The 65,284-nt window shown below is 38.3% G+C and overlaps 4 protein-coding genes across 5 annotated transcripts; 2 read left to right on the top strand and 2 right to left on the bottom strand.

Moving 5' to 3' along the window:
• The first annotated feature begins 15,187 nt into the window (after nucleotides 1-15,187).
• prd1 (pleckstrin homology domain-containing protein pruning defect 1) lies at nucleotides 15,188-23,517 on the top strand. Its single transcript, XM_011156725.2, has 9 exons — nucleotides 15,188-15,519; nucleotides 17,000-17,195; nucleotides 17,645-17,832; nucleotides 18,563-18,757; nucleotides 18,862-20,562; nucleotides 20,644-20,868; nucleotides 21,183-21,764; nucleotides 21,956-22,075; nucleotides 22,195-23,517. Exons 1-9 carry the CDS (start codon nucleotides 15,193-15,195, stop codon nucleotides 22,309-22,311), a joined length of 3,651 nt encoding a protein of 1,216 aa, XP_011155027.1. The 5' UTR covers nucleotides 15,188-15,192; the 3' UTR covers nucleotides 22,312-23,517.
• A 1,347-nt stretch (nucleotides 23,518-24,864) lies between these two features.
• mRpL47 (mitochondrial ribosomal protein L47) lies at nucleotides 24,865-26,633 on the bottom strand. Its single transcript, XM_011156726.3, has 5 exons — nucleotides 26,323-26,633; nucleotides 25,800-25,967; nucleotides 25,499-25,713; nucleotides 25,170-25,329; nucleotides 24,865-25,058 (listed from the first exon to the last, which is right to left on the bottom strand). Exons 1-5 carry the CDS (start codon nucleotides 26,442-26,444, stop codon nucleotides 24,917-24,919), a joined length of 807 nt encoding a protein of 268 aa, XP_011155028.1. The 5' UTR covers nucleotides 26,445-26,633; the 3' UTR covers nucleotides 24,865-24,916.
• An 884-nt stretch (nucleotides 26,634-27,517) lies between these two features.
• LOC105192530 (ATP-dependent DNA helicase Q5) lies at nucleotides 27,518-33,680 on the top strand. Of its 2 annotated transcripts, XM_011156727.3 has the most exons (14): nucleotides 27,519-27,750; nucleotides 27,868-27,989; nucleotides 28,079-28,243; nucleotides 28,540-28,716; nucleotides 28,830-29,009; nucleotides 29,121-29,226; nucleotides 29,297-29,408; nucleotides 29,498-29,725; nucleotides 29,801-29,989; nucleotides 30,090-30,216; nucleotides 30,278-30,367; nucleotides 30,468-30,650; nucleotides 30,864-32,040; nucleotides 33,398-33,680. In XM_011156727.3, exons 1-14 carry the CDS (start codon nucleotides 27,663-27,665, stop codon nucleotides 33,445-33,447), a joined length of 2,994 nt encoding a protein of 997 aa, XP_011155029.1. In that variant the 5' UTR covers nucleotides 27,519-27,662; the 3' UTR covers nucleotides 33,448-33,680. The 2 variants fall into 2 exon arrangements, with proteins under 2 accessions (XP_025161408.1, XP_011155029.1); XM_025305623.1 differs by lacking the exons at nucleotides 30,278-30,367; nucleotides 30,468-30,650 and having other exon boundaries at nucleotides 27,518-27,750.
• Nucleotides 33,681-34,956: 1,276 nt separating this feature from the next.
• LOC105192533 (scavenger receptor class B member 1) lies at nucleotides 34,957-56,704 on the bottom strand. Its single transcript, XM_011156728.3, has 8 exons — nucleotides 56,059-56,704; nucleotides 45,331-45,586; nucleotides 43,805-43,946; nucleotides 38,205-38,405; nucleotides 37,673-37,897; nucleotides 37,222-37,384; nucleotides 36,060-36,304; nucleotides 34,957-35,981 (listed from the first exon to the last, which is right to left on the bottom strand). Exons 1-8 carry the CDS (start codon nucleotides 56,276-56,278, stop codon nucleotides 35,676-35,678), a joined length of 1,758 nt encoding a protein of 585 aa, XP_011155030.1. The 5' UTR covers nucleotides 56,279-56,704; the 3' UTR covers nucleotides 34,957-35,675.
• Nucleotides 56,705-65,284: the final 8,580 nt, after the last annotated feature.

Raw genomic sequence — 65,284 nt, 5'->3', positions numbered from 1 at the left:
AATAGAAGCGGAGATATCGACGGATGAAGGCTGGATATCGACGGAGAAAGGTTGGAAAACTTTAACCTTCGATATCTCCTAAACGGTTAGAGATACAGGCTTCGGACAGGTACCAAATTAAAGCCCTTTCAAAACCCTACATTTTGGACTACATGGACGACCCTCTACTCCCAGTAGAAGCGGAGATATCGACGGAGAAGGCTGGATATCGACGGAGAAAGGTTAGAAAACTTTAACCTTCGATATCTCCTAAACGGTTAGAGATACAGGCTTCGGACAGGTACCAAATTAAAGCCCTTTCAAAACCCTACATTTTGGACTACATGGACGACCTCTACTCCCAGTAGAAGCGGAGATATCGACGGATGAAGGCTGGATATCGACGGAGAAAGGTTGAAAACTTTAACCTTCGATATCTCCTAAACGGTTAGAGATACAGGCTTCGGACAGGTACCAAATTAAAGCCCTTTCAAAACCCTACATTTTGGACTACATGGACGACCCTCTACTCCCAGTAGAAGCGGAGATATCGACGGATGAAGGCTGGATATCGACGGAGAAAGGTTAGAAAACTTTAACCTTCGATATCTCCTAAACGGTTAGAGATACAGGCTTCGGACAGGTACCAAATTAAAGCCCTTTCAAAACCCTACATTTTGGACTACATGGACGACCCTCTACTCCCAGTAGAAGCGGAGATATCGACGGATGAAGGCTGGATATCGACGGAGAAAGGTTGGAAAACTTTAACCTTCGATATCTCCTAAACGGTTAGAGATACAGGCTTCGGACAGGTACCAAATTAAAGCCCTTTCAAAACCCTACATTTTGGACTACATGGACGACCTCTACTCCCAGTAGAAGCGGAGATATCGACGGATGAAGGTATGACGGAGAAAGGTTTAACCTTCGATATCTCCTAAACGGTTAGAGATACAGGCTTCGGACAGGTACAAATTAAAGCCCTTTCAAAACCCTACATTTTGGACTACAATGGACGACCTCTACTCCCAGTAGAAGCGGAGATATCGACGGATGAAGACTGGATATCGACGGAGAAAGGTTGGAAAACTTTAACCTTCGATATCTCCTAAACGGTTAGAGATACAGGCTTCGGACAGGTACCAAATTAAAGCCCTTTCAAAACCCTACATTTTGGACTACATGGACGACCTCTACTCCCAATAGAAGCGGAGATATCGACGGATGAAGGCTGGATATCGACGGAGAAAGGTTGGAAAACTTTAACCTTCGATATCTCCTAAACGGTTAGAGATACAGGCTTCGGACAGGTACCAAATTAAAGCCCTTTCAAAACCCTACATTTTGGACTACATGGACGACTCTCTACTCCCAGTAGAAGCGGAGATATCGATGAAGACGGAGACGGAGAGGTTGGAAAACTTTAACCTTCGATATCTCCTAAACGGTTAGAGATACAGGCTTCGGACAGGTACCAAATTAAAGCCCTTTCAAAACCCTACATTTTGGACTACATGGACGACCTCTACTCCCAGTAGAAGCGGAGATATCGACGGATGAAGACTGGATATCGACGGAGAAAGGTTGGAAAACTTTAACCTTCGATATCTCCTAAACGGTTAGAGATACAGGCTTCGGACAGGTACCAAATTAAAGCCCTTTCAAAACCCTACATTTTGGACTACATGGACGACTCTCTACTCCCAGTAGAAGCGGAGATATCGACGGAGAAAGGTTGGAAAACTTTAACCTTCGATATCTCCTAAACGGTTAGAGATACAGGCTTCGGACAGGTACCAAATTAAAGCCCTTTCAAAACCCTACATTTTGGACTACATGGACGACCCTCTACTCCCAGTAGAAGCGGAGATATCGACGGATGAAGGCTGGATATCGACGGAGAAAGGTTGGAAAACTTTAACCTTCGATATCTCCTAAACGGTTAGAGATACAGGCTTCGGACAGGTACCAAATTAAAGCCCTTTCAAAACCCTACATTTTGGACTACATGGACGACTCTCTACTCCCAGTAGAAGCGGAGATATCGACGGAGAAAGGTTGGAAAACTTTAACCTTCGATATCTCCTAAACGGTTAGAGATACAGGCTTCGGACAGGTACCAAATTAAAGCCCTTTCAAAACCCTACATTTTGGACTACATGGACGACCTCTACTCCCAGTAGAAGCGGAGATATCGACGGATGAAGACTGGATATCGACGGAGAAAGGTTGGAAAACTTTAACCTTCGATATCTCCTAAACGGTTAGAGATACAGGCTTCGGACAGGTACCAAATTAAAGCCCTTTCAAAACCCTACATTTTGGACTACATGGACGACTCTCTACTCCCAGTAGAAGCGGAGATATCGACGGATGAAGGCTGGATATCGACGGAGAAAGGTTGGAAAACTTTAACCTTCGATATCTCCTAAACGGTTAGAGATACAGGCTTCGGACAGGTACCAAATTAAAGCCCTTTCAAAACCCTACATTTTGGACTACATGGACGACTCTCTACTCCCAGTAGAAGCGGAGATATCGACGGATGAAAGGTTGGAAAACTTTAACCTTCGATATCTCCTAAACGGTTAGAGATACAGGCTTCGGACAGGTACCAAATTAAAGCCCTTTCAAAACCCTACATTTTGGACTACAATGACGACCCTCTACTCCCAATAGAAGCGGAGATATCGACGGATGAAGGCTGGATATCGACGGAGAAAGGTTAGAAAACTTTAACCTTCGATATCTCCTAAACGGTTAGAGATACAGGCTTCGGACAGGTACCAAATTAAAGCCCTTTCAAAAACCCTACATTTTGGACTACATGGACGACCCTCTACTCCCAATAGAAGCGGAGATATCGACGAATGAAGGCTGGATATCGACGGAGAAAGGTTAGAAAACTTTAACCTTCGATATCTCCTAAACGGTTAGAGATGCAGGCTTCGGACAGGTACCAAATTAAAGCCCTTTCAAAACCTTACATTTTGGACTACATGGACGACCCTCTACTCCCAATAGAAGCGGAGATATCGACGAATGAAGGCTGGATATCGACGGAGAAAGGTTAGAAAACTTTAACCTTCGATATCTCCTAAACGGTTAGAGATACAGGCTTCGGACAGGTACCAAATTAAAGCCCTTTCAAAACCCTACATTTTGGACTACAATGACGACCCTCTACTCCCAATAGAAGCGGAGATATCGATGGATGAAGGCTGGATATCGACGGAGAAAGGTTAGAAAATTTAACCTTCGATATCTCCTAAACGGTTAGAGATACAGGCTTCGGACAGGTACCAAATTAAAGCCCTTTCAAAACCCTACATTTTGGACTACATGGACGACCCTCTACTCCCAATAGAAGCGGAGATATCGACGAATGAAGGCTGGATATCGACGGAGAAAGGTTAGAAAACTTTAACCTTCGATATCTCCTAAACGGTTAGAGATACAGGCTTCGGACAGGTACCAAATTAAAGCCCTTTCAAAACCCTACATTTTGGACTACAATGACGACCCTCTACTCCCAATAGAAGCGGAGATATCGACGGATGAAGGCTGGATATCGACGGAGAAAGGTTAGAAAACTTTAACCTTCGATATCTCCTAAACGGTTAGAGATACAGGCTTCGGACAGGTACAAATTAAAGCCCTTTCAAAACCCTACATTTTGGACTACATGGACGACCTCTACTCCCATAGAAGCGGAGATATCGACGAATGAAGGCTGGATATCACGGAGAAAGGTTAGAAAACTTTAACCTTCGATATCTCCTAAACGGTTAGAGATACAGGCTTCGGACAGGTACCAAATAAAGCCCTTTCAAAACCCTACATTTTGGACTACATGGACGACCTCTACTCCCATAGAAGCGGAGATATCGACGGATGAAGGCTGGATATCGACGGAGAAAGGTTGGAAAACTTTAACCTTCGATATCTCCTAAACGGTTAGAGATACAGGCTTCGGACAGGTACCAAATTAAAGCCCTTTCAAAACCCTACATTTTGGACTACATGGACGACCTTCTACTCCCAATAGAAGCGGAGATATCGACGATGAAGCTGGATATCGACGGAGAAAGGTTAGAAAACTTTAACCTTCGATATCTCCTAAACGGTTAGAGATACAGGCTTCGGACAGGTACCAAATTAAAGCCCTTTCAAACCCTACATTTTGGACTACATGACGACCTCTACTCCCAATAGAAGCGGAGATATCGACGGATGAAGGCTGGATTCGACGGAGAAAGGTTGAAAATTTTAAACCTTCGATATCTCCTAAACGGTTAGAGATACAGGCTTCGGACAGGTACCAAATTAAAGCCCTTTCAAAACCCTACATTTTGGACTACAATGGACGACCCTCTACTCCCAATAGAAGCGGAGATATCGACGGAATGAAGGCTGGATATCGACGGAGAAAGGTTAGAAAACTTTAACCTTCGATATCTCCTAAACGGTTAGAGATACAGGCTTCGGACAGGTACCAAATTAAAGCCCTTTCAAAACCCTACATTTTGGACTACATGGACGACCCTCTACTCCCAGTAGAAGCGGAGATATCGACGAATGAAGCTGGATATCGACGGAGAAAGGTTGTAAAACTTTAACCTTCGATATCTCCTAAACGGTTAGAGATACAGGCTTCGGACAGGTACCAAATTAAAGCCCTTTCAAAACCCTACATTTTGGACTACATGACGCCCCTCTACTCCCAATAGAAGCGGAGATATCGACGGATGAAGGCTGGATATCGACGGAGAAAGGTTAGAAAACTTTAACCTTCGATATCTCCTAAACGGTTAGAGATACAGGCTTCGGACAGGTACCAAATTAAAGCCCTTTCAAAACCCTACATTTTGGACTACATGGACGACCTCTACTCCCAATAGAAGCGGAGATATCGACGGATGAAGGCTGGATATCGACGGGGGAAAGGTTGAAAACTTTAACCTTCGATATCTCCTAAACGGTTAGAGATACAGGCTTCGGACAGGTACCAAATTAAAGCCCTTTCAAAACCCTACATTTTGGACTACAATGACGACCCTCTACTCCCAATAGAAGCGGAGATATCGACGGATGAAGGCTGGATATCGACGGAGAAAGGTTAGAAAACTTTAACCTTCGATATCTCCTAAACGGTTAGAGATACAGGCTTCGGACAGGTACCAAATTAAAGCCCTTTCAAAACCCTACATTTTGGACTACATGACCGCCCCTCTACTCCCAATAGAAGCGGAGATATCGACGAATGAAGGCTGGATATCGACGGAGAAAGGTTAGAAAACTTTAACCTTCGATATCTCCTAAACGGTTAGAGATACAGGCTTCGGACAGGTACCAAATTAAAGCCCTTTCAAAACCCTACATTTTGGACTACATGGACGACCCTCTACTCCCAATAGAAGCGGAGATATCGACGGATGAAGGCTGGATATCGACGGAGGAAAGGTTAGAAAACTTTAACCTTCGATATCTCCTAAACGGTTAGAGATACAGGCTTCGGACAGGTACCAAATTAAAGCCCTTTCAAAACCCTACATTTTGGACTACAATGGACGACCCTCTACTCCCAATAGAAGCGGCTGGATATCGACGGAGAAAGGTTAGAAAACTTTAACCTTCGATATCTCCTAAACGGTTAGAGATACAGGCTTCGGACAGGTACCAAATTAAAGCCCTTTCAAAACCCTACATTTTGGACTACATGGACGACCTCTACTCCCAATAGAAGCGGAGATATCGACGGATGAAGGCTGGATATCGACGGAGAAAGGTTAGAAAACTTTAACCTTCGATATCTCCTAAACGGTTAGAGATACAGGCTTCGGACAGGTACCAAATTAAAGCCCTTTCAAAACCCTACATTTTGGACTACAATGACGACCCTCTACTCCCAATAGAAGCGGAGATATCGACGGATGAAGGCTGGATATCGACGGAGGAAAGGTTAGAAAACTTTAACCTTCGATATCTCCTAAACGGTTAGAGATACAGGCTTCGGACAGGTACCAAATTAAAGCCCTTTCAAAACCCTACATTTTGGACTACATGGACGACCCTCTACTCCCAATAGAAGCGGAGATATCGACGAATGAAGGCTGGATATCGACGGAGAAAGGTTGGAAAACTTTAACCTTCGATATCTCCTAAACGGTTAGAGATACAGGCTTCGGACAGGTACCAAATTAAAGCCCTTTCAAAACCCTACATTTTGGACTACATGGACGACTCTCTACTCCCAGTAGAAGCGGAGATATCGACGGATGAAGGCTGGATATCGACGGAGAAAGGTTGGAAAACTTTAACCTTCGATATCTCCTAAACGGTTAGAGATACAGGCTTCGGACAGGTACCCAAATTAAAGCCCTTTCAAAACCCTACATTTTGGACTACATGACGACCTCTACTCCCAATAGAAGCGGAGATATCGACGGATGAAGGCTGGATATCGACGGAGAAAGGTTAGAAAACTTTAACCTTCGATATCTCCTAAACGGTTAGAGATACAGGCTTCGGACAGGTACAAATTAAAGCCCTTTCAAAACCCTACATTTTGGACTACATGACGACCCTCTACTCCAATAGAAGCGGAGATATCGACGGATGAAGGCTGGATATCGACGGAGAAAGGTTGGAAAACTTTAACCTTCGATATCTCCTAAACGGTTAGAGATACAGGCTTCGGACAGGTACCAAATTAAAGCCCTTTCAAAACCCTACATTTTGGACTACATGGACGACCCTCTACTCCCAATAGAAGCGGAGATATCGACGATGAAGGCTGGATATCGACGGAGAAAGGTTAGAAAACTTTAACCTTCGATATCTCCTAAACGGTTAGAGATACAGGCTTCGGACAGGTACCAAATTAAAGCCCTTTCAAAACCCTACATTTTGGACTACAATGACGACCCTCTACTCCCAATAGAAGCGGAGGATATCGACGGAGAAAGGTTGAAACTTTAACCTTGATATTCCTAAACGTTAGAGATACAGGCTTCGGACAGGTACCAAATTAAAGCCCTTTCAAAACCCTACATTTTGGACTACATGACGACTCTCTATAACTATCGAGAAGAAGCTGGATATCGACGGAGAAAGGTTAGAAAACTTTAACCTTCGATATCTCCTAAACGGTTAGAGATACAGGCTTCGGACAGGTACCAAATTAAAGCCCTTTCAAAACCCTACATTTTGGACTACATGACGACCCTCTACTCCCAATAGAAGCGGAGATATCGACGAATGAAGGCTGGATATCGACGGAGAAAGGTTAGAAAACTTTAACCTTCGATATCTCCTAAACGGTTAGAGATACAGGCTTCGGACAGGTACCAAATTAAAGCCCTTTCAAAACCCTACATTTTGGACTACAATGACGACCCTCTACTCCCAATAGAAGCGGAGATATCGACGGATGAAGGCTGGATATCGACGGAGAAAGGTTAGAAAACTTTAACCTTCGATATCTCCTAAACGGTTAGAGATACAGGCTTCGGACAGGTACCAAATTAAAGCCCTTTCAAAACCCTACATTTTGGACTACGTGGACGACTCTCTACTCCCAGTAGAAGCGGAGATATCGACGGATGAAGGCTGGATATCGACGGAGAAAGGTTGGAAAACTTTAACCTTCGATATCTCCTAAACAGTTAGAGATACAGGCTTCGGACAGGTACCAAATTAAAGCCCTTTCAAAACCCTACATTTTGGACTACATGGACGACTCTCTACTCCCAGTAGAAGCGGAGATATCGACGGAGAAATACTGGAAATCCAGGAACATATCTTTCAATTACACGAGACGGAAGTGACGAGCGCGTCGCGCACGGCTGCTGCTGATGGAATAAGGTCGAGTACGCGAGGTGCGCGAGTATTAATACGAAGTGCAAAAAGTGTCGTCGCTCGCGAACCGATCAACACAATCGGCGCGATATAAGCATTGCGTGCCTCGGCGGCGGTTGAAGCAAGAGAGACTTGCGCTTGGGCGTCTCTTTTTTTCTCGAAAGTTCCGGAACGACGAGGAGAATGCGAGGAGGCGTTTCAACTGTACGCAACATTGATTTACTATTTATTGATTACTGAAAATAAAGAATATTACTCTGTCGAAGCATCGGACATTTGTTAGCTTTATGTTAATTAAAAAGGAATGTGTACGATTAGAAAATATGTTAGCAACTAATTGTACAGAGTGCCAAAGTTGTTGTGACGCCGTTTTCGGAGAATAATTAAAAGTCATGGTAGCTGTAAAGAGTGGAATTTCATCCCATGCGAATTTTGTCTCGTTCTTATTCAATGTTAGATTATCCGCTGCCGACAATAACTTTTCTACTTTTCATCTAATATTCAATGATGATAAATAACATTTGTTAGGTGTACAACTTTGCTTCCGTCGTTTTCCTATAGAAAGGCTTTAGCGGCAAGTAGTGGTCGAAATAAATAGATCATAGACGTTATGCAATAAACTTGGGCATCTGTCAACATAACCCCATAGAATCATTAGTCGATTTGTGTCTGCATCATAAAGTTATTCTCGATTGAAAATGTCAGTTTACAAGCCAAATTCTCGTCATTTGCGGGAAGTTTTAACTTTCTGCTTCAGTATGAAGAAATCTGCGGCTGAGGCTCATCGAATGCTCTCAAATACTTATGGTGAGGCCGCTATTAATGAAAGAACATGTCGTGAGTGGTTTCAACGCTTCAAGAACGGTGATTTTCACGTTGAAGACCGGCATAGCGGTGGAAGAGAGAAGGTTTTCGAAGATGCAATTGGAAGCATTACTTAATGAAGACTTGTGTTAAAGTCAAGAAGAATTGGCACGATCGTTGGGAGTGAATCAACAAGCAATTTCAAAACGCCTCAAAGACATGGGAATAATTCAGAAGCAAGGAAATTGGGTGCCGTATGAGTTGAAACCGAGAGATGTTGAACGGCGTTTGTTTGCTTGTGAACAGTTGCTTGAAAGACAAAGACGGAAGGGATTTCTGCATAGCATTGTGACTGGGGACGAAAAATGAGTTCATTACGATAACCCCAAGCGCAGAAAATCATGGGCATATCCCGGCTATGCTTTCACATCGACGGCCAAACCGAATATTCATGGCTCCAAGGTTATGCTCTGTATTTGGTGGGACCAGCTCGACGTAGTGTATTATGAGCTGTTGAAACCGATTGAAACAATCACAGGCGATCATTATCGAACGCAATACGTTTGAGCCAAGTATTGAAAGACAAACGGCCGCAATACAACGAGAGACACGATAAAGTGATTTTGCAGCATGACAATGCTCGACCCCATGTTGCGAAAGTGGTCAAGACATACTTGGAAACGTTGAAATGGGAAGTCCTACCCCTCCCCCCCTCGCCGTATTCTCCAGACGTTGCTCCCTCTGACTATCACTTGTTTCGATCAATGACACACGGCTTGGTTGACCAGCACTTCCAGTCTTATGAAGAAGTAAGAAATTGGATCGATTCGTGGATCGCTTCAAAAGATGACCAGTTTTTTTAACGCGGGATTCGTACGCTGCCCGAAAGATGGGAGAAAGTAGTGGCCAGCGATGGATAATACTTTGAATCATAAATGTATAACCAGTTTTTTACAATAAAGCCTCGAATTTTGGAAAAAGACGGCGGAAGCAAAGTTGTACACCTAATAATTTCATTCGTTTGGTCCTTTTTATTTCGAAAATAAAAAAATATATACCAGGATGAGATTTCATCCGTGATAACATCAACGTGATTTTCTTTGATGCTTTTTTTAAAAGTTCAGATATTTCGTCGACTCGCGGGATATTTATAATCGGAGTCTTGTCGCGTTAAGTAACACTGCTCCTCCGAGCGGATCAAATGCCCACAGACGGCCACTATCAGTGCCACGAGCGAATGTCCGTAGCGGACGGGATGCTAAATTGAGAAACAGGACGAAGGGAACAGGACGCAGGCAACGATACGAGGGTGGTCCGATAAGTACTTAGCCTACAAAAGAAAAACGAAAATTTTGGAAACGTGGCGATTTATTTCTCAACATAGTCTCCTTTTAGCTCGATACACTTGACCCAGCGATGCTCCAACTTCTTTAACCCGTCTGAAAAATACGTTTTCTCGAGGTCTGCAAAGTAGGCCTCCGTGGCGCCGATGACCTCCTCATTCGACTCAAATTTCTGCCCGGCGAGTGACTTTTTCAAGTTTGGAAACAAAAAGAAGTCGCACGGGGCCAAATCTGGAGAATACGGTGGATGGGGTAGTAGTTCGTAGCCCAATTCGACCAATTTGACCGTGGCGAGGGCGGAGGTGTGAGCCGGTGCGTTGTCATGGTGGAAGAGCACTTTTTTCTTCGCCAAATGGGGCCGTTTTTTCTGCAATTCGGCGTCGAATCGGCCCAATAATTCGGCATAGTACAGCCCTGTGACCGTTTTGCCCTTCTCCAGGTAGTCGATGTAGATCACACCTTGTGAATCCCAGAAAACGGTGGCCATCACCTTTCCGGCCGATAGGACAGTCTTCGCTTTCTTCGGAGCACGTTCGCCGGGTGAAGTCCACTGTTTCGACTGTTCCTCGGTCTCTGGTGTGTACCAGTGGATCCATGTTTCGTCGACGGTCACGAAACGACGCAGAAACTCCTTCGGATTGCGCTTAAACAGCGTCAAACACTGCTTTGAAGTGGTCTCACGGTTGCGCTTGTTGTCCGGAGTGAGCAAACGCGGCACCCATCGCGCCGACAGCTTTCTCATGCCCAAAATTTCATGCAGGATATGACCCACGCGGTCTTTTGAGATGCCTACTGTCTCAGCTATCTCGCGCACCTTCAATCGGCGGTCTGCCAATACGAGATCGTGGATTTTTGTCATGTTATCCTCCGTGGTAGCCGTTTTCGGGGCACCTGGGCGTGGCTCATCAAAAACCGACGTGCGACCACGTTGAAACTCGTTAAACCAATTCTTGACGGTCGCCATTGAAGGAGAAGAATCACCGTACACAGCATCCAAGCGTTCTTTGATTTCGCTGCGCGATTTCCCTTCCAAAAACAAGAATCGAATCACCGACCGATATTGCTCTTTTTCCATTTTTCTAAAATCCGCGGACACGCCCGCTTCCACACGCGGTCAAAACAAAACTACGAGTCCGATTCGGCTGAAATTTCGACAGTAGCCGTCTACGAGAATGTACTACACGATAGTAAATTTCTCTTGCGATAGTGGCGCCATCGGGCGGTGAGGCTAAGTACTTATCGGACCGCCCTCGTATATACTTTCAACTTTACAAGTATTATATCACATTGTTTTACATATTACATATCACAATATTTTATTACGAAAACATCTATAAACTAAAAATCATAAACTAAACAAATTTATAAACTGAATGCATAAACTAATATATATACGTGTGTGTGTATGTAAACTATAAAGTATATAAACTAAAAAAAAGAAATATTAAGTTGGAAAGAATAGCAATATATAATAATTGAAAAAAATAATAATATATTAAATTAAAAAATTAATTGTTATTGTTATTTTTCCTTGGTTTTTATTGTTATTATTGCTGCGTTCCTTTGCTCTTTGTAACCACTTTTTAATTGCTTCTTCGCAATCTTTATTGGTGGAGTTTGGAATACTCTTTTTAGTAGAACCTGTAATATGTTAAAAACAAATTAACAATTAGAAAATTGTATATAGATAATATATTTATTTAAATTATTTATGTTTTATTTGTTATATATTTTTATTCATATTTGTTTATTATATATTTTTTAATATTTATTTTTTTATTTTAATTGATATATAATTATCTTGACGTTTTGATCAGTCTAGTTCCTCATCAGTATGATTTTTATTCCTTGATATTATTATAATTAATGCAAATTTTGTTTTTAAATAAGTTATTAGTAAGAAACGTGATATTTCTAACAGTGGAATTTAAAGATTAAACAAAATCTCTTTCTTTTAATGATACATAGAAACTCTTTAATTTCTTACCAACTGATGAGATTTCGTTTTGGTCATTTAACATTGATGAGCAGCAGGTCAAAAGAAGGAAGTAACTGATGAAATTATTCAGTAACGAATCATCGAAATCACACGATTCACTACGGACTTATATAATAATTTAAATTGAAATATAATAATTTAAATTGAAAATATTTAATAATTATAAAGCGCAGGAAATTTTACACTAAGTTCAAAATATATCTAAATATACAAAGTATAATTTGATATATAGGGTGTTTGATAGCTGATCATGCAGACGAAAGTTGGAGATAGATTGGGTGTAGCCGAGAATTAAAGTCATGTACCATAATGTCAAATTGCCAATAGTTATCGAGTTATTAATTAAAACATGTGAGCCAACAAGCGCGTAGAGAACGGAGGGCGACCGCAGTAAGCACATAGACATTTGATACAGGCGGAGTCAGCGAGTGTCGATAGGCGAGCACGCGCGGCGAGGGGCAACGTAAACGACAAGAGGCGAGCGCGCGCGACGAGGAGCGAGCGAGCGCGAACGATGAAGAGCGAGCGAGAGCAAGCGACAAGAGGCGAGCGAGCGCGACGAAGAGCGAGCGAGCGCGAACGACGAGGAGCGAGCGAGCTATAAGGAAAAAGCTATAAAGAAAAAACTCGCTCGCTCCTCGTCGCGCGCGATCACCTCTTGTCGCTTACGCTGCCCCTCGCGCGCTTGCCTACCGACACTCACTGACTCCGCCTGTATCAAATGTCTACGTGCTTACTGCGGCCGCCCTCCACTCTCTACGCGCTCGTTGGCTCACATGTTTTAATTAATAACTCGATAACTATTGCCAATTTGATATTATGGTACATGACTTTTCTTCTCGGCTACACCCAATCTATCTCCAACTTTCGTCTGCATGATCAGCTATCAAACACCCTGTATACACTATAGTATATATATCAAATAATACATAATATATTTAGTTATAATACCAAAAATCAAAATAACTAACAATGTCGTACATGTCCATGTACGAACATCCATTGGACGTACAGTATATATCCATACATTAATTATATAAAGTGGATTTCAAATGGATGTCCACTGGATGTACGTTTATTATTAGTCAATGTACGTACTTATATGGACGTACAATGGACAACTATTTTATGTCCATGGATATATGAACGTAAAATGGACGTAAAATGAACGTCCATAAGACGTACTGCGCTATTTGGGTATGTACAAAATATATTTACATTTATATGTATGTGTGTGTGTGTGTACGTTATTTTATTTTTATATGATTCTTCTTACATTGTCAATGTTTCCATTACATAAATATATAATAAAATTTCTTTAATATTTTAAAGTCATTTGATGCAATGTGTTATGTATTACTTTATATTTTATCACTTGTCATATATAATTTCCCTATTACTGTTATACTAAAAATATTTCATAATATGCAACATAAAAATTATAATTTTATTACATAACATTTATTTCACATTTCATCTTATTATGCCCCATATTTGTTTCTAAACTTTTAAAAAATTAATTCCTTATGACAGAATAGGAAAATATGATTTATGGCAAATAAAACGCGTATTTTTACAAATAAATATTTATATATTTATTCAGTATCAATAATATTAATATGATCATCAGTATTATACATATCTTGTTGCCCGTACATAACTACGCTTATGCGTATTTCTTGCTGTCATGAGTCTGCGTCATTGACTGTCACTAAACGATTGCGCATTCGACCTGCGCAGACAAGGAAAGAAAAGTTCCCCGATATCTTGCTTCTCTCATCGTTCTGCCAAACCCGCTATGCTCAGTCTATTATATATGCTATGGAAAATACTGCGTTCTGATTGGTGCATTTCCATCCATCTTCGGAAATGTACTAATCAGAACGCTGTATTTTCATTCAGCAAGCAATGCAGCACGAAAACAAGCACCGTGTGCCGCTGACTTTATATAGAAGTTTGTGCCTGAAAGTGGATGTAGCACGGAATTCCACCACATGCAGATTTTACCACCGAGACCTGATCGTGGTTCCCCTCTCAAAATGGATGCAGATGGCGCCCTTTCCGAGTGCGGAAAGTCAGTGTCGCAGGCCGTGTTGGCCGCTCACAGGTTTTTCTCTGGTGACCAAGTCGCGTCGGTTGCGTTCAGAAAACAAAACGCTCACTGAGCTTAGTAACTATTTGGTCCTTACTGTTAGATCCTTATAATGGCTGCGTTCAGCAGAAAAGTGATCATTGAGCGCTTAGTGATTCTCGCTCCTAATTGGTAAATACTTCTGGGTCTATGAAGAATCTAAAAGAATGCTCCAATCACAGACAATAATCACTAAGCGCTCACTGATCACTTTGGCCGCGCTCAGTAGAACAAAGTGATCAGAGAGCGCTTAGTGATTATTGTCTGTGATTGGAGCATTCTTTTAGATTCTTCATAGACCCTGAAGTATTTACCAATCAGGAGCGAGATTCAGTGGAAAATCTAGTAATGTTGTCCAACTGTTGAGTCTGCTGAATGCAGCCAGTGGCCGCGTTTAGTAGAACAAAGTGATCAGAGAGCGCTTAGTGATTATTGTCTGTGATTGGAGCATTCTTTTAGATTCTTCATAGACCCTGAAGTATTTACCAATCAGGAGCGAGATTCAGTGGAAAATCTAGTAATGTTGTCCAACTGTTGAGTCTGCTGAATGCAGCCAGTGGCCGCGTTTAGTAGAACAAAGTGATCAGAGAGCGCTTAGTGATTATTGTCTGTGATTGGAGCATTCTTTTAGATTCTTCATAGACTCAGAAGTATTTACCAATCAGGAGCGAGATTCAATGGAAAATCTAGTAGTGTTGTCCAACTGTTGAGTCTGCTGAATGCAGCCATTGTTCTGCTGAACGCAGCCATTCAGACCAATAACGTTGCGAAATTACTCAACCGTTGTGTAACCGTTGTGTTTTCTGAACGCAGCCATCAATACGTGCCGATCGGACGCTGCTCGAGCCGTCCAATCGCGAGAATGATTTATCTCGTAAAAAGCGCGCGATTCGAAACAAACGAAACAAACGCATGATACGGCTGTAATATCGCATGCTCAGCATGCAGCATCGCGAGCCGGCCTTACATAAGACACTCACACGGCCGAGGCCGGGAAGGAGAAGGAGAGGAACTCGGGTTTAAAGCGTCGGGCGCACCGCTGAAGGAGGTCAGTGGCGAAGAAGCTAGCTTGAATGTCGCGGGTGACCTGCGCGTCGCTAAAATCAATGAGCGCGACCGGCACGGAGAATATCAACGGCGCTGCACCACCGTCGCCGACGCCACCGTCGGGCCGCGTCGTCGCCGTGAATATCGTCGGTGCCGCTCGCGCCGTGTCCGGCCTGTTCCGCCGCAGTCTGTCCGACGTTCTTCACAGCGAGTCTCGACGCTGCCGTGATCTCCGTGACGATCATGTGAGTGCGTGCGACGAGATGCCGGGTCGCGAGGATATGGATCTCTGCACCGACAAGGTCCTCTCCAAGGCCAGGATCCTGCAGGAGCTTACGAAGGCGGTGAAGCTGGTGAGACACCGTCAATCTCGCACACGGACGACGGCTGTTCGTTCGCTGTTGTTCCTTGTAGACGCGCATATGTCGTCGTTGCGCCGCTGCTGTCACTACTACTATTGCATGTGTATCAAGCCCCGCGACGAAGAATTGCCCGACCTGGGGCGGCTGTTCCTTTGCGAGATCCCCGAATGCGCTTTGAAGCGGCGTGCGAGATCATGCGGGCGTAAAATCGACACGCGTATCCGAACGAGAGAATATTGGCTCAGGATCGAGGTCAAAGAGTATACATATTTCGTATCGTACTTGTTCGCAAGTCTCGTGTATGCTCTCATTTCCTATTTACGCGCAAAAAGAGCGCGATATTACAGCGAGAACTGTGAACCTCGTTGTTTCGACTTGGACCGCGTCAGCTAGACGAGCTGCCGTACCCGTTGCGGTACGAGGTTTGTTCGTTTTTAGCTGTACGTGCGCTTCGAAAGGGACTGGAGTATATTCACGAAAGATACGTATATATACGAGTAGTGTGTATGTGTGTGTGTGTGTGTATATATATACACACACATATATATATATGTGTGTGTCGTGTGACGTCGTGAACCCTACTCGCGAGTTAATCGCGACGTAGCCAGCGGCTCGAAATCGAACGCTCATGCGCGCACACCATACACACACACACACACGACATGCGAGTGATCGCAGATTGCGCGAGCATATTAAAGTCGCACCACTGTCCCTTTAAACGAGGTGCACGCGTCGCGAATCCTTCGTCTTCCTCGCATTTTCGTGCGCGCAACGACACTTCGCGACGAGACGACGACGCTGCCCAGAAGTGAGTCATACTGCACTTTCGCCGTAATCGGAAACTAGCTAAGCTGTCAGGCTGCATTGACGTTTGACAGTTGCGCGGATGTGCGTTGCACGGAACAGCTGATAAAAGCTGTCCATTCTCTTTCTCCCTCTGCGCTTCGCATTACTTCGTTTTCTCCCTTTCGCCGTTTCTTGATTGTTCCGCTTTTAGCGCAGACTAAAGAGGATGGATTAAAATTGGCATTGTTGTAGCAAGGCTAGAGTTTGTTTTGTTCGCGCCAATAAACGCGTGATATGTGTGCTCTTAGTGAAAGGTAGAATTGTATCTCAATGTAGTTTCTTTTTCTTTTTTTATTATCCACGTTTCCCCGTGACATTTTGCACAGCCTTTTGCTGACAGAAACTTACTTGAGATCAAAGTACAAACAATTTTTTATATACTCATGATCTTGTACATGTATTTCTCATGTTCTCAGTGTCAAGCAAGTATTTCAATTGTTAGAAGTATTTTAGTAACTCATTGTCATTGCTGTGACTATCTTCATTTGTTACTGCTTGAATATCTTCTTAATTTATAATATATGCACGAGTTATTCTCGTGTAATTTTTTAATTGTATTTTATAAAAAGGTGTTTTCTTCATAGATGCATGGTAGATAAAAATAATATATATGTGCCTCGAACAGGTTTATGCCCAAAGTCTGTATGGCACTGTGGTCTTGGATGGTGACTCCTGGTTGGTTTACTGGTTGGACCGAGCGCTGCGTCATGGATTGCGTGTAGAAAGACATGGATATTGGGGCACTGCTAGAGAACTTAGCCACCAAGATACTGTCGTGGTCATTCATGCATTGCAGAGTGTATTGACATCTATTGGAAAAGGTATGCACAAACATTGGTTATACGAGCTATGTAATTTCCTCTGTGTTTTCTGATGTTTAATTCTGACTTGATTAAAGTTTACATTTAATGGCTATAACTGTAGCTTTATCTTATCATGAAGCTGTTGATCTGCGGAAAAAACAAGTATAAAACAACAATTTGTATTTCACAACTGGAAAGATTTAAAATTATGTAACAAGGGAAATGTATGCATTCTCTCTTAAGCTATTTGATTTACAAAAAACTTTCATGATTATATTTGAAATTTCATGATTATCTTTATCAGCAATATTTTATTCAATTAAATTGGACGTTATTAAGTGAATTTATATTTAGATTACATTCAAAAATAAATATAACACATATATATATATATATATATACACACGTTTTTATTTATTATATTATATCATAATGTGTATATATTATATGTGTAATAACATGTGCAGGTCGAGCATGGCTCTATCACACTCTGAGCGAGGGCAGCTTTGAGAGCTATCTGGCCTGTTTACTGCGAGACACCAAGACATTAAAAAAGCAGTACTTTCCACACGCGCTTGTAAGAGATGCCGATAAGACTAATCAATTGGTCAATCTTCTTGCCGGTTTGGAAAACGTGTCCTTCACATTGCAATTGGTACGTTAAGCAGACGGAATAAATAGCGGAATATAAATATTATAGTTTACGAAATGATTTCGTAAGCAATAACAGTTTGACAGAAAGCGGAGATTAACTTTCTCTCCGTCCGATGTTTAGCGCATCGTGCGTTTCTTATTCTATTTTCTGCCACATGGAGAGCGAGATATCAATATCACCCCCTGGTTACACTTATCGTGCTAATGAATAACATTAATCACATATAACACGCGTCGCGTATGCCGATAGACCTTTTTATATCAAGTTGCAGCAGTTACAAGGGGCAACGGGTTATCGTTTTATTTCCGACCGCATACTTTATTTCGTGCGAAATATATGCTTTGCTTTTATTCATGGAAAATTTTCTGGGAACGCGTTACCGAGAGAAAAAGTTATCTCCATGGGATTAACTTAAAATTGCAAGGTTTGTAACATCAATGTGCGGTTGATAACTCGCGACACAAAACTATTATATAGCAACTGATTTCACACGTCCGCGGACCTTATCTTTGTATGCATTATACACCACACGGTCTGTTTGTTCATGGAAAATTTTCTGGAGGCTTGTTGGTTCCCGCAAGAGAAACTTTGACGGGGATTTATTTTCCAGTCGCACGATACGTTTTGTCAACGTGTACGACCGATAATTCATATCGACTGAAATAAAACTGATACTGTTATGTAGAATATGATACTATTATGTGGAAAATTATGTGGAATTGATGTGCAGGATGTGACGTATTTGGACATCTGCAATTACATGCCACAGAGGCCTATGAGCGTAAATCCATCAGGAACAGTCTTATCGTTGCATCTAAGATCTTCTAGTGTTTCATCGAGCCTAGCTTCTCCGGGGGACAGTGGTGTTGCGTTCGACAGCGATATGGACCTTGCGAATGAGACCGACGGTAGCAGTTACAAAGAGGTAAACATCTAAATTGAATGACCATTGAATGAATTGAAGACCATGCGGAAGAAAAATCTATATTACTGAATAATACTTGAATATACACATGCGAATCTTTGCAGGAGGATTTTTCAATGGACGATATTCCGAAGTACCGAAATAATAGGTACAAGACCATTATCAACAACTGCATGGAAGACAATAAGAATTTCGGATCCAGCGATTCCAGCGAAGACGGCAAGACGCCAACTCAATCACCGGCAATCACCAAATTTCAAACCGTCATGATGACAAAGACCGACATAGTTAATCAGAACGTAACTCGAAAACTCGATGATAACGAGATGAATTGCTCCAGCTTGGAGACTATTAAAGGCTACGACTTCTACAGTAAAAGCCTCGATGAAACAAAGTTGGAGAAAATAGGCAAGATCGACAACGGCACCAAGGATCTCAGCAAGAGGAGCGCTTACTACAGCGATAGCGCTTATAGCTTTAAGAAGAACATAGATCCTCGTAATTCTTATCTGATCAATAATGATACAAATTTGTTGGAGCTGAGCATGACTATTTCCGATTGCGATAATATGGATACTCCCTACGGCATTTTGAACACCATCAACATGACCGACGCCAGCATTCTGTCTTCCTCCAGCTCGGAGGCTATAGTACAACGCAGGCAGCGTAAGAAGAAGCGCGGTGAAAGTAAGAAGCGGGTCAGCTTCCACGAAGACATACTAAAGACAATGAAGCTGGAGGATGATGAGAGCTATGCCGATTTCTCCATGAGTTTCTTGTCTCCCAATTCCGTTCTGAAGAGGGACGCGCAGAAAGGCAGGTATAGTTGGTGCGCGCACGGTGATTCGCCGTACACCCAGAAGAACGCGAACGCGGGGAGGAATGTACACTCGGACTGTTACTCCTTCTCGTCGTCGTCTAGCACGTTCGACAGCGACACTGACAAGCAAACACCGTCAAAGTTCTGCATTGAAGTGCCGTGTCAGCGCAATTGCAGATGCAACTGTGGTTTATCTTTGTCGGAGCGTGGAGCACCAGAGGGTCAAGAGGATCCGGGCAAGAGCTTGAGGCCCAAGATGGAAATAGAGTTGGAAGAGAACGAGGCTCAGGAAGCCTATATTGTCGAGAAAGCGTGCGGCAACATTGTCGAGGATCCACCGATCAAGGTAGAGATGCCGCAAACTGGGAACCCGAAAAAGTATGCTAACTCGAGCGACTGGTCAGATGTAGACAGCGTGGCAACGTCTGACCTGGATGAACGTAAAAGTAACAGACATCTAGCCTCGCCGCTGAAAAAGCGCAATATGACGGCGATATTGACCGGCGAGAGCAGTAGCAAGCTCCTGGCGCCGCCTCTGCGTCAGGCACCGTCGAAGACGTCATTGTTGAGCAGATTTTTGAAGTCGATCACGGAGAGGAAGTTCGAGATCAAGAAGAACAAGAAACCGCCAAAGGCGAACACTCTGTACATCAAAGGAGTCAAGACGAGCTATGATTCCTTCAAGGACTTCAACGACAATCTCGACAAGGAGATTCAGGAGAACGTGGCTGCTGAGAAGCAGGAGTTCAGCGGCGAGAAAATCAGCCTAAAATTGCGCGAACTTTTCAAGAGACATATATACCGCGACAAAACGGAGGAGCTGTATAAAGTATACAAAGTCAGGAGCTCCTATATGACGAACGGCGAGAGCAAACCGATGATCGCGTTGTTGACGGACAAGACGTTATACTTAACCGGTTCTAAGATGGATCATTCTTATAGCAACCAGTTCGTTATTCCTTACAATGAATTAGACGTCATAATGGTAAGAGAACATGAAACAATTGATCGTATTTCTAGATGCGCGCATATAATTTGCTAAGTGAAATATGTACGTTTGTTTCAGATCGGACCGAATGCACAAAATATTTTAATATCCAACGCCGATTGCGAAATGCAATATCTGTTCTCCACCGGCAGTTCGCAAACTACCTCAGAGTTAATTGGTCACTTGGAGATGGCCATGAGACGGTCGCCGTCAAAACCGAAGCTTCCTGCTGTCAAAGAACTGAATTACGAGGATATGCACATTCTGAGGAATTCGATTCTTTCCGACACGGCAGTGCATCCGGTATGTAAACTTATTTTTATACAACCGTAATATTGCAATTTCCTAAGTTAGATTAACTATTCAATTGAAGAACGAATGTAACTTTCCGTCATATATATTTTCTCCCCTAAAGAACAACTCACGATATAGTCTTCCATTCTTAATATCTCGTAATTTATAGACTCAATTATTGCTTCGAAATTTTTGCTAGCAATGATCGACTGCTGCAAATTTAACCAAAGATAAAACCGTGTCGACTTTTTCAGCAAATGTAGGTTAATCTATATAATCATCGTGAATCTATTTCTGGTCTAATCTATTATTTATTGTTGCAGGATGAAAAAATCGAACATTATAGTCTTATTTATATGGAAGACGAACACATGTCGCCGCCCAGCACACCGTGCGGCCCCACAAAAGAGGGTGATCTGATGTTCCGGCCACACACTTACCAACATTTATATCCGAACGCACCGACAAATCCCTGGGAGGCCGGCTACTTTGTTCTGAAGGGCGGCGTGGTTTACATGTTCACAGACTCGAATCAGCGGCTTCCTAAGCGTGCTATACCCTTGAAAGGAGGTCTGTGCCAAGGATGCAGAAGAATCCCGAATTCTCATCGGCCACATACCTTCGAGATACTGTTGAAGCCCAACAAGTCGTACCAGTTCGCTGCTCCGGACGAATATGTAGCTTCCGAATGGCTGCAAAGCTTTGTTCAAAGCGCATCGGGTCTATTCGATAGTTCGGAAAAGCGAGAGCCGTTGCCTTGCAGCCTGATTACGACCACGGAACACTTAGTGGCGATGAAGGAGGTCCATCCCGGTACGCAAAGGGGTCAAACGCTCTCTTGCGCCTCTATTAAGGATTTAGCGGCGTTCAGAGTGCCGTTAGTACAGCAATCATGGTGTATACTGGTGAGTATACATAGCCCTACGGTAGATGTAGAACATAGGATAATTCGTTTAACGTTACTAATGCTTCAAAGTGACGGATAGACTAAACAGATTGGTTTATATTTGACACTTCTCGAAACATTAGTAATATCGAACGGACCATGTCCATGTACTGTCTCATGCTTCATCGCTGAGTAAATAAATATTTATAGGAATTCGCGTGTCGGGAAGTGCACGAAAATAGCGGCGATTGGGTTATATACTTTACGGATTATACGGAGCTCTGTACTTTCAAAGAGATTCTGGAAACTTTATGGGCGGATGCGAACTTGGTATGAGATATTTATAACTACATTTCGCAGAGAGAGAGAGAGAGAGAGAGAGAGAGAGAGATGATGATTTTTATAAAATTACACGCATATATTAATATGCAATTTTTTGTCTTTTGTAGGGCGAATTTCCTATGGCGACACTTCCACCAGAGGATAAGCTGCAACGACGTTGTTCAGACGCCAGTAGAGATTTGGAGCATGCCTGGCGGTACTTGTTACCACCAGCTTTAGAGTAAACGAGAAAGATGTACCAGTAGAGACAATATATAACACCGTCATTTAAGAAATTATTTTATCATATTGCCATTATAAATGGCGACAAAAGTGAATATTCAGGTTACCCATATCCGGAACCCAGATCGGAACACTGATGTGTCGCATGCCGAAGTTATACCGCTTATGCAACGTATTCCGAATTTCTTTTGCTTCTATTTCGAATTAGGTGCCATATATCTGTCACATGGGACTAGAAACAGTATATTATCTCGTGGCTTATAAGTAGAACAACAGATATCTTTATTCAGATATACGGCACCTGACCTCTGGCATGATAGAGAGTAATTTTTTTCTAATTTCAAGGTACAAATATATGCGCAGCATTCTCGCTACATTGCGATGTTGATGAGAGATCGATCATTAAAGATCTTGCATAAGATATAAGTTACCCTAAACATATAGATGACTATTTAAGAGAGTCATGAAGTGGTGCAACATCTTTCCTGTAGCATAAGCCACCATAATAAGCTATTAATTTATATTAATGCAAAGAATGTAATATAACGGATAATGAGGCAACACTATTGATTACTATATAAATGTCTATATACTCACATATACTGAGAAGACGAACCAGTATGCATTTGAATACGCACTATTGATATTAAAGTAGTTATTTATCGTCGAAGATGATACTATATAAGATTCAGAAACACTTAGAGCAGCTTCGACATGAAGAACAATACTTAAAATCGCTTGTGAAATTACTATATGATTTAATACATTCCCAATCGATCGTTATGATTCAATCGATTTTTTCAGTATCGTGATTTTCTACGTGAATCTTAATGATGTACATTATACATCTCAGGATTATAAAATTTTAACTCTACACGAATCCGACTTCATTTTTTAGTGTACAGATATGGAGGCGCGAGGTAGAGATACATAGTTGTATTATACGTATTATATAAAGTAATTTTGTTTAATACACGTAATTTTTAATTAAAGCTCAAACAGCTTGAATCGCTTTTATTTGTATTATTGTATTAAAATCATTTAATATTTAATGCTTTGCGAAACAAAGAGTAGCGAATTTTACTTACAGAAATTATATTGAGATCATTGTAATAATTTATGCTCTAAAGCAAAATTGAAAGTTAATTGTGAATTTTAGGTACGCAGCTCGTTAAATGGTATGAAATTATAATATGAAGAAAATTGTACATGGGAATGTGTTTTATTTGTAATTTATTAATATTAATTTTCTGTTTTAAGTTATAAATTTCTTATGTTACCAATGCTACATGAACAGATGCATTCCGTATATTCTTGTGAATAAATATTTAACTTATGCATTATTTCATGTAGCTGTAAGTGATTGTGATATGCTGTTAGGTAATAAATGTCATTTGTTATTAAGTTGAGATTCCTACATTAGATTTATGTAAATTAAATGAACGAATATACATATATCGGGAATACAAGGAAAAAGACCTTGGTTTTATATGTTTATCTTTACTATGTGAAAAGTATACGGGGTTAAGTTTTCTTCAAGTTAAAATATCAGCATGTTTTAAATATTATATCTGTGTACTTTTCACACAGTACTTCTGTATTTCCATATAACAGCAAAAAAATTATAATGAATAGAAAATTAATAAAACTATATAAAGAATTGGATCAAATCTCAATTTTTGTTTTACCAGTTTTCCACACAATTATCTGAAAATATATTATATTAAAAAAAAAAAGAAAATAAAGCATTTTAATCGATTCTAAATTCTATAGGTTTTTTGATAATCATAACAATATGATGAGTGACAACAATAAACATTTATTTATTATTCTTTACATTATATTTCTTTGTAACTATCTTTTTAATTTGATACATCTTACATACAACAAAGAAATATTTGATTACATTTTATTGTGACATGATAATTCTCTTGATTTTCTAAAATGTTTTGTTATACAGGGTGTCTCAGAACTTTGGCACACGGGCTCCGTAGGGATATAGAGCTGAGAGGAACAAAAAACTGCCATAATGTGAAAATCGTAATAGTTTTTTAATTAAGGGGGCTGAGCAGTAACGCAGCTCGCGCTGACCGTCGCGCGGCATTAAGGCGCCAAAATGCCCTTACGACAGTCAGCGCGAGACGCGTTATCGCTCAGCTCCTACGCATACAGCTTGCCGCGGAGCGTCTATAGGCCGCGCTGGGCGTAGAAAACGCCTAACTTTATGCTGTTATCATTAAAAAATTATTACGATTTTCACATTATGGTACAGGATTTTTTTGTTCCTCTCACTTAGCTCTATGTCCCTACGGAGCCCGTGTGCCAAAGTTCTGAGACACCTTGTATATAGTTCTGTTAATAACAGAATCTGCATAAGTTATACATGCAATATTTATTTTAAATCATTTTACGTCTGGACATAGATCTGGATAAACATATTTTTAAAGAATGTAGCAGAGTGTATATATATATATATATATATATCTAATCATTGATATAAATTGGTTATATATATATATATATATATATATAACCAATTTATATCAATGATTAGATTATCGCAAATAGATATTCGACAATTCACAATACTATACTATATCATTGCTCTTACTGAGGCGCTACATAACTATTCACTTTGTTGCATTGTTTTATCTTTTCTATGTCAGCATTTGGATATTGTTCTTTTACAGCTTCAAGATCCAAATTCGGGAATTTCCTTAGTAACACTATGACACGATTATTTTCACGACTGAAAGAAGATAAAGAGTTTGTTCCAATAAAATCCACACAAATAAGTTGACTTCATGCAAATAGACTGAAATATATATTAAATAAATAGGTAAAAGTAGTTGCTACACACTTTTTTGCTCTGCGTTTTTCATTCCATATTTTCTCTCTATATAATCGCAGGAACTTCCGAACTGCATATCCACCAAAGCCAAACTGATGTGTTTTGTGCCATTTTGTGTTCATGAATTTTGGAATTGCATATTGACGCATTCGATAATAAAATCTTATACCTAAAACATGATAATAAATAAATAAAGATTTTCCTTGTTTATAACCTGAAATATGTGAAAAAAGATCTCATATTGTACATATAGAATAAATAAATAAATTGTACATACAGAAACAGAACAAGTGGTTTAATAAAAAAAAATTTTATACTTTAGATAAATTGCATCTTACCTAGGCGATTGTAGGTTAATCTTCCAGGTCTCTCTCCAGTTTCACCAGTCTCAAGCAAATGGTAAGCTCTGTTTCTTTCACGGACTATTGTCTCCAAGTTATTCATGCTATCTTGGACCTTGTCTAAGCGCTCTGGATTTGGAAAAATTTCATAAGCTTCCTTATAAGCTTGTTCCATGGTCATAAGCATGTTACGTTCCTTCAATAACACAAACCTATATTTGTTCAAATGTATCAATTTAAGAAATGCAAAAAAGATAAAACCTATATGTGAACAGTTTAGCATAAATCAATGCCTTACCATAATTTGTGAAGATCTGAATTGCTTTTTAATCTTAATTCATCCTTTTTCCAAGACCGACCAACCCTTACTTCATTTTGTCCCCAATGTTTTGGATCATCAAAAAATTCCATTAAGTCACGACGTTCTGGTGTAATATGTATGAATGCACAATGAAGAGATGATGTTCTGCATTAAAAAAAAAATACTTAAATCATTCAAAACTCCAATCTACACTTTTAACATCGTATTTAATGTTAAAAGTACTATATTAGTAGGTTTTATATTAACAATTATTCATATTATACAGTATCAATTATACAGGTTAAAATATAATTATCTTGCGGACAATTTTACAAAGCATTGTACAAAGCATTGTGTTTTTATATTACATATTACATATTACATGACATGCATCTTTGATATGTCTTTAAATTGAAAAAAACATTTCAGAAATTAACACTGATTACAACCGAGTTAAATACATTCAGATAATAACATCGAACTATAAGTAAAACAAACTGAAGAGCGATGTAATACGAACCTGCGACGAAACGCATGTTTAGGAGAAGCGGTAATATTTGGTGTCAAAGATAAATTCGTGAAGAGTTTTGTTACATTATTCACACTCTTCGAAACTTGCATTGCTTTCGTGAGCGTCGCCATTTTTTATTACGAGGTGACCGTTCTGCTTCTGCAGGCAGCGGATTCTGGGTAAATCAGGGCGAACCTGGTTTCTCCGCTTGCCCACTTGTATGCTTGTATATCCGGCCGATAAAACAATATTCAATTTTAGTATACTCAAGGATTTTTCGATATTTTCAAATACAATCCACTGTGTTCTATCGGGATATTAAAAAATAAAAAATTCGACTGAAACGAATAAAAAGTTTATAGATTGAATATAAATTCGTAACAAATCAGGTTGAATGCTTCCAGAACCAATCGACAAGTCAGTCAAAAACTAAATAAAATAACGAGTCTAATAATCCCGTAAACATTTTATTCAACATTTTATTAAACATTTTACTGACTCATTGCACCAGTTCAGCTAAAAACCAGTGCAGCTAAAAAAGAACACAGAAGAGAAACATTGCGTTGTGATTGGTACATTTCCGAAGATGGATGGAAATACACCAATCAGAACGCAGTATTTTCATCCAGCAAGCAATCTAGCACGAAACAAGCACAGTGTGCCGCTGGCTTTAGTTTATAAGGAATACCATTGTAACTAAAACTAAAGCACCGACGAGATAATAGGCCTGTTCGTTTTGTCTGCATTCCTGAACTGGTGCATTAAGTTAAAGTGAGACAAACATAGGTTTTCTCACTTCAACTTGTTGCACCAGTTCAGCAATGCAGACAAAACGAACAGGCCTAATATCAAGGGTCTGTTCTTTATAGCTGCACTGTTGAACTAATACAATAAGTTAGAGTGAGAAAAAATATAGTTGTCTCATTTTAACTTATTGTACTAGTTTAGCAATGCAGCTATAAAAAACAAACCCCAGATAGTATCTCGTCAGTGACCAAAGTTTCCGAAACTGATTTCGGAATAAGCCTAGGTGTGTTCTTTTCAGCAGCACTACTGCTGCTGACCTGATATAATAAGTTGAAGTGAGGAAAATATAGTTATCTCACTCTAACTTATTGCACCAGTTTAACTAGGAGCAACTAAAAAGAACAGATTTACTCCCTCATCTAACCTAACCTAACCTAGCTTTATATTGTAACGGAATTCATGTACTAGGCGCGTGTTTATATTACACACATGTTATACATTATTATTTATCTTAAACATTAGTCGAGAGATAAGATATAAATTGTGACACATTCGTTTATCTCCTTATTTGAAGAAGAACACTTTTACAATATTAAACAAAGATGTTGCGAAGTGTTTTAAAATTAAAATTTGGTTATGACAATTTCAAAAGTGATATTCAGAAACAAGCCACTATTGCAATTGACAGAGGTTTTTACATAAAATTTATTACTTCCAAGATATATGTAGTCGTTTGTGAAAAATATTTATTAGTTAAGAAATATAAGAAGATAAAGAATTGATATGATAAAAATATGATAATTTTAGGGAAACAAGATGTATTTGTATGTATGCCAACTGGTTCTGGAAAGTCTCTCTGTTTTCAACTACCAGCAATAATGAAAGAACAAGTCACAATAGTGTTTTCCCCACTTTTAGCCCTCATGAAGGTATTTTTCAAATATGACATGAGTATAGATTAAGAGTCTTATTTTTCACACTTTCATACATCTTATATATTGGTTTAATTTTCTTTCAGAATCAAATAGATTTTTTAGTGAACAAGAAGATAAATGCATGTTCCTTGAATTCTACTACATCAAGTAAAGAGAGGAGTATGATTATGAAAGATCTTATGTCAAATGCTCCTAAAATCAGATTGTTATATGTCACTCCTGAAATGGGAGCTCAGCCACATTTTCAGGTATTCCTTTGTGATTCACTTAGATTTTCTTAGGTATTATGATATGTCCAGTAAAAATTATCAAACCTTCATTCTTCTTTGATATATTGATATATGATAAATTCAATATACTTTTATAATTTATAGTTTAATTATTTTTACATATATAACATGAACTATAATTTTAAGGCCCAGTTCCACAACTTGCTTTAAACGGAGTTTAAAGCAAGTTGTGGAACTGGGCCTAAGATGTTAATTTTTATGAAAAGTGTTAAAAGTCTCAAAATATTTAATTTGCTCACTATTTTAATTTATAGGAAATTATAACTCACTTGAGAAAAGCAAAAGCACTCTCATATTTTGTTATTGATGAAGCTCATTGTTTAAGTGAATGGGGACATGATTTTCGACCAAGTTATAGACAGCTAGGAGTGTTTAAGAAATTGTGTCCTGATATACCTGTAATTGCATTAACTGCAACTGCTGCAAAGCAGGTATCTCAAAAAATATCAATATTTGTAATTTTATTAATTTTTAAATGTTTTATATGACTTATACTGTTAGATATATTGGCACATATTTTTTACATGTTTTCTTTTTGTTTGAGGTAAAAGATGATATTCTTCAAAATCTGCATATGAAAGATCCCTTAGTATTTTCTCAGCCAGTGTTTCGTCCTAATTTATTTTATGATGTGTGGTTCCTAGAAACATTGGATAAACCATTTGTGCATCTAAAAAATTTTATTTTGGATGCCCTTGGACCTTCAGACAGTTCTATTCCCATGGTGAGTTAAATTTTATCATTGTATGATATAATACTGTATATATATTATTACCATAATATTCATCTAACAGTTCAGTACAGTGTGATATTTTAATAAATATAATACTTTTAGGACAAAAGAAATTGTGGTATTATTTATTGTAGAAAGAAGGAAGCTACTGAAATTGTTGCACACAAACTTAGTCTCTCTGGTATTGCTACGCTTGCGTATCACGGAAGTATGTATGATTTTTATAACAAATTGACAATTGAACTTGTACACAATATGTTATTTTAACATTTGAATAGGCTTGAAAGCTCAAGAACGTAATGAAGTACAGAATAAGTGGACGTCTGGTGAAGTACCCGTTATTGCGGCTACATGCAGTTTTGGAATGGGTGTTGATAAGGGACCCGTCAGGTAATTGTTGCACAATGCTTGTTACAGAAACATAAGAAAACGATATTAGAAAGAAATAAACATATCTTTATAATCTATATATTTTGCAGATTTGTAGTTCATTGGACGGTGCCGCAAAATATCGCAGCATATTATCAAGAATCAGGAAGAGCTGGCAGAGATGGTAATTCGGCATTTTGCAGGGTTTATTTTAGTAATGAAGAGTTTGGGCCAATTTCGTTTCTCATTAAGGAGGAAATCACAGGAAAGAAAACTGAGCTCGTGAAAATTAAGTGGGCGAATTTTGAGAAGAGCGTTGCATATTGTTTGGAACCAAAGTATGTTCAATAAATATCACAGTCAAATATTTTCCCTCTAAATATTCAGATAATTATGTTCACATGCCACATTAGGTGCCGACATGCAGTGTTTTCCAAGTATTTTGGAGATTCTCCACCACTGTGTAAGAATAGATGCGACGTGTGTAAAAATAAGGATGAAGTGCAAGCAAGGATTTCACAGTTTGAAATGTGTCAGACGAGATCTCGAAAACCCAGAGGCAATTTGGGTGGTGTAATGCGAGCAAACCACGATGACGATGAGTATGAAGAAAAATTATTCCATTAGAAACTTGAATATATTTTATGTGTTTTAAAATAATTATCATAAAATGATTATTATAAATTATGCTACTTTGTACAGTTGTAACAATATGTTTGTCGAGTCGGAAGAGCCAAGAGAGAAAATAATAGCGGCTGAAAAACGAGAAGCTAAAGAACTTATTATGCAGCAGTTTGCTCTCCGACGTGGTACATCACAGGAGGACGAGGTAAATTTATTATAAGCAAATTTTCTCATTTACTTCTGCGTTTACATTTTATTTCCTCTAGATAAGACGTCAGAACATCGAAAATGCAAAAAAAGCACACGTTCGTGCAGCCAGTAGCACAGATAGAAAAATAAAGGGCTTAACTGTTCAGGCAAGACGTTATGCTATTTTAATAATAATATTGAAATTACTCTTGAGTATGCGATCGATGATAGTCTCATTATTTTCGTGCAATCGTGCATTATTTTTAGATGCGGGAACATCTTTACAATGAATTAAAGGCGACTTTGTGCGAAAATTACCAACATTCATGTTTTGAAGTTAACAAACAACTTCAGGAGAAAGATATGCACGATATGACTAGTAATTTGGAATATAAAATATTTTCTAATACCAAAGTACCAAACAAATACAAATTTGATATGTCCAAATTGGTACGTATTACTTTCTGTAGACATACACAGCCTTCAGATGTAGATAACTTTAAAAAAGAACTTTTCCAAAGTTGGGACATTTCGAGCACGAAAGTATAAATTATTTGAAAATATTAGTTACTATTTTATACAAAATTAACGCAGAAAATTATATTTATATATTTAAATTTTTGTGCAATAAATTTTTTTATTTTACTTATTACTCATACACAGATTTCGTCGGTACGAAAATGCACCAATAGTAATACCGTATATGAAGCAATACGTGATTATAACTGTACTGAGTCTCATAATGTAGAACTTAATGATTCTAACATTGGCGATATATCCAATATCATTCAAGAATCGGATACAGCCGAAGTTGAATCTAATAGTAATGGTTGCCTGTCGAATGAAGTTAATAAAAGTACTTTTACCTCTGCTTTCAAAACTGCATTAGAAATTAGAAACGAGGAAAGGTTACAAACATCTGTAAACAAAAGTGAAACGATTCGACCTACGAAATCGCTGGTTAAAGATGTTATCGTTAATCCAATAAAAAACCAAATATCTGTTACCAATGATTCCAGTAATGTACAAGAAAGTACATATAAAGACAATGTACCACAGATGCAGATATCGAACAGTTTCGTTTGCATGCGAAAAATTTATGAAAGCAATACATATTTATCTAAACCAGGTACAAGTTCCTCGAGATCAAAAACCCGTAAGAGTAAGATAGATAAGAGTACAAAAAAAGCGGGTAAGTCCGTTTACGAGCAAATTTTAGCTTCAGCGCGATCGCCCTTTAAGACTACAAACGAGAGTTCGAATTTACTCGTAACAGAATCAAAAGCTTTTGACAATATCGTCGAGTCTGTTAAAAATAAAGACAAGAGTATTGAGGGTAAAGATAAAAATAAAAGATGTCGCGAATCTATCGAGCGTCAGGAAGACGACGTGCAAACAGTAAAGAAAAAACGAATCAGACATAGAGACGATAAGAGTAATAATTATACATCCGATAAAAATACCACAGGTGATAAAATTGACGAAGAAGTCGTTAGAAACGACGTACATACAATTATTAACATTGATGTCACAAATCAAGATTCTTTGGTAATGAAAAAAGACAAAATAAAAATAAGGCAACACAATGAGAGTTCAGGAACTAATACAGAATTAAAGAGAAACAAAGAATCTACCCAATCGACTCATTCGAAACATCACACAGGCAAAAGTAATAGTAGATTAAAAGTGCCGGCAGACAAGGCTATGCAGTTTAAAACAGCGGAAATTTTGAAGTCGTACCTGATGAAATATTACCCATCAGAGCGTCTTCCAGATAGAGCAACGTTCTCAAAAACTTGTCGAGAAATGCACTACAATATGCTGAAGAAGAAAATATTCGGTGAGACAGTTTCTTAAGACCTTACGTTTAATATTATTATACAGGGTGTCTTATAACTAATCTGGCAGAGCTCGTGGAGGCATAAAAATAACGTGTCAAAATAACACACTCGGATTTGCGTTGTATCGCGATTATACCTAGGAATCAATTTTATGCCGAGTATCATTGGTGCACCATTGACAACGATGGTCTTCTTTTCACAATTGTACGATACAGAACTTTCAGTTCCTTCTGTCGTTAATATACCACTGACAAGAATTACGATATAAGACAACAATTTATGCATGATATATGGTAAAAATGTTTGGTCCATGATACAGCTTGCAAATGAAATATGAACGATACAGAGAAATATTAACTGAAAATATTAACACTGAATCTAATTCATCAAGGTTTATGGTTAACTTAAACAAAATTGTGCTTTTTTCAATCAAAATTTCTTAATCGTTCTCTCTCTCTCTCTCTCTCTCTCTCTCTCCCTCTCTCTCTCTCTCTCTCCCTCCCTCCCCCTCTCCCTCCCCCTCCCCTCTCTCTCTCTCTCTCTCTCTCTCTCTCTCTCTCTCTCTCTCTCTCTCTCTCTCATTTCGTCAGAAAATGGGTTCATTCAACCAAACATATTTTCCGTGTAGACTTGAATAAAACAATAGGACACGATGAGTCTCTACGCGAATTCTATCATACTCTAACAATTAAATATTCTCCTAACGATAGAGTACAATAGAGTACGATGAAAAGTGTTCATCGTACTCTATCTTTACGCGATATCATTTCTTTCGGATCCGATGCAGCGAAACGATAGATTGCGATAGAAAAGGATGAGAATCTCTGTAGATCTCATCGCTCTCTATCGCTTTCTCCTTTTCGATGTTTTCCTTGATCAAAGAACTTTTGAATCTTGAACTTTACAATTCAATATGAGCTATCTGTGGTACCTCATAAAATAATCTCATAATTGTAATCGCGAATATTCAGCGGCCATATCGGCGCGAGCTTAGACGCGGTGCGGCGGGATGTAGGAGCGGCGAGGTAAGGACATAAACATTGGCGCGTCGTCCTTCCTCTCGCCGCGCGCCGGCAACAGTTCCTTTGTCGACTGGGCAGTGCTCTTTAGCCTGAGCGGCTAGATGCTCCTCCCATAACGTCTCGACGTGCACTCATTCCTCAGATTTCTGTCATTAATAACTCGATAATTATTGCGAATCTCACAAAACGATATGGGACTTTTATATTTGTCTCAACCCGCTCTATGTCTCCACGAGCTCTGCCAGATTAGTTATAAGACACCCTGTATAGGATATCAATTAACGGATACTAGAAAAAAGAGTCTTTCAAAATACGAATGATGTTCTATTTCCAGATAAGGAAGGGATACATGATTTTGTTGTCAAATTTATGACCCAAACCTGAAGAGTTATTTTATTTCAAATTCAATCTACTTTCTTGTCTACTTTGGTCCACCGAACAACGAGAGAAACACTCAAAGCAATCAGTTCAATTGTGAATAAATTTTCTTTTGTACTTATACAGTTTTTAATGTATTTATAATATTATTGTACCTACAACTGTGTCTATAATTTAATACTATGTATAATAATCGTTATATCATTGTAATTATGGAAGAAAAATAAATTTGCTGTATATCGATGCATTATATTGTTATAACTTTTTTTATTATTTTGACTTTCTTCCCATGTACTACAAATTTTTCATAAAGTCTATTACATTATCACATTTTGCAAATATAAAAAAATGTTTTCTAGATTTATGTAATATATGAATATATATATATATATATACATACATGAATGATATAACAAATGTACCCATATTTCTAAGTGTCATATGCGTGTTGTAAATGATCTACATTATTACATTATGCTAATTAACATAATTTATAAAATTATATGTATGCGCGCGCATATATGTATATTTATTTGTGTATGTAATTAAAATTAATATTAAATGTATGTTTAATTTAAGATTTTCTTAATTAGTATCGCACAATATAATATATAAATACGGCAAGATGGATTGAAAGCAAAAAATGTCACATTGAGCTCTATCAATTATATCCATATACTTATTTATATAAACAACATATAAAATTGTAATCACTATTTTATTAAAATAGTATGCAATTTCCTTGATTTTTATTAAAACTAATGTAAAATCTATGAAGAGATTATTTCCATTTCTACGAAAGATAAACAGCTACTTATCTATATCAATATTACTTCTCTGCAGTTATTTACTAATCTATTATTTACATATTTACAGAGAAGCAATGCGAAATAAACGTAACAATGCAGACTACAAACGTATTACTCTATATGGAATGAAGTGCAATTGCTTTTGTTGCAACGTGACGATTATTATTGTCGATAATTTGTGAAATTATATTTCTAAATATACATACTAAATAGACATACACATAGAGAGATCGTAAATTTAATATATTTTAATTAAAATTTGAGCTTGATAAAATCGACATGAGTATGCATTTCTATCTTTATCTTAAATATATATTTATATCATTATTTTTGTTTAACAGGTTTCAATACTATTCCTGGATTAGATGATAAAAAGAGCAATGAACCGGCAACAGATATGGCATGTGATTTAATATGTAGCAATTGGCGTTCATTCAACAATAATGCGCTTCAAATGTCGGTTTCTCAATATTTAACACGCACACATATGAGATGTACTCTTGTAAGTATATTTTTATAAAAGATGCTTGCAATTATTTCGAGATTAATGTATTTTGTTTCTGTAAAAAGTAGATTTATTCCTGATAATTATTTGATGATTAGTTGGTCGATTTTCTTTTTTCATATTGTTCAACAAATTACCAGTTCTCTTATTGCCACAATTGTAATACATATTGTCTCTGTTTCGTGTTGAACGCAATTGCTATTTTACTATTTCCGACATAATAGTTGACTCTATCATTACTGATTTATAAGCATCAGTCTGAGTATAATAAATCAATAAAGTTCTTCATTAGAGGAAAAATTTACTTAATTTTTATTAATTTCCTTATTATAGAGTTTAACGTCAAGCTAAATTGAAAAAGAATTTGTTTAAAGATCGATCAAATCTCTCGTAACTTTCCTGAATATCTTTTTTAGAAAAAGAAATATGTAGCAATATAATGTGTGGCTATGTTGTAATATACTATTATAATATACAATACTGCATCTCCTACTATATATCTTATTCATACTGGCAATATTGACAAAATATAGTCGAATGTAAATAGAAAATGCCATTATAACATACTATCTAGTGAACATCAACTAATAATAACATTACATCAATGTTATAATTTCTCACTATATAACTGTTGTGTACAACAGTTATGTACAATATGAGTTTCATTATACATTTATATTGTTCTCTTCTCCCTCCTGCTCCTCTGTCTTTTTCTCTGTCTGAGTGGTAAATTATAATATTGATGTTATTATTAGTTAGTGTTTAGTCTTAGTGGGTAAAAATCCACATCGACTATGTTTTGAAGATTCCAGTCTGTTCATTTTTGTACAGGATCGTTTAACGTACCGTGATTCCGCTCGTCAAAATCCATGAATTTTTGTCACATTTACGTTTGGTATCACGGCTTTATCACTAAATTATTACACTATTATTGGCATGGGATTCGAATCATTAGACACTAGCGGCGAACTGCACGTATCCATTTCTCGTGATTTCAGGTCGGCTTGTCTATCGTTTTGGGTCCGTGCTCTTATCGCCATTTTCTTTTCCAGCCAATATATCGACGATCTCTTTTCCTGATGAGACAAAATTTTCACAATGCTCCAAATGAGGAACATCACGCCGGAGAAGAAAAGCAGGTACATCATTACAATCTCCATGGTAGGCAGGACATTCAGATACAACAAAAAGCGCGTGTTTAGACTATCCGGCAATCCGTACATTCCCTGAGAAGACAAGCTTTTTTTATTGTAAATTCGATTGTAATATCGATGTGATTACGATAATGCTTCTACTTTACTTACGATTTCGAACCACAACAGTGGGAGCACGAAATTGGCAAGTTTTTCTACTCTGGCTATATGCTCAATATTTTGTAATACCATATTGATTTGAAAGCGAGACGCCAGGGATGTGGGTAATCCAGATGTGGGTTCAATGAAGAAATAGGACTCATGTAATTCCTTCTTAGGTTCCAGACCTTCGAGGGACGCCAAAATCGATGGATCAGCTTTGTAGAAATGCGGGTACGACAAGGCGATCGGGAAACCTGCGAAAAATTGGAGAGATTTTCCGTTAAAGCAAATCTTCTACTTCCAGATAGCCTTACAAAAATAACACAACAGAAACATAAAATCATAATATAAAGCGTAGCCGTTAATAGGCTCGCGATTCTTGCAAGATATATCTGTCGTTTTTATTATTGCACAGTGAGCTTAGCTATGCTAGGCATTGCGCGCACATAGTTTCTTAGTCTTTAAGATGTAATTGATGTGACATCATGCTATTATTTCGTTTTGAATGTATAAATTAATTAATGTATTGCTAGCTCTCGGCCTCTTATTGTGTAAGCCAGCATAAATATACATTATGATCGGGGAATCACTGCATTACATTAAAGTTTTTAATATTGCTGATTTTTATACCAGGACTTATATCAAATATTCCAGATATATTCGTGGAAACAAAAAAGACTTAAACTATAATTTACTGCTAATCAACCGTTTAAGCGTATTGATTAGCTAGAAATAAACGTTATTACTTTCCTATTCTACGTATCTCGAATCAAATCGCAGATTTTTTGCGATCGAGGTAATTTCATGACGCGATTATAGGTAGAAGAAGTTGAGTGGTTACAACGAATGTATAAACAGTATGCGGCTTCATAACGCAAATAAAAAAAAAATTTGTATTTTTGTAAGTATAATTATATATTTAATGACAAAGTGATCGAGACACTTTTCATCTAACGATTTATATAAATTTGAGATGAATATTCCTATTTTTATTATAATTTAGAATTATTTTTATATAATAATAATTTTTATAATTTTTATTGTAAAATAATAATTATTATTATTATTGTTATAAGTTTGTACAGATCGACTTGTTATGTATTCTTGACTTCTGGAACTAAATAATGGAAAAGAACTAAATAATTAATTAATTGTCATGTACATGTCTTACCGTAATAACAATCGGTCACGTCAATTAAACCGGATTTCAAGCAGGTGCCTTGACGACAGAAACATTTATTTTCTGGATTTACTGCACCATTATCTAATTCATTCTCCATGAATGTGTAATGATATGAATATAAGCTTTTCACCGTCTTCTCACCAACTCGTACCTTTAGAAGGATTAAGGGATGTTAGATTATATAATATTATATATGTGTGTGAGTGATGTGTTAGACATTTCTATTAAATTATCATTAGAAATCTAAACGTTAAATGTCGAAATTTCCCGAGACGTAGAATTGTTTAAAGGCTACTCCTTTCGTAAGAACAATTTACAAGCGTTCAGCACAAGTAGAAAGTTAATATCAGACAAACTATTTGCAGACGAATCGCATGACTCGGCTGAAAACTCTCGAGAAGACGATTTGCTCGAAGTAGATTGCGATAACTGAAATTACCATCCGTGCACTTCGACAGAGGCTCTTGCGAAAGAAGAGGAGCGTGTCATTCGGTTGGATGAAACCTTGAAACTTGGTGCCGTCGCTCGCGCCATGTACATTTGCGCATTTACCAGTCCACTGCGGTAGGTTAACGTCTCCGTTGTACTTCTCGATCAAGCCCGTCATTCGGATATCGGTCTCTCCCGTGTAAATGGTTTCGTAGTCACCGTCGAAATCGTACATCTGTCGAATATAACAAACACAACATTTATCTAGACTTCTTCTCTAGATAAACATATCGATAAATTACAGTTATTTATAGTCTGTGGCTTTAATTAACATACTCAGAGTAAAAATACTAGAGCAAAAATACTTTCTGCTTAAAATGTACCCGGAATTGCTCATTTAAATGAAGCGCGCTTATGATATTTCAGAATCCTTTTGTAGTTAAGTCGGTATTTGCATTGTATTTTCATGCAGAATTAAAGCCGATTGTTTGTCGATTAGTTTGTTCGTGACAACTGTAGTTTGTGAAAAAATCAGTTCTTACTCTGTCGATTAATCCCAGCTTATCGAATTTGATCCAGGAAGGCATTATGTGATAGCCAAGGGTAACCAGAGTTGATTTGTAGCCGAACATGAATTCATGCGCAGTCATTCGTACCAGAGGATGAGAATCTGTTTGCCGGATCAGCATGTTTAGCCCCCACCTGGTTACGTACGATGCATCTTTCATGACATTTGCAATGCTCTGTAACGATAAGCGAACAGCATGTTATTATCCAGTTGAGTGTAAGATAAATTGGCGATTAAGCTATTATACCTAACCAAAATGCAATAATTTAATAATGTATTATCAGCGTTATATAATTTATGTAATTGTCACTTCGTAGACTATTCGCGTGCTGTAGACTATCATTTGAGGTCAAGTTGCTGACCCTGCTTGTTTTCTTAATTGCGATTGTGTCGTTGTCGAGCAACGATATATGCGCGATGGACTTAATATTTTATGAGTCAATTACTTGATAAAGTTTGAAAAAAAATAGAAAAGAATTCATAGACGATATGAATTCATATTATATCAAATGATTTAGTGTACTTTGTAAGAACCACTTTTGTTATAACGTAATGATAAATACTTGTAGTTAAACGTTGACTTTAATTTAATAACACTTCTACTTCTCTAATAGTGTCCAGATGTCATTGAACGCGCGTGAGAATTTTTCTTTTTTTTTTAAATAGGAAGAAACGATCCAATGTATGTAATGAACACCATTGTTGGACATGAGTTTATCATTATTGTCATTACGCAGAAGTCACTTGTCGTGTATAAATGTAACATATCAGTACTCTTCAATAAAGAAAAGAATGAATGTGTCCATACATCACATCAGTGCTGTCTTGTCACAATGCTGCTCATCAAATTAATTGCGACATATCAGTATTATTTAACAAAGGGAAGAATGAAACTTCAGATGTTCTTTTCCCGCTGGTGATTGCCAGGGTCGTCGACTTTGCTGATAATCCGTAACAATAATGACATTTGTAGTAACATCGCCAAGATGTTATTAAAGACCGATGTCATTACCAGACTTTATGTCATTGTCAATATTTAGACAGTTAATTTGTAAATGCGACACTTTATAGTTTTATAATTTACTATTATCTATATGTTATATGAAAAACATCTACATACATATTTATGGCGTAATAATATTATTAATAATATTATATGTCTTTAGTAAAATTGAATTTTTATAGTTATCTTTATAGAGATAATGCAATCGAAGTAGATTCAACATTTTCGCGCGCGAAAAATCCACTTTCCACATGTAGAAAGATGATCGAACGTTGAAAGTTCGAAGTTTCGCGAAAACTTGCGGTATCCTCCTTTTTTTGTATTTTTACAGATTCATAACTTCTCGTGATTGATGGTTTGAAGCGTCGAGTATGTAACGATATTTCGAGAGATCGCAAATGTAATGATGGTAACGTGCTTATACACAATTCGGATTCAGAGCTGTTACGTATCTCTCGTCATTTCAATCGACCAAAGGTGAATCTTATGCGTGAATTATTGTTGTCAGAAATGTCGAAAGCAAGTTTCTTGTGTGTGTCGTGACAAATCATCGTCAGATTAGTCGTTGGGAACGAAAATCTGGCAGAACGGGCAATCATTGATCGAACAATATCGATCGTTCGGCGCGTTGCGGTTAGGCGTTGTCGTTTAGATTTTTAATCGATCAAAAATTGATCTTGTATGTTGCAAATTATTATCGAGAATGTCGAAATTAATCATTCTGCGCTCATATCATAGCAAAGTATTGTTAAATAGTTTCAAAGGTGAATATTCCAAAACGACTCATTGGGTATGTCGAGTGAAGTTTGCCACGTTCGATATCTCAACTATCGATTCGCGACTGTTGCGACTCTGGCGCGTCGATCCCGCTCGAGAAACCATTCCGCGATTCCGGTTCGTCGAAGGTGAGTCTCAATGCGAATTATCATCGGAAATTCCGAAGGTAACTATCGTGAGTGTATCATGGCGAGAGAATTGGCGAGTCTCTATTATAATTACCATCCGGAATGCTGAGAACAAGTATATCGCGCGAATATCGTGACGCAATATCGTCTCACATAGTCTCAAAAGTGAATATTCTGGAACGAACGGATTATCGGGAATGCCGGATGAAATCGTGACGTTCAATATTTAAAGAATTGCTATCATTAATAACACGTTAGTTCGTGTTTGAAAAATAATTTCGGTATTTCAGATCAGCAGAGAAGATCTTCATGCTTCGTGAGATTATCGTCGTTGGAAATGCTGAAAGTCACATTTGTTGTGACGATTTACGATTATCGTAAATGAGCATGTCGCTAAGTAACCTGCTGAGAACGCCGAGTAATCCAACGGACGTCGCATTTGTAGGATTTTGCAGTTCGAATCGTCGAGTTCTACGTGGCAAGTTTTGACCAGCCAATGGGAAGGTCAGTGAGTACCTGTTGATTGAGCAGAGGTTGCAACAGATAGCGCAGCCGATAGTTTCACATGGAGCTTCGAACGTTCCATGTATAAATTTAAATCGGGTATGCATCAGCTGATTTCCGGAGAATATCAGGAGAAGATCGCACAGCTTGTAATTAAGATAAAGGCGATGTATAAACACATGAAATGTCTTGTTGTATTCTTGAAATTTAAGGGTAAGTAGCAAGTTCTCTTTTACACGATATGTCAATAATCGTCTCTCATGTCTATTGTAAAGTTTTCATTTCTTTCGAATAATGAGATATTCGTAGGAAGCATCGTAGATAAAATAACGAAGAATAGACTGGCCGTTCAGTTATATTTATATCGGATAGCAGTCGGTAATGCAATTTGTACATCATCATAGAACTTTACCCGTAAACTATTTTTAACAGTTTTTCGCCGGTAATGTTATCGAGAACGCCAGTATAATTCAATTGTTAGCTGCAAGCTATCAAAGAAATGATCCTTTTAGACGCTTTCTCTCGTGCGACCTTTTCCAGATAAACAGATAAGATGGCGTTTATGGCTGTCTACTACTCTCAGCTGAAGGCTTTATGATTTGTGCCCACGGAGCGTGCGTTGCTCAAGCGGATTCCACGCGAATCACGGTTCGTTGCATTTTAAGCGTACTGAATAAATAACGATTTAAATTTAAAGTTTATATCCTATTTGTTCGTAACTACAATATTTCAATATTTCAGTGCAATTAACGTGGTTGCCGTCACAGATGGATTTATGTTCGTGCAGAACGCAATTGCGATACACTTCTCCTATTGTGATTAATCTCGCAATGGAATTTTTATAGAATCTAGAATTTAATTAAAGTACAAATATCGCAATTGCATTTATCATGCAATTGCATTTAATGAACTTTTAAATGGACTTTGAAGTAATTACGATTAAGTACACTTTATTGTCATTTACGATAATAAGTCTTTACTATTTTTTTTAATTAAAATAATTTATATTTTATGAATCATTTTTTAATCTTATTTTAATTTTCCAAAATTAATTTCTCGAAAGAATGTATGTCAGCAAAATGTATATTTTGTATTTGGTTTCACGATAAAATATTTATCTAAGCGCTATTTACCAGGAAAACATTACATGCGTTATTCGAGGAACAAAATTAAGTGTTACAGAGGGATAGGTATCTTTTCTTTCTAAAGGATGTAGTTTCTGTTATGTAAGGATGGGATGTGTCACCAATAAGTTTGTGTAAAAAAAAATTCCTCCGCGAATAAATACGCGAATATAGCTTCAAGGAGAATCCTCAAGAGTGTTGCAAAATTAATCATAATCGATAGTTAGTTGTTGAAATTTACGAAGTATTAGCTCGTATCGGATAAATTAAATGCTACAGAAATGTCAGAGAAACCAGGATTTTCGATAACTTTAATTTACTTTAACTATACCGACGCGCGTTTTAATGTCGATTCAGGATCAGCTGATGCAAATGGTTGCCGTAATAGAGTCGATGAGTGAATTTCGCATTTTCACATGTCGCAATGTCTACATGTCTTTCACGTCATTAACAACAATCGTAGTGTTTTAATATTTATCTTTTATCTACTGTTTTCGTCAGTATTGTAATATTTTATATTCCGCTGTGTATAGAAATTATTTGTTTGATAAGTTATTTATTTAAGAAATTATGTAACAGACTCTTCATGGTTGAACGTAACAACTCATAATATTATAGATGTATGCTCATTAAACAATTATTAACGAGTTGAGCGTTGACATTGACAGAACATTTAATCGTTTTTGTTTTATTGTGTACGCAGATAATAAGCGTGATGAGGCAGATCTTTTTTATTAATTTCTAGGTCTGCATTAATTATTACACATCCAGTCACGTGCTATTAATATGCAAATCGTGCTTCGTTAAATAATATACTCATACGTCATATTCTTTTCATCATACAAATTATATCCTTGATCAGTCTGATTTATCCTGATATCTATTCTGATAAAAACTCAAATTCTCCGTTATATTGATTTTTATCCCATCTTAATGCTTTTATCGTCACGTTTTACTCAGTCTATATTACATACACACGATATGGAATTACGTCCGATAAAATTTCGCGAATCCTGACGAGTGTGAGATTCAAAATTAGTAAAGTTAAACGTGTCGTGAATAACGAAGCGATATGTATTCTGCAATTATTACATCATTCTCGATAAACAGATATTTCTTCTCGCTGGAAATTTTCGCATAACGACAATATGGAAAATTTCGCTTGATTACGTCTCATTACTAGACGTGACTTGATTATTATATAGTTTTTACTCACAATTATCTGGTTTTACTATGCAATTAGTATGTCAATAATGACAGACTGTATACGAAAGCTACAAAATACGTCATCTTCATTTTTATCTTCGCGATTCTACAAGTTTTTGAGTTTTTCTCTTTTTTTTTATTTAAACCACGATGAAATATAATAAGAGCCGCCGCGTGAAGGAGCTCCTTTGCATTGGGTGTCACAATATTGGTAGAGCGTTGGCCGTTAGTCCTTGCAAAGTCAACGGCTGATTTATCTCGTCTTACTCTACATATTCGCGGCACGATTCATCTCGGACAATGTTAAACATCACGGTCTTTATATGTTCATAACAACGTGATTGATTATATCTGTATTATAACAAGGGCGACTTTTTGTCTCGAGACGATGGATCGTACGTGAAACGATGTCATGGCAAGTCAGTGTCATACTAATGAACTTCACCGTATTATATGTCGTATGGTGATAATTATAATTTTTTATTATTTAATTATTACTTTTAATAAGTCGAACCGAGCTAGACGCGCGAGCGATTCATATAGCAAGATGCACAGAAGGATAGAGAAATAAAATTAGATTCCTCGAGAGTACGATTCCTCGATGGAAATCCGACTCTTCTTATCTTTAACCTTCCATTTTTCAAATTGACACGTTTATTGTATTTCAGGATCGAGTATTGTAGCACAAACATGCTTGTTGATTGTCCAAAACGTGTACGCATCTAACGTGTCATGTCAACCGTGTCTGAGGAGACGATTTTTCACAGAAATTCCGTTGCGTATCGTCTCGCCATTTGTATGTAATTACGCAAAAATAAGATTTATTACTTACGAGCAATGCTATGTTCGGCAATATCAGAATGTCCTGTTCTGAGCCATTGCTCAATTCCGGCATGTATTGCAGTGGATGAAGTGGTACCGCTGTTAACGTGCCATTATCGTTGAAGACTATATCCGTGTGCTCCAGCAATTCTCTGTCAAATGCGATGTTGTTAATATTTTTCATTGTATGCGCCTAATTAGCGGGACTATATTTAAGTTTTTTTTCTGCCGCTTCTTACATTCTCGAAATATATTTGCAATCGAATACGTCGTCACGCAGCTAATGTCGCGTATAAAAGGAAAAGTATGTTGTCGCCAAGAGACACGTCGAAGATGAAGAAGATAGGAGAGAAAATCTTACCGCCAATGTTTATGGATCGAGCAGTTTCAATTCTGATATTTTTACATACAGTTAAATTTCGAGCCGAAGGACAAGTATAAATTTTCACGCGCGACACGCATGTATATATTTCGAAGTTGAATATAACCAGTTTTACCATCTTGTCTCGACACTTCCTCCTTTTTAATATTAACCTGTTCGCCATCTCGTTTCGTCGCTGTTAATAATTTACGAGGCACTCGTTGAAGCGAATTTTATCCTCGAGTTTGTCGGCTAATAACAATAATCGAGGGCTTGAAATATTTCAAGTACGAGACTTCAAGCGTTTGATAGTGCGTATACAACGAAATTTAATGCGAATATGCATCGTGCGGAAACAGTCGATGAGAACAAAGAATGCGATCGAGAGAGAGAGAGAGAGAGAGAAAGAGAGAGAGAGAGAGAGAGAGCAACCGGTGGCAACCGACGAAGGAAGTGGATGCGAGGCAGAAGAAAACCTGTATGTGCCTTCGAAGGTCAAGTGTATGTACGTGCTTCGATATGCGGGATTCGTGTAAACTAGATCGCCGTCGGCTTAAAATAATGATTATTTATGCGATGGCTCACATGTACATTCTTGAAACGTTATTAACGACCATACCGTCACGAACGGTTCCGTTTTCCATAATTATTGTTTATCTCGTTGCGCGAGAACGTAATATAATTCCACTGGGATCTAAATTGGGATGCGATTAATTGCTCGGTCTGCTCCTTTTTGCGCGCGATACATTTTTTTATGCATATTTTCGTCTCAGTGATGAGTACTGATGATGTATAATCAGATGTACACCATCGCTAACGTGTTATGTTAAAAGAGTCGTGTTTGTGAGTTTTTCACCGGTAACACGTTTCATACCTCTAAGTAAGTTTCTTTTTTTTGCAAAAGTCATGTACGTTACGTAATTGTACTACAGACGTTTAAGAAGCATGAGGATCTCCCTGAGGTAAACTGGAAAGAAGTTGTTAAACTCGGATTCCTTCCGCGTTAGACAATTAGCAAGGTTACCGTAAAATGCACGAAGAGCCAAGGCTTAATTAAAAAGCTACATAAAAATTAATAAGATACGGCCTCGTGCACATCTATCCGCGATGCAGTCTTTGATTCGAGAATAAAGAAGAGGAAGGTATGAGTAACTGTACTTGGTTATCCTACTTACTTGTACACGTAAGGTCCAGTTTCCTGGAATCGTAGCTTGCTGTCCCGACCTTGCAAGTACTCGTCGTGATTTGTTACGTTGAACAGGTAAATCTTCACGTAGAGATCGACTTCGGGGTTCCGCCACGCCTCGAAGATCTCGCCGCCCTCGCCGAACGTTATTTTCCACTTGAACAAGAGTTCGTACGGTCGGCATAGCAGCACGAAGCAACCGGACGCAAGGCCAAGCAAGCCCAGAGTCATCAGCATGAAAACATCTGCGAGCACGAAGAGGAAAGGGCGTTAATCAACGCGCGCGTAATCGGTGAATTTGCGGTGAAATTGTAGCGAAGCGACCGTAAAAAGACATGTACATTACTGAAGATCGAGAAGATACCTCTGATCAGTGATATTTCTTACAAGCTTGCTCCCATGATGTTATTTCTTGCCTCGCTTCTCTGCCATTTTGTACCGTTGTTGTTCTCTATACAAGTTCTACATATCGAAATAATCTCTTCCTTTTCGCGTGTGCTCATGTGTGTGTGTGTGTGTGTGTGTGTGTGTGTGTAACGACTTCAAGGAAAGAATCGACATTTGTTTCTTCATATCGCGGATATTTAATTTCTTTCCAGCTACTCCGATTGCGCTTGCATATTTTATTATTTATTGTCGGAGAGTTATACACACGTGCGTGTTTCGTTGAATTTTCATGAAGAACAGCCGATTGCAGATTCGTCAAGGAGGATAGAAACTGGACGTATAATTGTTGCGCGATATAACTAACTCGGCAAGTAATTATGAGATTTGGCTAATCGAAGTACGATTCACTCGGCGTAAACACATAAGCGCGCGCTCGCGCGCAACTCTACCGGTTTTCTCAGTGTTTTTCTATCTTATTAAATTTACCACTTCATCATCGTTGACCTCAGTTTCATTAGTTTCGCGAAAGAGATTAGATAAAGTTATGCGACCGTTGAAGTAACTTTCACAGACGTTTCGTAATTTGTAATCGCCGAGAAATCCCCTGCTTTTCTTTGACCGATAAAGAGCGGCATTGTAACTCCCGCGGCGGGTATTACTGCGATTGGAATTACAATGGAGGGGTCAAGAGTGAACAGTGCTCCGATCTCTCGATGCTTGTTTGATGCGCATCACGGTCCGTTCAATAATTTGCCGCGAGGATGAGGAACGGTACTTTTCATCGTTGATTCGATGAATCAAGCAGTCACGCGCTGCAACTGCATCAAACTTTTTGCAAACTTGCATTTGGCGCGACGTCGATTTATCGATCTTTCGCATGACAAATTAGAGTCGATGCGATGTAATTATAAAAAATTATGAAGAGGTACAAACATATCATACGGATATCAATATTTATACGTATTCGTTTTATATAAAAATTCCCGAGAACACGCGGATCTTTAATATATGTATATAGAAGAAGACATAAAATATTTGAATATCGTCAGAGAAATTTTAAAGTTGAAAATTACAAAAAATAATCATATAAGAAGAAAGCGGAATAAGAATCATCTGAGGAAAATTGTTTTTGTAATGCAGTAGAAAAAGTTATCATCACGAAATATTTTCCAATTTCATTTCGAAAAATATTCCTTAATGCTACCCAATATATTCGCTTGCTCATTTCAGAATTGAGGGTGTGTGTCGCGCGTGCGTTGCATGTTTCATGACACAAATCCTTGAAAAAATTTATTGCACTCACATTCTGCAGATTTACGCATTATTTTGTTATACTATCATACGCTTGATTCTGTTTCGGGAGAGTGATTTGAAGAAAAACCTTGGATCTTTTAAATTAAAAGCGAAGACTTCTCATTCTGCTTCCGTTATCGTCACATGTTGAGGAGGAACTGTTAGTCTTCATCTTCCGTTTGAATCACTCAAGTTCTTTAATATGCTGCCACCGTCATCAAGTTTAATACGCGCATGCACATAGTTTGTTTGTTCGCATGACTTCCTGCTTTAAATGTTGCATAGAGATTACTTCGTTTTTGCAGCGCCATACATGTCTCCCAAAAGATTTTTGCTTCCTGCTTTTCTGACTTTACGATTACGGTGTTCTTTTATTTGCTTAAACTACAATTACAATGTTATAAAAGTAAAAGTAAATTATCTAACGTAATATTATGATGTTATAAAAGTAAATCATCTAATGTAATATATATATATATATATACTTTTTTACTCCAATGTATCAAAGATATTCTGAATTAACAATTAATTGGAAACGACGTGACGTTGTTATTATTATTATAGCGCGCTTCAAGCGTGCGGAAACGCTATCCTCGTGAGCTAGGTAAAATAGGATCTAAAAAGTTTATACCGGAGAATTTCCCATGAAGCGCAATGCGGTAGTAACGGAATATCGAGTGAAACGTTGCGACTTTTTGCATTTTTCGTGCACTGATTTCTCGATACGATATCGCTCCTCCGACTGTGCAGATTATATCTGCCGACTAAACAACCAAGAAATGAATGAATAATCGAAATGAGTAATCGAGTCTCCACCGTATTAAAGACATAATTATGCGTCGTTGTGTAATATCGCAGCATGTGGATTTTATCGGTACATCTAAAACAATTTATGCCATATGTAATGAAGACACCGCTGTTTGTTCAGTAACTGCCATTGTGAAAAAAAATGCGATTACTATAAATATATGGACGTTTGACATGTCGTGTTTGTGCGCTGCAAGTTTTCTTTTTTGAAAGAAAAAAGTTGCTATCACGGCGTAATTCGCGATGTTCTTTCGAATACGGCTGCACTTTCCAGCGCACAGTATAATAATGCGCCACTAACCACTAACTATTGAGTAATCTTGTCGTAAATCACTCAGAAGGTATGTTGATGTGTATCGCTGAATCATAATAACGGAAAGATTGATTCTCGAGCTCACGCGAAGGACGCCAACTTGCCGGTCGGAAGCTGCGCGATATCTCAGAGGGTCAAAGATTATCTCGGCATTCACGGTTGTTACATTTCGCGTATAAATGACTCGCAAAACAGTGACAATCATTTGAAATACTGTCTGTTATAAAATATAGCTCGGTAGGCTCGTACAAATCAAGTTTTTCTTTTGTTTTTATAAATCCGAGTCTTGCATGTCCGACTCGGCATATTAACGCTACGTCCAACACATACGTCAATTTATAGCTTGATGGCCTCATTATTTTTTTCTTTCTTTTGAGCATGATTTAAGTCGAACTAAGTTGTGACGCCACGATATCGCGTATAGAGAGAACGACTCGGGAACATCTCGCGTACGTAGAAAATTCAAGTGCCGAAGAACAGTAAAAAGTTGAAATTATTCACGTGCGATAGTCAATTCGCGGACATCCGAGACTCCAAGATCAATTCAGGTCGATGATTTCACGCGAACAGACCAGCGGCAAATGAAACGAAGGTTCCTCGAAGGATAAAACAGCTATAAACTCATTGCAAACTGCGCATGCTCAAATCGCGACCAGAAATAGGGAATCCAACGAGGAGCAATTAAGTCATAAATATCTGCACATTCGCAAATGTGCAATGTTGTCTCTCACCGTGCTTGTCTATGTCGACGTCGTGGAAAGAGCATTTTACTCTCGCTTCTTTTGCAAGATCGCTGGCGGCGCGCGCGGCTGTGTCGCAATAATTTTCCGGCGGTAATCGAGACGCGACTGCGTGATCAAATAGAAAGCGCATAGTTGCACGCCGTGTCTCTATATTTCATATTGTTTCACACTCGCGCGACACAGACTACGCGAAGCAATCAGGTCTATCTGTGTCACCTCGAGCCGGCGCAATCAAGCATTATCTTTTCCTTTTTCGATTTCTGTAGCGAGCAAACGTTTACGATCGAGATTGCTTTCAGCAGTAAGTATCAATTAAACGAAAATTGGCACATCGAATGAGGCAACACGCTGATGTAATAATTGCCGATTGCCGTCAGAGTGTTTCGACTTTTCCGCAATTTTCATTGATACACACGCAGAAATGTAGCGCAACTAAACGCAGTCCAAATGACGTGAGTTTCCTCCGTACGCTTTTTAGCGCGTTGTATAGTTGCGATTTGCAATGAAAATCTATCTATCCGATCATTCCGCGACACATTAGTCACGGCAAGATTTTATCGCGGTTGATTTGACCTGTGCGTTTTTTGCGCTTCAGACGCACGCTGTTTAATGTCGCGAATTGGTCCAGTCGTGCGCCACTTTATTCCAACGTTCCTTCGTTGGTCAACAATCCCCGTCTCTGTTGTCGTCGCTCGCGCACTTTTGCCGGTATTCTTTATTCCGCGACGAGCCATTACGCAACGCCGCGATAAATCCATGAACGGTAACAACTGCCGCGCGAGAGAGGATCGTTTGCATAACTGGTACCAGTTGGCCATTTTAAGACAGTCCTTTCCTATCGTTTTGGAAATGTCGATCTCGATGTCCCTTCGCGGACGAACGCTAATGAATTCTTGCGGACCAAACGTCCTCGCATTTCCTTTATTGCGCTTACGATGACACATACACACACATATATATATATATATATATCAGGTGCTTTATCGATGCTTCTCTTGGAATTATCCCGTTATATACCTTCCTCGGGGTAAGAGATTATCACGCTCGTTCCTTCGCCGAGTAGGGATTGAAGAAGGTCTAATCTCGATTCTCGAATTTTCCACGAGATGCTCGCGGTAAAACATATCGCGTTTCCATCGCCGTGAATAAATGTTTGAGATCACCTCAGCGTACTTGCGCGCATAATTATTCAATCGTTTGTGAAAATTACGACGGTTGTTAAGTAACGGACGCTATGTTGCATCAATTCCATCGATTAGTTAACTCAGAGAAATCCATTTTTCATTGGTCTCTTGATGCGTCGCTATTACTATGTCATATGCGGTAAAGGAAATTTGAAATCAATTAGTCAATGTCTCTCAAGTTCATTCGTGAAATGTCGATGAACGAGCATAATAGTTTTCAGCGTGATCGAGTACTCTAGAAATCTCTATCGGTCGGTTTTTTCTTTAGTTCGCAGCAAACCGGTTTTCTGATTTACTTTTTTTCTTTATCGGATGCTGTATATTTCCAATACCACTATCTGCATAGGGAACGCTTCGTTGTAGATTTAATGCGCATTTGCACGTTGTTAGATTTACGTCAGTTTCTCTCCTGTCAGTCATACAGTAATTATTAACTAATAAAGACATATGATCGTAAAATTGATCTATATAAACAAGGGACTTTATACGCTGTTTTTTGCGCTCTATTATCAATATGTATCATTAGACAGACTGCATGTCATCGACGGACGTAAAAAGTTGGTTTTTCTTCATTTGTCTGATAGATAACATGGTTGAAGCAGGGAGAAAGAGAGAGAGAGAGAGAGAGAGAGAGAGAGAGAGAGAGAGGGAAAGAGAGCGATTTCAAGCTCGGGATAAATCTCGATGATTTCCGATCATCTTCTATAAAAATTGTGTTAGGGATCACAGGTGAGACATTTCGTTTTGACAAGCCTATTTTCATGAATTGCGATTCAAATGTGTTTTTAATGTGTTTAAGGCATGTGAAAGAAATTAATTCTAATATATTCGAATAACTAGTTGGACGAAATGCATTTTGTACAAACTGAAAGAGAAAACGAGAAATTTTAGATAAACAAAATTTTAATTCGATACTTAATTACTGATATATTCCGCGTCGAGAAAGGTGATTCGTTTATTAAAACTTTTATTGATGATGATTGACTTTGTACCGATCAAGAAGAAAGAAATTTTTATTGTCTGAATATTGCACGTGCGTTATATAGTACGCGTATATACGTAAATGAATAGTCAAAAAATCTCCACTATATATATTAATATTTAACTTTGCCCACATTTGTACTTCAAGAACGATACTGCATCTAACAGATACATCCGCATAGCTTAGCGGCCTCTTATGTATATGCAAGCCCATAAAAATGATAATTAGGTGGATAAGCTCACGGGATATCGGATAGTTGACTGCGCATTTTAGGTTAATGGTAGAATCACATTATAGCATGGAATGAGAAAGCATCAGCCGGCAGATACACCGTTGTCTAAAACTTGATAGCTGACTGTCCGATTCATTTATAACCCGTCATGCACCGTTAAAGCGTATCGCACAAAGCGAAACTCACAAAGGTAGAACGGCGCGATATGATACATTACTAGCGCGTGGTCAACAATGATCATCGGTGGTTGCCTGTTACGTCCTTCGTATACGAAAGGGATAACGGCTTACGTGGGATATCTCGTTTTGGTAAGCTATTTTTATCAATCGCATGCCCGCGACTCAATTGCACGTTCTGTTTTCGCTCGAGGAAAAATTATAATCGCACTCGCTTTCGACGAGCATCGCTAAAGCGGATTGTTCACATTCAAGTTACAGATTGACTGAGACGAACTTTCCTCACAAACAGACAAATATATCGAACGATTTTTTTTGTTAGAGATTACGCCTGTTTTCAAAAGTCGCTTTTGCGTTATTTCAGAGTCGATCTTTTTGTTTTAACGAGGTTTTTGTGGTAGATGTTATCGTAGCAGCTGCCTGTGAAGTCTTTAACTTGCACCTGCTAAATTCGTCGCTAAATGTTGCCGCCGAAACACGCGAACCAAACAATATAAAGTTTATGGGTATCTGAACTCGACACTTTGGTGATTGAGGAAAGAAATTTAGAAGGAATATTTTCGGGAAATTTTTCGGCTGTTGCTGACAGATTACGAAAGTTTGTTCAGATGCAGTATTTAAAGAAACTGTTCAAATCTTACGTACGTAAATTTATATATCTAATCTTATATGACTTTTGTAATAATAATAATAATAATAATAATAATAATAATAGCTCCTATAATATAGCTTCTATGATATTGCAATTGTTATTATCGAAATTTTGTTTTTGAAATTATTCTTTTGCAATTTTCTATTGATTTTCTTATTTATTTATGTATTTCATTATTTCTTTATAAAACAATGGTTGGTAAAACGAAGTCTTGTAAAAGTGTGACAGCGACCGTCAAAGTTAACATTCTCATCCTACTCGGATGAATGGATACTGCGTATTGCCGACACGAAACAGGTTTATGCTTGTGCGAAAGTGATTTACGCTGCTTTAAGATGAGGGTTTCTGAAAAGCGACTTGCCAAATACCTCTGCTCGATTTATAAGATTTCAAAGCTGAGATTCGTATATATCTACGTACCATTATCTATCTTAATCCACGTTGTTATTCTTTTATTGCTTAATAGTTTTTGAGTTTAAACATGATTTATAGCGCTCGTTCAACACACGATCATGTGTATAGTCGCAGATTCTGGCGCAAGTTGATGACTTTTATTTATCCGACCGCGACGGCAATGCGCGCAAAAAAATGTGTCACGAGTAAGCGGCACGCTTTTGACCAGCTTTTACTTTCACACACGAGTATACCTATATATCGTTCATATGTTTATTTGTCTTAACTGGTTCTCCTTCTGCGGGAGCACGCGTGCAGCGTGTATTTCGTGCGAAGTGCACCTCGAAATAAACCGAACGTGATTAATCGACATACTGACCGAGCCGTTTTATTTTACCGAACCAAACGCATTTTTCTGCTGTTAGTTTATGACATATATGATATGAGCGTGATGTGATAATAAATGTTCTTATCGATTGAAATAAAATCGAGCGATCCCTTCAAGGCGTGATATTGGCTTGCGATACCGTACGATATCGTAAAGTTAATTAAGTTAATCCTGTAAAGTTAATTATTTTTTTCTTGTAACTTCATAGCTCGAAAAGTCAATACATTAATATTCACGTAGATCGTAGTGTAAATAATAGTGTAGATGTAAATAATTAAATATATAAATTTGCCTAATTCTATTTTATTTAAACAAATTTTTAATGGCAAAATTTTATATAGTTTAATATGAAGTTTAATATGAAATACTTTTTTATATTTTAATTTGTTAATATAAAATTTAATGTAAAATATTTTTTTATATTTTAATATATACAACTGATTTTAATATATACAAAGGATTTTTTGTAGAGATGAAGATTGGGAAATTTCTATTTATAACGAGTCTATACAAAAGAATTCTCTACAAGAAATTTCTTAAGTTTAATTGACCATACTTTATTGGGATTCGATAATTAAAATTAGTTGCATCGTGTTATCGTGAAGCTATAAATAAGAATTATTTATAGCTTATTATATTGTACCGGGGTAATTTTTGCATCGATATATTTTTTATCATATTCCTTAAATATGCTAAAATAAGATGTTCGTATGCTTAAATGATACCGGTATGATCAAATATGTTAAATTTTTTTTGTTAACGAAATGATAACGTTTTATACAGATTCCGAAACACCATACGATTTGTCGATTTGTTGCGAAGCTATTCGACGGAGATGCATACTAGTTATTTAATTTGAATAAATTTTGTAGATTTTAAAACAAAAAGAAATAATAACGTCGAAATTAATGGTTTTACACTGTCTGTGTAACGATATTGCGGTATATACAAAATTGCGGTATGATAAAATGAAGGAAGTGCGCAAGAATCTTATCAATTGCCGAGTAAAAATAAGCATACCACAATCCATTGGCCGCTCGTGCATTAAAACTTCGCAACCTATAGATTTTGTTTTTTATTCTCGAAATGTGCATGTAAGTCCCAGACTAGATTTCGATATCTCTCAAAGAAAATATGTGATAACGTCAATGAGCCGAGTCATGATAATTCAAATAGATAATATAAAGATATTATAAATTTTACGGCGAAGCGTCTTCATTACATTTATCTATTTTAAAGGCAAAAAATATTCATGATATCGTAATTTTATCGACTGAAAGATACAACTTTAGCTTTACATTCTTTCATCGTAGTTTAGACATAGAGTTGTTTGTAAGATTTGCTCTTGAGATTCGACGACGCGTATGTTCCAAACTAGGAACTGAGTGCGAGACGTGACTTGTCTATCGAATGGTTCATTAACTTGAGATTTATAGGCGATCGGTCGTCCGCTTTCCTTTGTTTCATTCGGCAATTAATACACACTTGCCGATTCTAAAAGTACGTTACGTGGTCTTACCACGATGAAAAAGATCAGAAATGAGAGAGCAAGATTATGAAAAATATGAATTTCACGAGTCCACGAAGGTATTTTATTTTTGGTCACTTGACACAAACGATGTGTCGCGGCATTCGTCGCCGCGATATTCACGGCTTCTTCTAGATTATTCGTCTTCAAATATCAAAATACAGAACTTTTTCGGCTCATTGCGCAGGAAACGTTATTCTTATCCTGACGTTATTTTGTTTGTTTACGTCGTACTAATTTACGTTCGGATCAGTCGTAGAAATGTGATTAAAGTCGTGAAGGAACGAGCAATCTTCTTTGCTCCCCATAATACACTAGGTAGGTTATTACATCCGTGTAGCCAAATTACAGACTGCACCTGCTTGCCGATGGTACAGGCGTATGCCTTCTGATTCAACCGATTATGCGGCCGTTCGCATATTCGTGCGAAATTCTCGTGAGATTTCAATGTTGCAATCCAGGGAAAGTCAATAACTCGTGCTCGGCTAAGCGGAGCAGCTTAATTGAACCGCGGTTACTATTGGCTCGCTAGATTTTCCCGTTTGTTTGTTCGTTTTTGTCAAAACGAGATCGCACAATTAAGACTGGTCGGTTACCGTAATTATGTGCATCTTAGAACTAAAGCGAACTGGAACCGATTCTTTGGCTGGCCACCTTTTACGCGCTCTCGTTTCTACACGCTCTTTATCTCAGGCGCAACCTGTGATTTTCGTGTACGATACAAAGTTGCACTTTATTGCACCCGCGTGTTCTTATTGTCGCTTTCGGCAATATAACGAATTTCTTGTGCGCGTAAGATTTTTCTTCTCGATGATCTGAATCGATACTGATTCAGAAACGTACAAGCCTGAGACAGACTAAAAGGAATAATCGAAGCAATTATCGGTTAAGTGCGAACATAATCTTTTTATGTCAGAATCTATTATCTATTAATTATTAAAGGCTATAACAGCTTTTTTTTTTATGAGTTGTATAATTCATTTCGCATCTATTAGAAAGATAAACATCCTGAGAACTGAGTAAAAAAGCGAATTTCTCTATTGAGTACGACGTAAGATAGAAAACTCATCGAAGAAAAATGTTGCAGGCTTTAATCAGCCGATTATATTTTACCGCTCGTTTAATACCAGACCTGATTGTCCTCGGAAATGTGATCCTCATCTTTGATCAATAAAAGTTGGGACAATGACCAACCAGGGCCACGATGGTATTCCGTGCAAACAAGGATACAGTCGCTTATTAACAAAGGAGAGATATTGACGCAAAGTGAGACCGAGTTAATGCAAATGACCTCTTCATATTGAAATTGCTATGGAATCGAGATCAATTTTAGCTGGCAATGACATCAACTTTTCGAGTCGAGGTACTTTGTAAAACTTCGAATGGGATTGAACATTTCCTTGGACTTGGCCTTCGAATCTGCGTGTATCGCGTCCATTCACATCCGAGAGAATAAGAACGTTAAATCCAGCTCAAACTGGTTGTCGCTCTTTACGAACAGAAAGGATTACACTCGCAATTTTCACGCACGAACACAAATTTAGTCAGTCTCTCGCCGCGTTTCTGTTAGCTTTTCCGGATTTGAGCGTTCGTCTCTCGAGAGTTCGATCTCGAAACGTAGTTTCCTGTTTCTACTTACTTCTCGACCACTTTTCCCTGTAGCCAGCATTCACCGGTACAGCGCCGTTGAGGAATCTATTCACCATCACCGGGGACTTTCTTCGGAAGTTCTTGATCTGAGGTTGCGTCTTCGACTCATCTTGGTCGCCCGTGTCGTCAGAGTTGTCGGGGTTGACGTTAGCCGTGCGCGAGTAATTGCGGCCTGACAGGGAGTGCCACAGGATCATCAGGTCCTTCATGTTGGCGTGGTTTACCTTGCGTCGGCTCACAGTGCGTGTGTGCGTGCGTGCGTGCGCGACAGTGAGAAAGAAAATGCGACGCTTTCCACTTGCGTCAGCGCTTACAAACTCGTTGATCGACTGCAGCCCGTACAGACACGACGAGAGCACGTTGCCGCGGCTCTGAAGACGAGGAGGAAGCCGAGTCCTTACAGTCAATCGTTGCAGGGCGCGGCAAGAAATCGGCCGACGTTAACGCGCGTCTAGCCGATAATAATGCTGTTGTTGATATAGTATGTAATTTTCGGCAAGGCTACCGTCGATCACACGCACGTCGATTGCGACACGTAATTTTGTCGACCCTTGTATCTGCGATCCGTCCGTCAAACTTTAGCACGAGCTTCTCTCTCTCTCTCTCTCTCTCTCTCTCTCTCTCTCTCTCTCTCTCTCTCTCTCTCTCTCTCTCTCTCTCTCTCTCTCTCTCTCTCTCCCTGTGCGCTCGTCACGCGAACGAGCGAACAAACGATTGACGATCGACCGATCGGCCGACCACGAAACGATCTCTGGTCTGCGATATCTTTCCGCGATACCGCCTCCTCGTGAGCACGAAACACCTCGATCGGTTTCTCCGTACTGAGTATACGGCCGAAGTTGTCGAAGCTCAATCGCGAGGTGCGAACTTCGGGTCGGAAATTCGAAGCGCGAAAGATGCGCGTCGCGGATCGATCCTCGCGATCCTGCTTGTTCTTCGGGAGAAATACCTTTCTGCGGAATTAGCCACCTATTAGCTGAGCAATCTCGCGTCGCACTGTGTGACGAATTTTTAGCTGATCGTCCAATTTCTATCCACCACCTTTTACACCTGTCGTACGCCACTGAGCTTCTCGTGCGTGCAGCATGCGCATCGGTGCAAGAGTGACGGAAACTTGGATCGGTGAGATTTGAAAAATACAATACTCCCACCATGGCAGTCGGCTCGCCAACTCGCCGGTCCGGGTCGGACGGACGCGGTGGTGGCGATCGACGAGCACGTGTAAAGCCGGCCAATCAAGTCATGAGGATGCCGTCCCACTCGCGAGGATGTTGCTACCTGTTCAGCGTTATCCACCGAAATCACCCGTTCTCCTGAAGGTGAATCCCCGAAGGTCGTCCGATACTCGAACATTCGTTAACGACGTCCGCGTTGTTAGGGCGGAATCGCGTAATTAACCCTCTGCGGGGCTATGTCGTTCCTCACGTTAAGTGGCCATTAAGATGGCCTTACCTCGACAGAGTCGCGCACCTGGTACGGAAGGCGTTTGCTTTGGCCCACGCATTGACAATACATATTCAAATGTTGCGGTCAGAAGATGACCTTGCGAAAGCGCATTTTACTTTTAAAGTCGAATCGAAGATCGCGCAAGAGAGTCGAATCAAAGCGATCGATGCTTCACGTCTGTTCTCTTATCGTAAATAATGGAATTGCGTCTGAGGCGATCAGGAAGTTTTCACACTGTCTTATTACTTTCTAGTTTTACGACAATTTATTCTTCGTCTGATTTGAAATTTAGAATCTGTGGCTCGTTTGTTTTTCTTTTCCTTTTTTCTTACGATAAGTTAAAATCATGTTTCGAGGTGCAATTATAAATTTTATATATCAATCAAATCACCTCACTTTACATATCTGAATGGCAATGAAATTGTATCTTAATCTTAATTACTATTTTGCACATGTTAGCGTGCTGGCGTAATTATTGAGAATTAACTTGATCGTCGGAAAAGAATAATATATTCATCGGTTAGTACACAGAGAGAACGATTTTGTTGAATTTCACAAATGCTTATTTGGAATAGTCCAAATAAATTTTTTGTTTGATCGAACGAAATTGTTTGACGCAACAAAAATATTTTGTTGCAGCTTAGTTCCAACGAAATGTTTTTGTTGCGTCAAACAAAATTTTGTTCGATCAATCAAAAAATTTATTTCGACTATCCCAAATAAGCATTTGTTAGATTCAACTAAATCGTTCTCTCCGTGTATGTATAATAGAACGTTAATATATGTATGTATAATAGTTCGTTAATATATCCGGCTGGTGATTCCGTCGGTATATGTAATACGTTTGCTCTGGATCGTCCAATAGTCCGCGACGACCATATTGCGATCTATTACATGCAATATCTTGGCCGCCGCCGTTAATACCGTCGTCATTCGCGGTAAGAAAATTCTACGTAAGAATCTTATGTCTGCGCAGTCATAATTTTCCTATAGTACTTATTAAGTAATTTAGATCGATCATTCGAGCATTGAATGGTTAATATCTATGTTTCCGTATAAGTGCATATTCTCTTGGAAAACATTCTTGGAAAGTTACGAGGAAGGCACCTGACGCCTTCGATAGAAAAGTAAAAACAATAATTGATGCAGGACCAATTAAATTAATTGCACCTGAATTGATCGGAAAAAAGCTATTAATGCGAGTATTATATGTTTTTGCCGCGCCGGCATGTCCTTGGGCATATTCTTGCTCTTGTAAGTTTGTACATCGTTGAGACGCATATGACGAATACCATAATTCCTTCCTTCCCGCGATCCAATATCAGTCATCGCGTATAGCTGTGCGTCGATTCATCAACACCTTGGCGCTCTACAGGAATCCCGGTGAAAGCCACGATGACGATCAACTCCCGCTTCGTCTCTTAGTGCTTTACTAACCTTCGATAACCTTCGATTTATTCAAATTTCGCAACTTTATGGGTATAGCTCACAAAACATGATACCGAAACCTGGTAGAATACGCGATATACATACACACATTTATATATATACTAGGTGCGCAACTAAGTTTCCGGGTTTCACACATGGATGGTGCTAACGACACATGTAGTCGACATACATGTCTGAAGTTGTGTTTTTTTTATAGCTTGGCCATCTGTTAACAATAACCAGTCGTAATACCAACACATATCGATAACCTTCGATTTATTTGCAATTTGTTGTAACGTCTCACACGAATATGCGTTTTTTGCCGAAACATTCTAAGATACTCTTCTTTTTAGTTAGCATTGTAATCAAAAAGAGCAAAATTGCGACACTTAAAATATTTTTCGGTATCTGGATAAGCATAGAAAGAAAAAAAGAAACGGGTTTCTTAAAAATTTCGGTCTAATTTAATATACTAGGTGCGCAACTAAGTTTCCGGGTTTTTTTGATCAATGAAAAATGGAAAATTTCAAGAGAAATACAAAAAATGGTTTATTCAAAGTATCGTCCCTCGCTAGCTACACATTTTTGCCATCTCTCTGGCAATACATGAATACCGCGACGATAAAATGACGCGTCTTTGGACCGAAACTATTCATCCAACCAATTTTGCACTTCTTCGAAATTGGCCAAGTGTTGCCCAGCCAAGCCATGCGCCATCGACCGGAACAAGTGATAATCGGAAGGAGCCAGGTCTGGCGAATACGGCGGGTGCGGTAGCAGATCCCATTTCAGCGTTTTGATGCAAGGCCGTTTTTCGAGCAATGCATGGTTCCAATTGATCAGTTGTTGTCGGTAGCGATGCCCATTGACAGTTTCGCCCGGCTTCTTTTCAGCAGCTCATAGTACACGATTCCTTTCTGGTCCCACCAAACGCAGAACATTGTCTTCTTTACGAAGCGATTTGGCCGTGCCGTCGATGTTGATGCTTCGCCAGGTAAAAGCCACGATTTTTTGCGTTTGGAATTCTCGAAATATATCCACTTCTCATCGCCGGTAACAATTCGATGCAGGATACTCTTTCTTTCATGCCGCAAAAGCAAAATTTCGGAAGTGGCTCTTCGATTTTCCATCTGTCTCTCAGTCAACTCATGCGGCACCCATTTTCCTTCCTTTTGAATTTTTCCCATGGTATGTAAACGTTTGGAAATACCTTGGCGAGTCATGTTTAATGCCTCCGCAAGTTGATCTTGTGTTTGCGTATCATCTTCATCCAATAACGCTTGCAGATCGGCGTCCTCCGGCTTGTTTTTGGTCTTCCGGAACGCTCCTTGTCCTCAGTATCGAAATCGCCACTTCTGAAGCGTTTAAACCAATCTTCACAGGTAGTTTTCGATGGTGCATGTTCGCCGTAGGCCTCCTCAAGCAAACGACGTGCTTCAGCTGCACTTTTTTTCAAGTAGAAAAGCAGAAAAGCAAAGCTTCCCGCAAATGCTGTTTATTTGCCACAAAACTCGACATCTTCGTTGTTAGAAAAAATATTTTTGCGTTGCGATATGTGTTGGTATTACGACTGGTTATTGTTAACAGATGGCCAAGCTATAAAAAAAACACAACTTCAGACATGTATGTCGACTACATGTGTCGTTAGCACCATCCATGTGTGAAACCCGGAAACTTAGTTGCGCACCTAGTATATATATAAATGTGTGTATGTATATCGCGTATTCTACCAGGTTTCGGTATCATGTTTTGTGAGCTATGCCCATAAAGTTGCGAAATTTGAATAAATCAATTGATAAAACTGTGTCTTGGCTGTTGCGGTATTTTGATTGGATGCATATCTTATTAACGTATATAAGTCATCGCCTACGTAATTTAATATTAAATTTATCGCCCGATAAGAAATATAAATTTCTATCAAAACACAAATAAATCGTTGCATGAAAGTCGGCGAAAAAGCCAATGCATTCATTCTTCAGGTCGACATAGTATAAATCTCAGTCAGCGTAACTGATATGTACACATCGACACACGACTCGGGATCGTGGCCACCTATGGAACCAATCTACGTGCGATTAAAAAAATTGGAGGATCCGAAGCGAAGCGACATCCGTCGTTTCTGAACGAATAAGATTCGTCGGAAATCGCATTTGTCACGTTGGTCGATATTTATATGTATATGTATCTTTCTTTCCTTCCAAATAATAATTCAACGTGTTGTCATCGGCCATGAGCATCGTCAATTGCGAGTATATGCAATTTTGACTTTCAACATCCCGTTAACCCCGTATCGAAACATTCGTAGGCAACGAAGCTTGAATGCGGTCATCGCGTAGACCCGGCATTACTATGATAGCAGGTTTACCGATTATCCGCTCGTTGCATTTCCGTGCATCGGCGATATCGATTAGCGACATAATCTGTGTCACTAATCTGCCCCGGAGGCATTCTTCTTTTTGGTCGTCGTTCCCGTTGCACTCTCGTTGCGCAGTCCGGAAATAAATACGTTTAAATATACCTATGAGCAAAGTAGTTTTCTAGCACTTGAGATAATTAACAGCTGATTTAACAGTCCCAAAGTAATTGAATTATTAAATAATTGAAATCGAAAATCGAAATCACGTGTGATAAGAAATTGAAAGTGAACCGTGGAAGCAACGTGGCAGAGCATGAAATTATTAGATGTACAACTTTGCTTCCGCCGTTTTCCTATAGATGGCTTTAGCGATAAGTAGTGGTTGAAATAAATAGATCATAGACGTCATGCAATAAATTTGGGCATCTGTCAACGTAACCCCATAGAAACATTAGTCGATTTGTGTCTGCATCATAAAGTTATTCTCGATTGAAAATGTCAGTTTACGAGCCAAATTCTCGTCATTTGCGGGAAGTTTTAACTTTCTGCTTCAGTATGAAGAAATCTGAGGCTGAGGCTTATCGAATGCTCTCAAATACTTGTGGTGAGGCCGCGATTAGTGAAAGAACGTGTCGTCAACGCTTCAAGAACGGTGATTTTCACGTCGAAGACCGGCATAGCGGTGGAAGAGAGAAGGTTCTCGAAGATGCAGAATTGGAGGCATTACTTAATAAAGACTCGTGTTTAAAGTCAAGAAGAATTGGCACGATCATTGGGGATGACTCAACAAGCAATTTCAAAACGCCTCAAAGACATGGGAATGATTCAGAAGCAAGGAAATTGAGTGCCGTACGAGTTGAGACCGAGAGATGTTGAACGGCGTTTGTTTGCTTGTGAACAGTTGCTTGAGAGGCAAAGACGGAAGGGATTTCTGCATCGCATTGTGACTGGGGACGAAAAATGGGTTCATTACGATAACCCCAAGCGCAGAAAATCATGGGCATATCCATGTCGACGGCCAAACCGAATATTCACGGCTCCAAGGTCATGCTCTGCATTTGGTGGGACCAGCTCGGCGTAGTGTATTATGAGCTGTTAAAACCGACTGAAACAATCACGGGCGATCGTTATCGAACGCAATTAATGCGTTTGACCCGAGCATTGAAAGACAAACGGCCGCAATACAACGAGAGACACGATAAAGTGATTTTGCAGCATGACAATGCTCGACCCCATGTTGCGAAAGTGGTCAAGACATACTTGGAAACGTTGAAATGGGAAGTCCTACCCCCCCCCTCTCGCCGTATTCTCCAGACGTTGCTCCCTTTGACTATCACTTGTTTCGATCAATGGCACACGGCCTGGTTGACCAGCACTTCCGGTCTTATGAAGAAGTAAGAAATTGGATCGATTCGTGGATCGCTTCAAAAGATGACCAGTTTTTTCAACGCGGGATTCGTACGCTGCCCGAAAGATGGGAGAAAGTAGTGGCCAGCGATGGACAATACTTTGGATCATCAATGTATAACCAGTTTTTTACAATAAAGCCTCGAATTCTCACTTAATATTACGTTAATAATAATACGTAATAATACGTTAGATAATACGTTAGATAATACGTAATAATACGTTAGATTATCAAACAGGTTTTTATATTTATTATTATAATATTTATAATTATCTAAGATTAATCTCGACGTAATAATAACGGCTATTGGACTGATTGTTGGGCAACTATAATTTCTCGAAATTATATGGGAGACATTATTTTTGCTATTATTAATTTATTCTTTAGTTCGTCAGTTTGGAGAAAGAGGAAAGTCATTATTATTTCGCTTCGTACACATGAATTTTTTACTTTTGAAAGCAATATGCAAATTTCCAATTAAAATATGCAGATTTCTATGACAGTTATTAGACTGAAATTAATCTTATCCATCACACCCATATCGGAAGTCGTACTAACGAAGAATGTGATAATGTATTGTTAAAAAATTAGAATAATTAATGTCAGATTTTTTTTATTTTACTTGTAATTTGTCTTTTCGGATATTAATAGCCGGCTCGAAATGTTCTGATAAACACAAAACGGAATCAAATAAATCTCACTTTGACTTTCGATCATAAGATGTAAAACGATGTAATTATTACGAAAATAATTTAAATATATGTATAAGTATTAATTAATACATCGATTTTTTAATTGACAAGAAATAAATAATAAAAGATAATTAAAAAAGATAAAAAACTCCATTAACTGCTGCATTTCCATAAAAGATGTTCGCGATATTTAAAACCATCTGATCTCTATAATGACATTTATAATATTGAATAATATATTCTTTTATAAGATACTCTCTATGTGGCTGTTTGTCATTATTTTGATTTATATAACGAGCAATTTGCAATAAATCTTCACTCGCACACGCAGAAAAGTCTTTTGTTGCGGCAACTAAAAACTTTCTGTTATATGAGACTCATCTTGCAGTAATAGAAAATTCTATTACGCCGACCAAAAGAACCATTCACATCAACAATTGCTTTCGATTAAAAGGACAAAAATTTTCGGTCGCGAAAATATAGTGACTATAGCAGACCAGAGCAGTACACAGCTATTCTTATATGTAGAAGGCGTGAAACTATATCGCATATATAAAGAAAAACAAAATCTCTCAGTTACCGCGACTGAAAAAATTTGTTTGAAAAAGTTAAGTAACGCTGCCATGATCTTGAACCCACGTGTGCGTTTTTCTTTTCCACTTATGCACATAGAAATACTTTGTTTTATCCATATGAAGACGATAATATGAATTGATCTATAGGTTGTAACGAATGAAACTTGTATTCTTGACAACTTAATGTTTGACTGACCGAATACATTATTAGGACAACAGAAACCTTCCAACGGAATTTTTCTGCTGTTACTACTGAATTTTCAATTGACTCCTGAGGAACCGAAAGTTTCGGTTGTTGTAACTGGAATTCAGTTACTATATCAACTAAATAATTTTCTGCGTGCAGCTCATTCATATAAGCTCATCAATCTTGTTAACGCAATTAGAATGAAATATTTAAATTTCATATTACTGATAACTTGGTCGAATGACATAGAAAAGTATGTTATGATTATTTTTACTCAGACAATCAAGAGTTCACAAACAATTGACATGCGTCATCAACGTGATAACACTTGCAATTGAAAGCATAACATAGACACATTTATTCAAGTTTTACATAACGCGCTGAAACTGTTGAACTTCTCATTGAAAGTTTTATATATAATTTATTTTCAACATTCAAACGGATTGATAACCTATTTATAGTTTTGTAAAAAGTTTTGTAAAAACATTTGTTGAAAAGTTCCATTTATCGCCATTGTTGAAGCGAATTTTATCGAGTTTTGTTAAAATGTTTTTGAATTTCATTAAATTGCAATTGAATCAAATTAACATATTATTATAATATTATTTAAAGTTAGTTAAGTTTAAATTATATATATATATATATATATCAATAATTCTCCAGCTTTACGTAATTGTCACAATCGACGTCTTATCGGGCGTTATAACGATTTTCCTCTGACGCAAATACATATAATTTGAAGAAACGCTCGTGAAAAGCAAAACATGATATTACGTAAGATGCATACAAAGTTATAGAAGTATTACGGCTAGTTTACGTGACATGGTAAGCGGTAGAATCAGTTCATGATATTTTTCCATTTATCGATATGAGAGGCTGATCAAGGATTAAAAAAAACTACTCGAATAAACTACGTATTACAAATTTTTTGTTTATCCGCAACACATATGTACACGTACAAACCGCGAAATCTATATCGGTATTCTTTCTATTTACTTATTCATGTAATATCATGGTCGCCGGCGAATATATAGACGATCAAATATGTATTGTATAATGTACTTTTTCATGCGACACGTGCACGTATGTATATGCACATTGGCGGAGTGAGTAATCATAAAAA

The sequence above is a fragment of the Harpegnathos saltator genome, unplaced genomic scaffold (assembly GCF_003227715.2).
Source record: "Harpegnathos saltator strain DR-91 unplaced genomic scaffold, Hsal_v8.6 scaffold705, whole genome shotgun sequence".
NCBI classification, from domain to species: Eukaryota; Metazoa; Arthropoda; class Insecta; order Hymenoptera; family Formicidae; genus Harpegnathos; species Harpegnathos saltator.
Note: the sequence above shows the minus strand (reverse complement) of the source record. Positions and strands in the feature narration are given on the sequence as shown.

What these genes read in the sequence shown, in the direction of transcription:
- prd1 (XM_011156725.2), top strand. Translation starts at nt 15,193, where the DNA reads ATGTCGCGGGTGACCTGCGCGTCGCTAAAATCAATGAGCGCGACCGGC. An exon ending in ATGAATTAGACGTCATAATG is followed by an intron (nt 20,563 to 20,643) that starts GTAAGAGAACAT and finishes CGTTTGTTTCAG; the next exon opens with ATCGGACCGAATGCACAAAA. An exon ending in TATGGGCGGATGCGAACTTG is followed by an intron (nt 22,076 to 22,194) that starts GTATGAGATATT and finishes TGTCTTTTGTAG; the next exon opens with GGCGAATTTCCTATGGCGAC.
- mRpL47 (XM_011156726.3), bottom strand. Translation starts at nt 26,444, where the DNA reads ATGGCGACGCTCACGAAAGCAATGCAAGTTTCGAAGAGTGTGAATAAT. An exon ending in TCAGATCTTCACAAATTATG is followed by an intron (nt 25,714 to 25,799) that starts GTAAGGCATTGA and finishes GAACAAATATAG; the next exon opens with GTTTGTGTTATTGAAGGAAC. An exon ending in GAAAAACGCAGAGCAAAAAA is followed by an intron (nt 25,059 to 25,169) that starts GTGTGTAGCAAC and finishes ATCTTCTTTCAG; the next exon opens with TCGTGAAAATAATCGTGTCA.
- LOC105192530 (XM_011156727.3), top strand. Translation starts at nt 27,663, where the DNA reads ATGTTGCGAAGTGTTTTAAAATTAAAATTTGGTTATGACAATTTCAAA. An exon ending in CACTATTGCAATTGACAGAG is followed by an intron (nt 27,751 to 27,867) that starts GTTTTTACATAA and finishes TGATAATTTTAG; the next exon opens with GGAAACAAGATGTATTTGTA. An exon ending in GTACATCACAGGAGGACGAG is followed by an intron (nt 30,217 to 30,277) that starts GTAAATTTATTA and finishes TATTTCCTCTAG; the next exon opens with ATAAGACGTCAGAACATCGA.
- LOC105192533 (XM_011156728.3), bottom strand. Translation starts at nt 56,278, where the DNA reads ATGAAGGACCTGATGATCCTGTGGCACTCCCTGTCAGGCCGCAATTAC. An exon ending in TGCCGAACATAGCATTGCTC is followed by an intron (nt 38,406 to 43,804) that starts GTAAGTAATAAA and finishes TTATCGTTACAG; the next exon opens with AGCATTGCAAATGTCATGAA. An exon ending in TCTGTCGAAGTGCACGGATG is followed by an intron (nt 37,385 to 37,672) that starts GTAATTTCAGTT and finishes ATCCTTCTAAAG; the next exon opens with GTACGAGTTGGTGAGAAGAC.